The sequence below is a fragment of the Capsicum annuum genome, chromosome 6, assembly GCF_002878395.1.
Source record: "Capsicum annuum cultivar UCD-10X-F1 chromosome 6, UCD10Xv1.1, whole genome shotgun sequence".
Taxonomy (NCBI): Eukaryota; Viridiplantae; Streptophyta; class Magnoliopsida; order Solanales; family Solanaceae; genus Capsicum; species Capsicum annuum.
The window spans coordinates 177701669-177773757 of NC_061116.1; the positions used below are offsets into that span (position 1 = coordinate 177701669).

The window sequence follows — 72089 nt, forward strand, 5'->3', positions numbered from 1 at the left end:
CAACTTTAAACGATCATAACTCCTCGTACACAATGATTTGGTTGAGATACTATATATCAACGGAAAGATATGAGAGTCCTCTTTCTAATAAAATTAGTTTCATCCAATTTGGATATTGGAGTAAAACATTATGGTTGATCTACTTCAGACTATCAAAACAATCCACCAAAGGACAGATTCGAGAATTATTTGATTTTTAGGGGCGTTTTGGTCATTCCCCCTCACCCAAAATCCGTCCAAATCCTATATTAAAGCCTATTAGAAGCATTATATGTTATATTTCATTAAATTCCCCCAAAAAGAAAACCCTAAGCTCCTACATCCAACTTCAAGAACCTCCAAAGTTCACCATTAATTCTGCAAATTTATTCAAGATTCCAAGTTCCTAGTTCAAGAACTTCAAGAACCTCCAAAGTTCACCATTAATTCTGCAAATTTATTCAAGATTCCAAGTTCCTAGTTCAAGAACTCCAATAACCATCATTCAAAGGCACGATTAACATCTCCAAAATGAGTATCAATCTAAATTTCATCATTCAAGGTATGCGGGGTTTTTCAAAAAGAACTCTCTTTCGTTCTTGTGCCCAAAATTAATTTTCTTTACAAAGGCATGATTTTTATTTGATTTTTACAAATTTGAAGCATGAACCCATATCTTATGATGATTATTATGAAATCTTGATGTTTATGATTTTGAAAGATGAATTTACATGTGTAGTGATATAAAGTATGAATCTTGAACGATATTTATCATGATTTTGATATTTGGGTCGCGGACCCCATTTGAAATTGTGTTTTTTGAGAAAGTGTGTGTTATAAGCACATTGATGTTGAATATTTAAGATATTTTGAATGATTTGACATTTTGCTCGTGAATGATTTATTTCGAACTCGACTGTGGAAGAAATCCATGTTTTTATTGATTATGATAAAGGGGTAGCAAATTGGCTCCCGATGAAAATTATTGAAGTGTTTATTGTGGATTTTCTTTAATATGAGACTGAGGCTGATTTAAATTTCTGAGCTAAGTCTGAGAGTAATCTTTAGCACCGAGTGGGAGGTATAAAATGACCTTACTTCCCTAAAACTACGTGCCTCTATAGGATGTAAGCTTGAGGCTGATTTATATAGTGATAACTAGTGTTTTTCAATTGATACTGGAAGTCGTACTCCGATGGCAAGGATAGGACGGGTCTCCCCAAAGTGGGTTGTACATTGGACTCCATGTAGCTCACATGGTTTATGTCGGTTTAAGATCTCCCAAAGTGTGTGTGTGTGTGTTTCCTTGTGTCTATGGTGAATGGTGAAGTGATTTGAAAGTGGAATTGTGAAAGTTATTCTTTCGAAAGATCTAAATGATATTTACATTATGAGAATTGATATTCTTGATGAACTGAAAGTGATTGACAAATTATATGATGACTCACATGTGTTATTATACTTATTTCATCCTCTCATGATTATGATGATTTTCTTCGAGCTAAGTGAGTTATCTATATCAGTATGCATAATTTTATAAACTGTGATGATATTAAGATATTATTTTATATATGCATTGGACCCCCATATTCTCGGTATTTTTCCATAGTACTGACCCACATATTCGTATGTGGGCTACATTTTCTCGAAATATAGGTACAGGGTATAGTTGTACCTTCAGATCCATTCAGTTCGTGGTATCCAGTCAGCAGGTTATGAGTCCTTTTGATTCAAGGTCTTGGGTTAGTTATGCAGAGTTTATAGTGTTGTATTTTCTTTATTCAGTCGTATTGAGTTGGGGTAGTCGGGAGTCATGACCCGGCTACCTACAGTCAGTACTAGTAGAGGCTTCATAGACAGTCAGTAGAAGTTGATGTATTTTGTTTTAATTTTGGTTGTAAAGGCAGAATTGTAATCCTGTAAAATTCCATTTTTGTATCGATCAGATTCTAAAAAGAGTTAATTTTGGCTGATTTGTATGGATTTGTATTTTTATTCAGTTTCTTATGAGTTATGCCAGTAGAAGGGTTAGCTTGGGGTCACTTGTGATCTTAAGCACCGTGTGACGTCTCGGGACCCAATTTTGGGGCATTACAATGCAGCCCACATCCGAAGATGTGGGTCAGTACCATGGAAAGGAACCGAGTATATGGGGGTGTATGCAGTTGTATAAACATCATCATCATAAATATTTATAAGAAATATGCAGGATGTATGAAAGACTCACATAGCCCGAAGAAAATTATCATAATCATGAGAGGATGAAATAAGTACAATAACACATGTGAGTCATCATATAATTTTTCAGTCACTTCCAGTCCATCAAGAATATCAATTCTTATAATGTAAATATCATTCAAATCTTTCGAAAGAATAACTTTCACAATTCCATTTTCAAATCACTTCAGCATTCACCATAGACACAAGGAAACACACAAACACTGGGAGATCCTATAACCGACATAAACCATGTGAACTACATGGAGTCCAACATACAACCCACGTTGGGGAGAGCCATCCTATCCTTGCCATCAGAGTAGGACTATCGATATCAAATCCACACAAACTAGTGATCACTATATAATCAGCCTCAGGCTCACTCCTACGGGGGCACGTAGTTCTAGGAAAGTAAGGTCGCTTTATACCTCCCACTAGGTGCTAAGTATTTCTCCCGAACTTAGCTCAGATCATTTCAAAGATAATCTACAACAAAACAATTTTAGTAATATATAAATATACATCGAGAGCCATCATGCTTCCCATCTATCAAAATCAACCACGTTGTGGATTTCTTTAACACTCGCGTCCAAAACAACTCCATTAAGACCAAAAGGTAAAATCATTCAAAATATCTCAAATATTCAACATCAACGTACTTATAACACACACTTTCAAAAAAAAAAACAATTTCCTATGGGGATTCACGACTCAAATATCAAAATCATGATAAATATCATTCAAGATTCATGCTTTATGTCTCCACATATGTAAATTCATCTTTAAAAGTCATAAACATCAAGATTTCATAATAATCATCATAAGATATGGGTTCATGCTTCAAATTCGTAAAAAAAATCAAATAAAAATCATGCCTTTGTAAAGAAAATTACTTTTTGGCACAAGAACGAAAGAGAGTTCTTGTTGAAAAACCCCACATACCTTGAATGATGAACTTTAGGTCTATACTCATTTTTGAGATGTTAATCGTGACTTTTAATGATGTTTCTTGGAGTTCTTGAACTAGGGACTTGGAATCTTGAATAAATTTGCAGAATTAATGGTGAACTTTGGAGGTTCTTGAAGTTGGATGTAGGAGCTTAGGGTTTTCTTTTTGAGGGAATTTAATGAAATATAACATATAATGCTTCTAATAGGCTTTAATATAGGGTTTGGACAGATTTTGGGTGAGGGTGAATGACCAAAACGCCCCTAAAAATCAAAAAATTCTCGAATCTGTCCTTTGGTGGACTGTTTTGATAGTTTGAAATAGATCAACCATAATGTTTTACTCCGATATCCAAATTGGATGAAACCAATTTCATTAGAAAAAGGACTCTTATATCTTTCCTTTGATATATAGTATCTCACCCAGATCATTGTGTACGAGGAATTATGATCGTTTGAAGTTGACCCAAAAATTTACTTTTGATAGGCTGAAGTAGATCGACCATAACTTTTTGCTCCGATAGACAAATTGGATGAAATCAATTTCATTGGAAAGAGGACTCATAGATATTTCCATTGATATATAGTAGATCACCCAGATTATTATGTACAAGGAGTTATGATCATTTAAAGTTGGAGCAAAAATATTCCTGGCCTCAGTACTTTTCCTGCACGTTTTACTGTTCACTACTATTCATGGTTCGATCGGAATGTTCATAACTCGTCGCTCGGGTGTCCGTTTTGGATGATACACATATATTTGGAAAGCTTATTTGATACTCTACATAATGGTGGGTCATAATCTAAGACATTCCACTCAAAAAATTTATAATTCATTCTAGAAGATAAAACCCAACACGTTTACGCACAAAATTTCAACGAAAAATTTCCCGGGGTATTACAAATTCATATCATCAATACTTTACATATATATTTATGAATAATAAGTAAGTTAACTTATTATTAGTTTTTATATATGTTCATACGTACTTAAAAGAGTATAATATATATTTATGTTTAGCTTAAAGTATCTTACATATAACATCACCAAATTAACAATGGCAACTACAATAACATAAAAAGTGTTTATCAAAATTGAAAATCACATATATTTTTCATAAATGAAAAAAATCATCAATTGTTTATTCACTTAATATGTCAATCAAGTTATCATTTGTTGTATTTCCTACATGAACGCCTATTGTGACCTTTTAATCCACATGAACTACAACAATTTTTGCTCTTCTTTCCGAACATATCTCATTTGGATTTTTCACGATCCTTCTTCGGAGGTCTTCCAGGGGGACACTTGTATTTTGGCGGCAGAACTACCTCATCCATAATTCCCTTCGAAATCACCCAGTCATCTTTGTGTGGTAGAGGATAAATTGGAAGATCATATGTTCTCAAGACGGTTTTTGGCTTGTATAGATCAGAGAAATATGATCCCTTCTTGAAATTCTTGCTATCAAGAATTGCACAAGCATGAACACACGGTATCTCATCCAATTAAAATGCATTGCAAGAATATTTTTTTTCCTTAAGACAAACAATAAAATGTTTCTCCTTGTCATGGACTGTATAGATGTACTCTGATGTAGGTATAAACTGAAATTATTAAAAAAAAATAATTAGTAAAATAAAATTCATCTCAATGTATGTATATTGCAAGTTCGCAAAATATGTATTTCTTTCCTGCATATGTATTTGTTTTACAGAATATATTTTCCTTAATTTATTATTTGAAAAAGATATGTAGTTCATATAAAAATTGAAAATACTATTATATATATAAAATGATTACAAAAAATTCATCATACCTTCATACGTGTACACTCTGCTTCATTCTGTTGAAGAATTTTTTGAAATTTACCAATAAGATCCATAAAAGTATACAACGCCTGCTGCCTATTTTCACAGTTTCATCTTCCAAACATCAATCTAACTTTCTCCAGAAAATCATTTATTGGTAGTTCTCTAGCTGAAACCAGCACAACATTAATGGACTCGGCAATGTTTGAAGTCAAAGTCCATCCTCTATGATCGTATGCATACGATCTAGCCCACTTATCATAACCAGCCAATTCCAAGTAATTCTTCACTCTAGCATCAACTGCCTCCACTTTCTCTATTAACATGTGAAATTCAATCTTCAAATATGATTTTGCCATAGTATAGAAGACATCTGTTAATGCATCATGTGATTTTTGAATTTTTTTCACATTTCCTCATAGATGACACATACATACATAATGTGGTACCTTATTATACACATCACTAATAGCTTTTATGATGCTTGCATTATGATCAGAAATGACACACATATCTTTTCTTTCACCATATGGTTCCTTCAGATTCTCGAAAAACCACCTCCAAGATGCATCATTTTCAGAGTCCAGTACACCATAAGCCAAAGGAAATATATGTCCTGCATGTTGAAAAAAAATAAAGCTTAACTGATTTTTATAAAATATAATAGTGCATATGTATATTATAAATACATACATAAACCTGGAAACATATGTGAAGTGAAATAATTAACTTCCAGTGCACAAATAGAACTATTGCATATGTAAATTATGCACATGTATATTATAAATACTTACAAATTGAAATATTTGTGAAGTAAACTACTTAAGTTCCAGTTCACAAACAAAACTCTACTGTACATGTATATTTTCAAATACAACTGACACTGATCACATAAACATAATTCATATATGTATATTATAAATACATACAGCTGAAAAATATTTTTTAGTCAAATACTTATCATATATATCTTACCAGCTCCATCCATGGTACATGCAGCTACGAAACAGCCAGTATAAAGTCCCCTGAGATGAATTGCATCAACTACTATGACAAGTCTACAATGATCAAACCCTTGGATGAATGCAGTTAGTGCTACAAATATATATAAAAACTCATTGTCTTTATTTTCTTTCATTCTTATATGTGAACCTGGATAACTGGTGTTCAACACATGTATGTATGCAGGTAGTTTTCCGTACGATGCTGATGGTTTTCCTCTTAAATCTTCAAGTTCTTGTTCCTTAGCTCGGCAACACATAATATATGTTAAATCCATACCTATGTTTTCCTGTCACTTTTGATATCAGATGGACTATATTTCCTCTTGTGGCATTTTAACTTTGGTTTGACTATACCACCAATTAACTTACTAGTACCATGCAATTTAGGATAAATCTTATCTTTGATCGGACAGGTATGTTTAGGTAAAAATTCTCTTACATAAAACATTATAGATTCGCCGATAGCAGATGCACGAAATAAAAATTTACAATTTCTGGATCTACGCAACAATGTATAACTGCAAACAAAAACAAAGACATATGCTCAAATACAATTAACACATATTGCAAAAAAAAATTAAAATTCACAATAAACTTACCATGTTTTACTAGATCGTACAGATAGTGATTGAAACTTCTCTCGAATTGTATAATCTTTGATTATCAATTTTAATACACTTTTCAAGATATAAACTTGATCAACCTCAATATGTTTGTGATGTGGCTCTGAGATAATAACTCTAGTTGTATCCATTTCAAATGCATCCAAACATTGATTTGAAGAAGGAACAATTAACGCTCTTTCAGTACTTGTATTTACCAAGTTACTATTAGTGACAAACATCTTCATAGGTTCGCCAGTACACAACGAAGAACATACCAATGTACTGAAATTTTCCTTGTCAGAAATACTTACATACAAAGGCAAAATGCTAATATCCTTCAATTCTTTTTTCTGCATAATATAGACCTTCAAACCCATGTCATTACGTATACGTATTTGCCCTTCCCTATCTGTTAATTGATACTCAATTTGAATACACTTGTACATCAAATCAACATCAATGTGAGTAGCCAGTACTGTGTAAAGTTGGTCATATGTAAAGTTTATACTCAACAATATCACATCACTGGTGTAATCTTCATATTGTTGTTCATATGTCCATCTACCAGAGTGTTTAATAAGAACAACTATACTTCCCATTGTCAATCTCCAGAAATTTCAAAATAATAAAAATATTAATAAATATGAAATAAGTACTATAACACCCAAGTATGACTAAAATTTATATACGATTTAATTTTTTTTTCAAACCTATGACTGCTTCAAAAATACAGGTATTTCTTCAGCAAATTTTGCATTAGATTTTTCTTAAACGACAACTAAAAATTAAGTTGTTGATAAACACCTGTATTTGTACCTTCGTATTTTTACTATTTTTTCAAGACATTATTCGATCAACATAACAAAAAAATTTGAAGAAAAATGTTTTTCAATTTGAATGAGTATTTTGGATATGAATTGAAAAGCTGATTATGGAAACCAGTTTTGAATTTGAATTTGAAAATGTAATTTAATGTTTACGGTAACAATAGAGTTTTAAAAGGTTAAGAAATCTGTCAAATTAAATGTTCCTTGATTTAAGAAACCATTTTTTACCATATTAAACTGAAACAAATTGGAGATATATTAGGAACACAGTCTTTAATTGTATATGTATCTAACTAGCAACAGTTTACTCAAATACAAAATACATACTGCTATTTTTGTAATTTTGAAACAGTTGCTATAAAACTTACAATTAAGGCTTTATAGTTGCTATTTCTGAAATTTTTCCAACTAAAAATTACACAAATACACAACTTATATTTTCAATATTACAAAAAATTCCAACTCCCTAAACATATTATAAAAATCCCAACATACACACAGAATGCTATGTATATGTCGACTATATTATGTATATTAATAGGGAGAGAGGGTAAAGTAATTAAAAAAGTGGGAGAGAATGTAATTACTTTCAAAAAGATTGATATTTATGTTATTTATACTTTATTAAATTTGGGTGGCTGATTGGGCCGATTGGGCCTATAGATTAATTGGGCTTGTATAATAATTTGGTTTAAACCGAATACCGAATTATATACACTCAATAAGCAAAACCCAAACCGAATACTGAATTTATGAAAAAAAATAAACTGCACACTGTACCAAAATATCAAAAAACCGAAACCAAAAAATTGAATTAATTTGGTCCGGTTTAATTTTTTGTTTTTTGGTATTTATGTCCATCCCTAGAGTGAGATGCATTTGGTGTTTTATCTGATTACGCCAGAGGGGTTGGATAGTTTATGAAATGAAATCCTTCTACTTTTATTGGTGTGAATGTGGAGGAGGATCCTTAGGGTTTCTCGGATGAAATAGAGAAGATATTTAGGGTGATGCAGGCCATAAATATGGAAGGTGTAAATTCTGCAGCTTATCAATTTAAGGATGTTGCATACCAATGGTACGAGGAGTGGGATAGGGATATAGGTGATGTGGAGCAGTTATCCTTATGGGATTTTTTTCTAATACTTTTCTGGATTGTTTCTTTCCTCAAGAGCTGAAAGAAGTAAAGATGAAAGAGTTTGTGAATCTCAAGCAAGGTAAAATGTCTGTCATGGAATATGCCTTGAGTTTTATCAGCTGTCAAAGTATGCTCCTAATTTTGGTGGCTGACATGAGGGCAAAGATGAGAAAGTTCATTTTTGGGCTATCTTAAAATTCGATCCTTGAAATTAAAATTGGTTTTCTGATCAAAGATATAGACACTTCAAGGTTGGTTGTCCATATGCAGCAGGTGGAGAAGAAAAAGAGGAAACAAGCAAAGTTTGGGGAATGACAGGGTAAGAGAAGTAGGTTCTCTAAGCAGAGTGCTGCTCAGTAGTAGGGTGGTCTGGATGGAGTAAATGGCTGAAGTAAAAGTAGAGGGGTTCTGGTTTCTTCTTTACTACTAGTGCTTCTTACCCGAAGTAGTCAGATGATAGGCGTCAGCAAGGTGGTGATAAATTTTGGGCACAAGATGCCCAATCACATACGAGTGGGGGTCAATTGGCTTCTTCATGACCTTCTTGCCGATTCTTTGGTCATCTTCATCAGGGATATTGTGATGAAGGTAGGGATAAGTGTTTTATATGTGGCCAGCCAGACCATATAATTAGAAATTATTTGATCAAAAAAGGTGCACCGAGAGTGGTCAAAGCTTCGAATTGCTTCGTCTTCTGCTCTTGCACCTAGTGGTACGAATTTAGCATCTGCTCCTACTTTTGGTATCGACACAGGTCAGAATAGGTTGTATGCTCTTTAATATCGACAGGAATTTGAGGCATCACTGATGTCATGACTGGTACGTTATAACTATTTTCTTGTGACATGTATTGTCTGCTTGACCCAGGGTCCACTCTTTCCTATGTGACCCCAAATATGGCTGTGTGTTTTGATTTTTATCCTAAGGTTGTTTTGAATCCTTTTTTATTTCTACCCTGGTAGGTTGCTCGGTTATCACTAAAAGAGTATGTGGGTATATGATATCTGTTGGTAGCAAGCAAACCTTGGTCTATCTGTTTGAGTTATATATGGTGGATTTTGATGTTATTCTAGGGATAAATTGGTTATACTCTTGCTATGTGTCCTTAGATTATTGGACCCGTAAGGTTGTCTTTAGGTTCCCTAGTGAACCAGTTATAGAGTGGAAGGGTGGTTCCCTAGATTCTAGGGGGAGGTTTATTTCTTATCTTAGAGCTTGAAGGTTAATCTCTAGAGGTTGTTTTTACCACTTGGTCTGGGTTAGGGATTCTAACTCTGAAGGTCCTTCTCAACATTCAATTTTGATGGTAAATGAGTTTCCTGAGGTTTTTCTGGATGATCTTCCTAGTGTTCCTATGAATAGGGAAATAGAGTTTGGTATTGATTTGGCTCCTGACACTCATCCAACATCTATTCGTCCTTATAGAATGGCTTCGGCTGAGTTGAAGAAACTCAAAAAGAAACTTAAGGATCTTCTGGATAAGAGGTTTGTTCGTCATAGTGTATCCCCATGGGGTGCACTGGTGTTGTTTGTGCGCAAGAAAGATGGTTCCCTTCGGATGTGTATTGAATATCCAATTCAATAAGGTGACAGTCAAGAACAAGTATCCTCTTCCAAGGATAAATGACTTGTTTGATCAGTTGCAAGGTGCCAAGTTCTTCTCTAAGATAGATCTTCAGTCTGGGTATCATCATTTTAAGATTAAGGAAGAGCATATCCCTAAAATGGATTTTCATACTCGATATAGGAACTTTGAATTTTTGGTGATGCCATTTGGTTTGACTAAAGCCCCGACTGTATTTAGGGACTTGATGAATAGGATTTTCAGGCAGTTCTTGGATCTTTTTGTCATTATGTTTATTGATAACATTCTGTTTTTTCCAAAAGTAAGGTAGATCATGCAAATCACCTCCATGTGGTATTTGTAGACCTTTAAGGAACAACAGTTGTATGCCTATTTCTCCAAGTATGAGTTTTAGTTGAACGTTGTGACTTTTATTGGTCATATTATTTGTAGCAAAGGGATCATTGTGGATTCATAAAATGTGATTATGGTTAAAAGATGGCCTAGACCCATGACTCTAACTAACATTTGAAGCTTTTTGGATTTGGCTGCGTATTATCGGTGGTTTTTGGAAAGCTTTTCAACAATAGCTGCTCCTTTGACTAAGTTAACTCAGAAAAAGATGAAGTTTTCTTGGTCAGATTCTTATAAGAGGAGTTTCGAGAAGTTAAAAGATAAGATAACTTCGGCTCCAGTTTTAATATTACCTGAGGACAGTAAGGGATTTTTGGTTTATTGTGATGTATCTATGGTGGGACTTAGTTATGTCTTGATCCAGCATGGAAATGTGATTGTCTATGCTGCAGTTGAAGGTGCATGAGAGGAATTATCCTACTCATGATTTGGAGCTGTTGGCAGTGGTTTTTTCTTTAAAAATATGGAGGTATTATTTGTATGGAGTGCACGTAGACATCTTTTCTGATCATAAAAGTCTACATTATGGGTTCACTCAGAAGGAGCTGAATCTCAGGCAGAAGAGATAGTTAGAGCTTCTCAAGGACTATGATAGGAGTCTTCACTATCACCTAGGTAAAGCTAACACGGTTGTTGATGCTCTTAGCAGGTTGTCCAAGGGGAGTTTGGCTCATGTGGAGAAATAAAAATGGGAATTGGTGAAAGATATTCACCGCTTGGCTAATCTTGGAGTTTATTTCTTGGACTTCAAAGATGGTAGTGTGATGGTATAGAAAGTTATTCGATCGTCTTTTGGTGCAGAGATTAAGGAGAAGCAAGTGCTAGATCCTATCTTGATGAAAATCAAGAGTAATGTAGGTATGCAGAAGGTAATGGTGTTTGACATCTAAGGTGATAGTACTTTAAGGTACCAACGGAGGTTGTGCATTCCTGATGTCAATGGTTTGAGGCAAAGGATCTTGGCTGAGGTGCAAAAATCATACTACGTTGTACATCCCATCTCAACGAATATGTATCATGATCTCAAGAAGATGTATTGGTGAAATAGTATGAAAAAGAATGTGGTTAATTTTGTGACCAAATGCATAGTGTGTCAATGAGTAAAAGTTAAGCACATGAGACCTGGTGGGTTGTATCAAGAAATTGATTTGCTTGAATAAAAATGGGAGGTAATCAATATGAATTTCATTATTGGTCTTTCTCGGTCTCGAAGCCTATTGATTTGATTTGGGTCATTGTGGATAGGATAGCGAAGTCTGCTCACTTCTCGCCAGTGAGGACTATCTTTTTGGCTGAGGACTATGCAAAGTTATATCTTTAGGAGATTGTAAAAAAGCACAGAGGTACCTATTTTGATTATATTTAATCATGGTACACAGTTTTCATCTTGTTTTTGGAGGTCTTTTCAAAAGGGATTGGGTACTAAGACGAGTCTGAGTACTGCTTTTTATTCTCAGATGGATGGGTAAGCCAAAAGTACTATTTAGACATTGGAGATATGCTTCGAGCATATGTGATTGATTATGGTGGTATTTGGATTGAGCATCTACCTTTGTTAGAGTTTGCTTACAACCACAACTATCATTCTAGTATTGGTATGGCCCCTTTTGAGGCATTGTATGGTAGAAGGTGTAAATCTCCCATTGGTTGGTTTGAGTTTGGTGAGGAGGATATGTTTTGTCCAAATTTTGTCTATTAGGCCATGGAAAAGGTAAAGGTGATTTGAGATATGCTTAAGGTTGCCCAAAGTTGCCAAAAGTCCTATGTGGATGTAAGGCGTAGAGACTTAGAGTTTGAGGTTGGAAATAGGGTGTTCCTAAGGTTATCTCCCATGAAGGGAGTAGTGTGGTTTGGTAAAAAGGGAAAGTTTGTTGGTCCTTATGTAGTTCTACAAAGGGTTGGAAATATGTCTTATGAATTGGAGTTTCCTTCTGGTTTAAGCTCAGTTCATCTGGCATTTAATGTTTCCATGTTAAGAAAGTGCATTGCTAATCCTTCTTCAATTGTTCCTTTGTAATGGTTGGGTATCTCAGACCCTCTGTCTAATAAAGAGTTACCGGTTGAGATCTTGGATAGGCAGGTTTGTCGGTTGCGGACCAAGGATGTGGCTTTGGTTAAGGTTCTTTGGCGGAACCATAAGGTGGAAAAAACTACATGGGAAGCAGAGAAGGACATGAAGTTCAAGTATCCACATCTATTTTTTGCTCCTGGGATTCATGCGGAAGGTATGTGTTCTTCAACACATCTTTATTTTTTGAGTTTGTTAAAAGAAAGATTAATATCTTTGCATCTTTGTTTTCAAACTTTTTTAAAGATTGGGAATATATTTGATAATGCAAATGACTCGTGCATGTGGTTACCCCTACCTTATCCGTCATTCGGGGATAAATGTTCCTAGTGGGGGAAATTGAAACACCCTAGTTTCTAGACCTTAGAAAATTTCCTTGATTTCTAGTTTCTGGGCAATATACGACATAGGGGAATGATTTGTACACTTGGGTATGGGTGGTATGGTCCAGTTGTATGCTGACCAGTGTTGGTTCGTGGGATGGATTTAGTTATTGGAATGGATATGATTTTGGTGGTATGAGTCGTATAGGTGTATATGGGTTGTTTGGTTACTTCACTTAACCTTAGACTTGGTAACTTAAGTTGGATCTGAGTACGAGTGCATCACCATGAGCCATATGCCAGGGTATAAATCGTACCATGAACTCGTATGGTAGTCAATGTTCAAACCTCCCGAGATTTTATTCTGCCAGGGGTACGGTTTATAGGTACTAGTTGTACACTTGGATGTATGTCATACCTTGGACAATGTTGGGTCCAAGGGGCAAGACCTATGGTACGAGAGGTGGGTACCACTTGTACAGGATGGGTATGACTCGTAAAGGTTAGTTTTACCCTATGACGGGAATTAAATCCAGTTTAAGTGAGGGCAATCTAAAAGTTTCTCCACTTATTCTAATAAGGGCCCACAACTTATATTCCTATTGGGAGGTTATTTTCCTTACTATTATATTCTTAAACACTTAGAAAACACTCTTAAATTTTCTCTAAAATTCTTGGTCAAACGAAGCTAGGGTTTCATCTTAAGGAGTAAATTGGGGCTTGTCTTGGTGATTACTCTCCATCGTCATCTTGGTTTAAGGCATATTCTCTTCCCTCATTGTTAGTTCCAACTAAAGGCATGGATTTTATACAATATTTTCATGATTTGAATGTTGTATGGTTTTGGGTTTTCAAATATGATTTGGGGAATTGGTTATAAATGCTTTGTTATGATTTTTCCATGTTTTAAATATGCTTTTTTATACATTAATGGTGGTTTAGGATAATTGGTTGCATAGGAATGGTTGTTTGGTAATTGGTTTGGTTTTGGAAATACTATGCCCCCAATGTGTTTGATAAAATGCCTATAACAATGTTTTCACCATAAATTGGATTTTCAATGGAACTTATGCATGGCTTGAGCTTGGTAATGGAACCCTAAATAGTTTAAATAGTTTTGAAATGGTTTTGCTTAATAACATACTTGTAGGTGTAACACCCCGAAAACACTTCCCGAGACGTTACACAGTGCTTAGGGTCTCAAGTGATCCTAAGCTAACCCTTCTACTGACATACTTACAAGCAACTGAATAAAATACATACATCTGAACAAAATCAGTAGAAACATAAAAAAAAACTCTTCTGAACTGGATCAATACAAATCTAATTTTATAAGATTACAACTCTGTTATTACAAACAAAACAGAAATTAAATACACTAACACTACTAACTATCTATGAAGCCTCTACTAGTATTGACTAGGGGTGTTCACGGATCGGTTTGGGTCGGTTATTGGTCGAAACAATAACCAAATCAACTTAGTCGGTTTTTAAATTTCTAAAACCAAACCAAACCAACACAAAAAATAACCGTCGGTTTAGTTTGGTTCGGTTCGGTTTTTCGGTTTATAACTTTATTTAATGATAAAAGTTGAATTTTTTCTTAAAAAAATTCAATCCAACATATGAGATGTCAACTGAGTGTTGTTCCTCAACCTTGAAACTAAGATGTCAATTTAGTGTTATACTTAGGCAAAGCCATGAACAACACCATATGAACGCTTCTACAAAAGTATTTAGAAACTACATATAAGAGAATGATATGATAAACTCCCCAAAAGGTAAACACATAATTTTTCTGCTTAATAGGGACCAAAAAGAAAGTTCAAAACTAGTGATTATCTATAGTCTAATAAAACTCAACTATAAAATCCCATAGACGATAAGATAATTTTACAATTAATATCATTTGTCATTCAAAGTGCGAAAATTATATAGAATCTCATAACGTACCATCAACTAGATGGAGACATATGACTAAAAGTGCTATGACTAAAGTTAAATTCATGATTAAACTTTAAAATATAAAAAATATTTATATTTTATTTATGAATAATATATAAATAATTTATATATGCATATGTATGTGTGTATGTATACATATATATACATGTATATATGTGTGCGTATATATATATATATATAATTTTTATTAGTTCGGTTTGGTTATTTTGTCGGTTATTTTAGCGTAAAACCAAAACCAAACCAAATAAGTATCGGTTTTAAGACTTTAAAACTAACCAAACCAAACCAAACCCAATGTCAGTTTTTTTTAATCGGTTTGGTTTGGTTCGAGGTTCGGTTTGGTTTTTAACCAAACCATGAACACCCCTAGTACTGACTATAGGTAGACGGATCATGACTCCCAACTAGCCCAACTCAATACGACTGAATAAAGAAAATACAATACTACTCAGCTGTATACTAACTCGAGCCCTTGAATCAAAAGGACTCATCACTGCTGACTGGAAGCTGCGAACTGACTGAATATGGTGTATACGCTACAACTTGTACCTACATTATGAGACAATGTTTCACACAGACGTATATGTAGATTAGTACTTTAAGGATGTACTGAGTATATGGGGGTGTATGCAATAGTTAAACAATATCATCAATCTTTATAGAAATCATGCATGCCATTATAGATGACTCACATAGCTAGAATAAAAACTGAAATCTGAATCTCATGAATCATGAATAAGGAAGCATTTAATATAAATCTCGAGAGTCTTTACACTTTATTCTAAAATCTGTATTCTCTTCTTATTCTCAAAACTTGTAGGCTAAAGGAAACTTTAAATAATACTTTCAAGACTCATGCTTTTATCTTAAGGAGAGTAGAACTTGTTTAAAACTTAAGGACTTAGAACTTTAGGAACTTTAAGACTTGGGAACTCTGGGACTCTTTTTGACTCGGGACACTTAGGAGTTTCTCTAACCGACATAAACCATGTGAGCTACATAGAGTCCAATATCTCATCCATATTGGGGAAAGCTGTTTTACTCTTTCCATCAGAATAGAGCCTCAACTTTAGTGATCACTATCTCAGCCTCGTGCCCACAAATCTCAATCCTACGATGGCACGTAGTTCTGGGACATGAACCTTGGAATTATATCCAACTCGGTGCTAAATACTACTCCCATACTTAGCTCAGAACTTTTAGAAAATCCACCTCAAAATAACTCAAGGGTCTATAATGTAGACTAAATTATGTTTCTCTTACTTTAAATGATAATTAATGTGGATTCCATTCTTAACTCAGGATCAAAACAATCTTTCTTTAAAGACAAAGCGCTTGCTTATTGAATCATTATAAATGACATAATATTCAAGAAAACACCCAAACTTATACTTGGTTTAAAGTTTATACACATGCTCAAATAATCTCAATTTCATAATGAAGCGTAGATCATGACATACATCTTGGAAACACTTGAAAACATCAATTCATGGTGGTAACATGAAATTTATAGCATAAATTCTCAATTCAAAACATAACATAGGTGAAATATCATACAATTTAAGACTTGAACACTTTATAAATTCATAAATTCAATTTAAAGCAAATGGGTACAACCCACTTGCAAAAACACGAAATCATTTGATAAAAATTAAAACTTTGGGTACATGGGAAATCCTTCAAGTTAATATGGTAATGAATACTAATGGGGTATATGGGAATCCCCCAAGTTAATTGGATAATAGGTCTATAGGTACATGGGAATCACTTGACCACTAAAAGGTTTAGCCAAGGGCAATACTTGCAAGTTATAGTCAGTATGACAATGCCATTATCTAATAGCCTCAGTTAATAATAATGGAATAATGGTTTGGTTGAAAATTGATTTTAATTAGGTAATAATGGTAGGGTGTGAAAGCTAACCGTGAAGGTGGGAGTCCAATGGATGAACACAGGAAACTTATGTTTGCTGAATAAGGGGTAGGTCATAGCGACCTTATATTATACTCAAGACGTATATGGAAATCCTCTACGTACACTGTACATATGTATCATGGAGAGTGAAGGATACATGGGAATCCCCTACTCTTATAGTATCTTCGATTCATGAGGCTACACGTATCTTGGCCTGTTCAAGGGGTTACATTAGACCCATATAGCTCCTGGGTGGTTTTAGGATGGTTAAGTTTCACAAATCCTGGTTAAAGGTTTTAAATGCATGCTAAACCCGATTCTCTTTTCCCGGTATGGTTAATATATATATATATATATGAGTTGTGTTCATAAGGATAGTTTTACTTGGTTCTATTAAATGACATTATTTATCCTTATCCTAAGTTTATGCTAGCATTCATACGCTAACCCATCTTCGGGCGGCTATATCTATAATAACCCATAAGATTCTAGCTCAATTCAGCTCTTGATTTATATGTTGAAGGGGCCCAAGGCTTAAATAATTCACTAAGTGTTGGGGACTTAGTTATTTTCAAAACCCTTAGACTTTGATAATTTGAATTTAGGTCTTCTTAACCTCGAAACATCGATTTTTGAGTTGATTCATGATCAGGTTGTTCAGAGTGTGTCTCAGGAGAGTTTTGGAATTTTTAGACGAGCGTAAGGGTGTGTTTGGAAAACCAAAATAGAAAGAACAATGGGATAGGCAGGTGCTGCCCACTCCAGTCCGCCAGGGTAAGGCGGGCACTGCCCAGGTTAGTCCTCCACTCTAAGGCGCGCATCACTCAGGGTAGTCCACCACTCTAGTGCTTGCGTTGCCCCCTCCCTTTCCCGTACAACTTTTGTTCCTAATTATTTAAGGGTAATTGGGTAAATTCCCCTCACCCAATTCATCCATAACACAAAATTAGGACTCCTAAGGAGCATTATTTTCCCTTTTACTCATAAATACTCCCAAGAAAACCACCTTTCATCCCAAGAACAAACCCTAACTCTTTCACAATAAATCAAGGAATTCAAGCTTCAAGTTTAAGAAATTCACAAGGAATCTTCAAGAATTCATCTAGTGAGGTATGTGGAATGTTCATCCATGGGCCCCTTCCTGGAGTCTAAAAATACTCTTTTGTTTAAATTATGAGTGTTTACATATTCTAGATAAATTAGCTCCATGAATCTCTTGTTAATTCAAGAACAAGATATATTTACAAGTATTTCCAAGTGGAGTAAGCCATTTCATATGTTGGGTGTTGATGTTTCTATGTTAAATCTCTAAATTAAGAAATTGGCCATGAAATTATGTCGTTTCCCATGTTTAAGGCTTTCCCATGTTCAGTGTTCATGTTTTCTCATAATTGAGGAAAGTGTCTGTGCCTTGAGTTTTGTACTATGATTTTCGTATTGCAATTGCAAGCTTTGATATAGTATTATTAATGTTTCATTCAGTGCTAGTGGGTTATGAGCACCCGATACCTATGTGTTGTACATGATTTCAGCTTTTCAAATACTCAGATAGTTAATCCATGAATTTTATTAGTATACTTGCACATTTATGATCATGATGAGCAATACTTGAACCCAGTTCAGTACAGTACCAGTGTCATTTCAGTTGGGAGTAGGATTTAGTACTGAGCAAATTCAGGGATGGGGGCTTACCTGCCAGTAGAGGATGTGACCGTAGGTTTTAGATGTTTTCTTTCTAGTTGAGGGTTAACACATATCTCATAAGAGAACCTGCCAGTAGAGGGTGACTCCTAAGTTCTTTAGGACTCTAGATCAGTGGATCCACAAAGCTTGTGTTGTTACCCATGACACGGTACTGACACTCTTCCAACTGGTGTTACAGATTGGACCTCGATTAGCTCAAATTGAGGCATGTTGATTACATGATACCCCCTACAGTTTCCAGTATATATTTTTTAAGAAGATCCTTCTCAGTGTGCCAAGCCCCCTCCCAATAGTCTCGCTTTTTTAGGGACTAACCTCTCCCCTGAGACAATCCCTGGGATTTAAAAGAGAGAGCAGGAACTTTCTGTGTGAATTGGGGCCTCATAATCACTAGCCAATATGCTTTTCTCTTATGCCTTTCTTTGTTCATGGTTCGATATTATGGTGTCCTAGGCGTAGAGAAGCCTAGAAGTTCCTACTACTACACCATACTACACTTGGCTCTACATATTTATAGAGCTAACCCTGTCCAGTGCCTGGCAGAGCTAAAGAGGCTTTAATCATCAAGAGTGAGAGATCTGTCTAAGAATAATAGAAGAGAGATATACAATCAAATTAGATCGGCATAGCTTTGACGGTCATCGTAAGGGTGTCCAACTAAGAAAATTTATGTTCATGCATTTATGCTTAGCTATCTCATGCATTTAAGCCAGTCCTCATCTCATATACCAATACATTTAAAGTACTGACCGCATACTCTTCTTTATGCTATGATGTATTATATCATAGGTTCGGAAGGTCAGTTTCCTAATCGTAGTTAGACAGAAAGCATTACTTAGTAGCCATAGTGGTGAGTCCTCATCCATAGAGAATATTTTATCTTCTATTCAATTACTTTAGTATTTTATTTTGACCAGTCAATCAAAGTTAGTTAGAGGCATGTCCCATCAACTCCTCAGCTAGTTAGACATTTAGTCAGTATTAATCAGTCTCATCAGTTGTCTCAGCTAGACAGTTGGGTTTTCAGTATTTACTAGATGTTTCCGGCTTGTGATTGATTTGATATTTTAGTATTTATATTTATATTGCCTTCTCAGTTTATCTTCTGCACATGTGTTATGTTAATATTTTATTCAGTGCTCTCAGTAAGTACCAACTCATGGGTTAGCTTGTGGTCACTTGTGATCATAATAAGTGTTGTTGTGACTAGGGGGTAGCTTTAGGTCGTAACAGTATCCCCACACAGTATAGGAACTAGCTGTTATACTCATTATTCAGACATTTGGGGGTCAGATTTAGATTGAAGTGGTGAGCTTCCATTTTCTGGAAAGCTCTATTTCATGGATGTCTTTTCATACTTTAGATTATTGATGGATATTAGTTTTGGCTATGGTTGGGGGCATGTACCAACAAGATTTTGTATTCTTTTGGTTAGAGAATTTTATGGAACTACTATGGTTTGGAATGGGCGAGATCGGTACAGGTGTCAGCCTTAGTATTGGCATTAGTATTGGGGCTGATATCATTGGATAAAATTTCTCACTGTTCCACCGTATTTTATTTTGGGATCATATATTTAATTATTTAGGGAATTTACTTGGTTATGGTTGGATCTATGGTTTTGTTTGATTTGGTACGGTTGGATGGTTTGGATTGGGTTCGAGCAGTTGGACTCGGTTGGGTCAGTCTCAATTATGGACCAATCCCAGAGTTTAGAACTAAATAAATTTTCTATCTTATTTATATGCTCAAAATTCAGCCAACTCAGGGAAGGCAACTAGAGGTTAGGTTAGGTAGTGGGGGTGGTATCCGGTCCCGGTTGAACTTGGGATGTCCATTATGACAAGGCCCTAGGTCGGCTCGGGTCGGGTCGGGTCAAGCATGCCAGTTGACTCTCCTTAGACAAGGTAGCTCCGCTTTATGTTTCAGATCGACTTGGAAGTGTAGTGGTGCACATGCATCTGTTAACTTCAGAAACAATTATACATATACTCAAACACACACACACATATATATACATACATACACACACACACACACACCTCTGAATAAGGACACATATTTCATTAGGCATCTTGGAACACAAAATTTAACTTGGTACACTGGTCCAACGATCATCTTAGGACTTAAGCATAAGCAAGGTGACCTTGGTTCGAATATCTAGTTGCATTATTCTTGTATTTTGAAGTTTAGGACCATCAAACCACACGGTAAAGGACTAACCCAAGCCCTTGAACCTCATAAGAACTCTCTTTCTTGTCTTATCCATCCCCATTTCTACATTCAAAATCAACCTTTTTCAATCACAACTCAATTCATTATCCATTAGATATAACAGAATAAAAAATTTACATGCCACAAGAGGAAACAGAACGAGACCTTTAAGAAGCACAAGTGAGATTGAGGCTTGAAAATCATCCAAAGCACCTAAAAATAAAATCAAGGGTGAATTAATTTCCAATCAAATTTAATATAATCCAAACACTTTCCCCCAAAATTTCTGCTTTTGGATCATTATTTAAAAAAAAAAAAATACTACAACTATATCCACTCAAAACCAGCTGACTCTACATGCAAGAAACAAGTTAATTCAAAGAAATCTATGAATTCTTTAAAATAGAGAAAAGGGTGAATCTACGTGCTACTTACTATCAAGAAGTTGGTCTAAATCATGAGATTGGTCAGTAGCCATGGATTCTTGGTCTATTGCCACTATAAAATTCCAGTCTTTCTATCTATTACTTCTAATTGGCGGGAGGTGGTAAGTATTGATTGAATTAGTTGAGTTACATGCAAATGACCTTCATAAAGGTTGGTCTTGATTTTCACCCCACTTAATAAATCAATATATATATATATATATATATATATATATATATAATGGATCTGCTAATGTGGCACCATTCAATGACCAACATCTTTTTATGATTTTTTAACATTTTTTCTCCTCTAAAATATGAAATAATCACCTTAAAATTTTATAGAATATTAAAAACAGCCACATTTAATTCCTTTCATCATAAAAATAATTGTGATTTTAATGGCAGCTCCTTGAAGAAAAAGAAGGAAAAGAAATCATTTAAAAATGCATCATAATCCATAATAATAATTCAATATATACTGTTGGGCATAAGCATATTTATTACTCCTAAATGATGGGATAAGTTACTATATTCATTACTCCCATAGAGAAATTGGAAATCCACCTACAACTTTTAACTTCTTCGACTGTTCCTTCTCCCACTAAAGTAGAGGCCATTTGTTTCATTATATATTGTTTAGAATTTTTACTCACTTAGAAACCTCTTCTTTTTCTTGATATAACTTTTTAACATCTTTCTTTGGCGTTGAAAATTTAGCATGTGTGATACTCTTCCTGTTGATGAAACAATTGCTAATGAATTATTCAAGTCGTCTTTCTATTTTTTCACCAGACAAAATCCTGCACTATGGACGAACCTTTTGAAATGCCACATGAATGTCTATGCCTTTGACTTTCGAGAAGTACCTCTTTGAAAGTTTTTTTTGCTAGAAACCTCATCAGAAGTTGATAGGAATAAGTCACATATCTCTATTTTGTACATCTTTGAAGTTGATGTTAGCTTTTGCCCATGAATAGTACTTTCTTACTGTAAGACCCTACATTTTTGGGCTGGAGTTCAACCGTCTTTCCTACGTACATAGACCTGAACCCTATGATTTCTACTTAGAAATAAGTCTGAATAGTGATTTCTTAGGTAGGAACATCTTCAGAGATGGATTGAAGTCTTAAATATCTCATAGCTTAACGTTAAACATTTTCCTATCTATGGAATTCTAGTATATTATTTTTCTTGGGTCAACTTCCAATGATCATTGCTCCTAGAATATAAGGTTTTATGTGTCCTATTATATATGAAAATAAATATCTTTGAGTCCTCTTTCCAACGCAACTGATTATTCGTTAATCTGAGTTCCAAATCAAATGTTATGAGTGTTTTAGTGAGACACTGTCTCAGGTTTGCGTTGGATCTGTGCCACAAACCTTGAGGTTTGCTTTGGGTCTGAGCCGCAAAACCTTAGGTTCACGATGAGTCCGAGCTGTAAACCCCTTCTAGGTGTCAAAAAGTGTTCCATTATAATTTATTTTAAGGACATTGAGGTCATAAGGTCTTAAAACACGTTATATCACCTTAATAAAATCCCTAATCATCTTTCCTTAAGAAAGAGAGGAAACTACCTAGGGTTGAGGATTTTAAGCTTCTAGGGTTAATTTTCCCAAAGTTCACTTTGATTTCAAGTTATGTGGGACTATCCTAACTCTCATGGGTGTAAGTTTAATGTTTTTAACAAGCTTTAAAGTGTATAAGTATGCATATATATATATATATATGTATGTATTGGGTTTTGAAATTATTCAAGAGCATGCATCATGAACCTATGTTTGATGAAATCATGTATTTACTGGGGGGTCTTACCATGAACTTGACTTATAGTCATGTGTACATTTGTTATGAGTTTTGAAAACTGATTTAAAAGTATGATTTACAAAATCCCCCTTATCATGATGAAATTTAAGATCTTAATATATTATGAATTGTGAAATGGGTTTGTGAGCATGAACTATAAGTCCCCTTATTCGATCATGAGATTTATGCATGACTAGTGTTGGGGATGCTTTAGGAATGATGATATTTCTTGAGATATAATGCCTCTTTATCTTTTATGCATTGTTATTTTACATGTTTTCAAAGAGTTGATTCTTATTCAAAAAGGCTCTTGTGTCCTAATGAAAAAATTGCATGTAACTGATGAAAAGACTCGACACCAAGTGTTAAAGTCTTGAAAAGAGAGTGTCTTGCGTATGTTTTCAAATGCTTTTGAAATAAGAAATCTCGTGTGATGTTTAAATCTTTTGGTGGTCATTAACATGTTTTTGAATGAGAAGGTCCATGAATTTGATATGATATGATATGGCTTGTAAGTCTAGGTATGATGATACCTATTATGGAGTGCCCTTAACAATTAACATGAAAAGAAATGAATATTTTGAGCATGAATCATGTTTTTAATGAACTAAAATTTGTCTTAAAGAGAGTTAGATGGTTACCCGAAGAAGGCATTTGAGTGAAAAGGCTCATTTCTGAAAATCGTGTTTTGCCGATGCAGGATATATGATATGTTATCCTACATAGAAGGATAGTTAGGACATCTCACGTGTGGGATATATAAATTTACATACTCTAATTCTAGAGTCAAACTTAGATCAGGGGCTTGGTCGTTGAGTTAAGGGTGGATTCCATATAGCCCGTGGGATTTTAGAAATGTAGGGTGTACCATCTAGCTCAGAACTAAAGCAAAGAGTTGAGTCAATGTCTTACAAGCATGAATTGAAGCTCTTCATACTATGCCCATGTGTTTTTATATATATTATGATGAATTGTTTTTACAATACTCTTAGTTATGTTATACAAAATATATATTACTTTTGGGTTAGTCTACATATTATCTAGGTCAGAATTAAAACAAAGAGTTGAGTCAATGTTTTACAAGCATGAATTGAAGTTCTTCATATTATACCCATGTGTTTTTATGTATATTATGATGAATTGTTTCTATAATTCTCTCAGTTATGTTGTACAAAAGATATGTTATTTTTGGGTTAGTTTTACATGCCAATACGTTCAAACTATTGACCCACCATATCACAAGTTCTGAGGTATAGTCCTGTGGCCCATCACATCAATAGAATATTTGGGATATGACAATGTTAGTAAAGCATCTATCTTTTGGAAGGCAATTGTAAAACCCCGTAAAAATCCTAGTCCATTTCAGTTTTATATTGCAGGCAAAAAAGAGGGGTCCAAAACTTAGAAAACTTAGCTAAGTGTTAGAGACTTAGTCTCACTTTTGGACTCTAAACTTTGACGATTTTGTTATCGACCTTTCGGACCTTGAAAAGTTGGTTTCTAAGTTTATTCATGATCAGGGTCTCCTATAGGTCATCTCGGGTAAGATTCAAATTTTTTGGATAACATTTGAGGCATATTGTGATGACGAAAATAGTGACCTAACGTGATTGGGCCACATCTCATCGAGTATTGGATTGGCATCACCAACGTGGCACGTCGCCCATCAAGTTGGGTTGAATGATGCGACGCATTGGCTATAGCATCACTAGGTGCATTTTGTTCAATAATTTACGGGTATGTGATGGTAACTGAGTCAATTTCCCCTACTTTACCCTACCCATAACACGAGATTAAGGATCTAAAAGTGCAAATTTACTCATTTTTTCAAAAAATTCTCTCAAGAATAAAGCCCTAATTTCCTCAAGCCCAAGTTCAAGCTTCAAACAATCACCAACAACTCATACAAATTCAACTACTAAGGTATGTTAGGTGTTCATCCTTGGGTCCCTTCCACCCTTGGAGTCCAAGAACCTTTTTCAAAGCTTAAGTTATGAATTCACATAATTTAGATTGTATTATGTCTATGTATGTGTTGTTGTTTGGGTGTCAAGTTAAGAATATATGAATTTCAAGTGAAATAAATTAATGCGTATGTTGATTGCTGTAAGCATCATGTCGAACCTCTAAATTGTGAATTGAATATTGTAGTCATGATATGTTAGCATGTCATTCATTCCCCTGTAAAAGATTATTCATTCCAAGTGTTTGATAAAATGTCTAGATGAGTGAGAGTTGAATAGTGATTATTTGCTATGCTTTTAAAAATTGTGGTATGGTATAATTGTCAATGATATCGAGTCTTAGGGGTTATGAAACTCAAAATTTAGCTATTTACTTAGTTTTTAGTAGTTATAGAAGGGTCCCTGTCGTATCTTGAGCAGTAATACTCGGTCAGTTAGCATGGTCAGTGCGAGTTCGATCAATCTTAGCCTAGTTTAGTAATTAGTGTCAGTTCATTTGAAAGTAGGATTCAACACCAAGCAAACCCAGGGAAGGGGGTATTCCTGTCAGGTTAGTGTGTGACCCTTACTAGCAGTCCCTGAGCTACTAAACTACGTAGCTAGCGTAGGTGGATATGTATTCCTGCTAGACTAGGGTTGACATACATACATACATACATATATGTATATATATATATATATATATATATATATATATATATCTTGAGTCTTCCTTCCAGATTAGGGTTGACCTAGCCATTGTTAGTAACCCGTGGTACGGTACTAACATTCTTCCAACTGGGGTTACAGGTTGGACCCCAATCAGTCTATATTAGGGCATGTCGGTTAGATTATAGCTCCCACATTTTCAGTTCCAGTACTCAGTTCAAAATTTGGTTCAGTCTTACTTGACCATAACAAATAGTTTATCAGTTAAGTTATCAGATTTCAGTATTTTAGTTTACAGACTATTTTAGGACTTGTTATTCTGGGTCATACATTCTCAGTCTCTACTCTTTCCATACATTCTTACTCAGTACCTCAGGCTATAAATTCAGTCAGTTATTACTCAGGCACATGAACCCATGTATATCAGCCTAACCTCTTTTATCATACTAGTACAATTCAAATTACTAATCGTATAATCATTTCTTTTGCTATGATGTCTTATATCATAGGTTCGAATGGTAGGATTCTCGATCGTACTTAGACTTTCCAGTGCATCAGCAACAACAACCGTGGTGAGTCCTCATCCTTCGAGGACGAGTTATCTTATATTCAGTTATGTTAGTAGTTCAGTTATTTAGTCAGTCAGAGTGATTTGGGGCTTGTCCCATCAACTCCATAGTCAGACAATTTAGAGGCTTTCAGAATAGTATAGACAGTTAGTCAGTTTTTATTTGTGATTATCAATCATTTTTATCAGTATTGCCAGTATGTTTCTAGGCATTTTAAACCATGATTTAGTATTGATTTCAGTTGTTAAAACTTTATGTCTTTTCAGTTAAAATTCCACACATGTTGTTTCTCAGTTTTATTCAGTGCTCATAGCAGGTACCAACATATGGGTTAGCTTATGGTTTATCGGGATCGTAAGCATCGTGTCGCATCCAGGGTGTACTCTTGGGGCATTACAATCTTGGTATCAAAGTCTAAGGTTTTAAAGTATCCTAGGGAGTCTAAAATCTGCATCGAGTAGAGTCTTGTGAATGGGTGTGTAGCGTGCCACACTTATGGGCAAGAGGCTATAAGATGTTTTAGAAAAAGGTTCCCTTCTTTTACTGTTCATATCGTGAGAATGAGCAGGAGCTCAAGTTAAACTCTCTATCTAATTCAACTCTTCCTTCTGTTTACAGAATATGCCTCTCCAAAAGATTAACAGAAGAAAAAATAGAAACCATCCAACACCACAGCCTATTTAGAAAGATCCCCTGACTGAGCATGTTTCTCATACAGAGTTCAAAGTTGTATTCACCACTCTAGCTCACTCTGTAGCCTCCCAAAATATGTGACCAACTATTGTTCATGCCAACCCAATGGCTAATACTGCCGCAGCTAGGATTCAGGACTTCACCTGAATGAATCTTCCTTTATTTTTGGTATCTAAGTCTAAAGAGAATCCACAGAAATTCCTAGAAATAGTGCAAAAGGTAACATACATCATGGGGGTGACTTCTAGTGAGAGTGCTAAACTAGCTACCTACCAGCTGCATGATGTAGCTCATATATAGTTTAAGCAGTGGAAAAGAGATAGGGGTGTAGAGGCAGGACCTATAGAATAGGAGGATTTTTCTACGGCCTTTTTGGATAGATTTTTTTTATTGGTGCTAAGGGAAGCCAAAGTTCTAGAGTTTATCAACCTGAAGCAGGGAAACATGAGTGTGAAGGAGTATTCCCTCAAGTTTACTCAGCTAGCTAGGTATGCTCCACATGTAGTAGATGATAACAGGTCCAGGATGAGCAAGTTCATGTTTGGGGTGTTCGGTGGTGTGGTCAAAGAGTGTAGGATCATATGTTGATCAAGGAGATAGACTTGGCGAGGTTGATAGTCCATGCATAATAGATTAAGAAGTAAAATATTCAAGAGAGAGAGAGAACAAGAGGGCTAGGACAGGTAGCTTTAGTTTTACTCAACCAAAGTTTAAGGGTGTAACCGTCCTTAGTTCTGCCAAAAATCTTCAATCCCAACTCTGTCTTTGGATAGTGTACCAATGTCCAAATTTAAGAATGACAACAAGGATAGGGCGCCAGTCTCTAAGTCTCAGGGTAGTGTGAATAGTGCTCGAATAAATCCTTTTTGCTAGAAATATGGTAGGAACAATCAGGGTGTTTATACAGTTGGCAGTGATATATGCTTTGGGTGTGGCAAGCCAGGTCATAGAATCAGAAAATGTCCATAGGTAGGTTCGCAGAGTCAGCATAATAGTCTCCCAACTCAGCACGGTCAACCGTCTTAGTAGGGTACCACTTCCAGTGCCACTAGTGGACAGCGCCCAAATAGGCTCTATGCACTTCAGTCCCGATAGGATCAGGAAAGTTCTCCTAAAGTGTTTACTGGTATGTTACATGTTTTTAATTTACATGTTTATGCTTTGCTTGATCCTGGAGCTTTTCTTTCTTTTATAACCCCTTATATAGTTGTTAACTTTGGAGTCAGTCCCAAAATCTTAACAGAGATTTTCTTAGTATCTACCCCATTGGGTAAGTCTATCATAGCCAGGTGGGTATACAGAAATTACTCAGTTATAGTGTCCCAGGAAGTTACCTCAGTAGACCAGGTAGAGTTAGAGATAAATTTTAATGTTATTCTTGGCATGGATTAGCTCCTTTCATGCTATGCTTCAGTTCATTCTAGGAACAGAATTGTCTACTCCATCTCCCAAAAGAACCAATCCTTGAATAGAGGGGTAGTACCACAACGCCTAGGGTTCAACTTGTTTCATACCTTAGAGCGAGAAAAATGATATCTAAGGGATTTGCCTATCATCTTGTACGAGTCAAAGACTCTAGTTTTGAGACTCCTAATCTTGAGTCAGTTCCATTAGCAAGGGAATTTTTAGATATGTTCCTTGAATATCTTCCAGAGTTCCTCTTGAAAGGGAAATTGACTTTGGAATAGACCTTCTTTCGGATACTCAGCATATTTTTATTCCTCCATACAGAATGGCTCCAGCCAAACTCAAAGAGTTGAAAGAATAGTTAAATAACTTTCTAGATAAGGGATTCATCAGTCCCAGCATTTCCCTGTGGGATGCACCAGTCCTATTGTGCATAAGAAAGACGATTCTCTTAGGATGTACATCAACTATCGTCAGTTGAACAAAGTGACAATCAATAATAAATACCCACTTCCTAGAATCAATGACTTATTCAACCAACATCAGGGTGCCAGTTACTTTTCTAAGATATACCTTAGATCCAGCTATCATCGGCTCAGAGTAAGAGAATGTGATATTCTAAAAAGAACTTTCAAAACCCGGTATGGTCACTTCGAGTTTCTAGTTATATCCTTTGGTCTCACAAATGCCCCAGTATCCTTTATGGACTTTATAAATTGAATGTTCAAGCATTAATTGGACATGTTCATCATAGTCTTTATCAATGAAATTCTTGTCTATTCCCGTAACAAAAATGATCATGCAGACTACCTCAGAATAGTATTACAGACTCTTAGAGCCCATTAGTTGTTCACCAAATTTAACAAGTGCGAATTTTGTCTAAGATTAGTAGCTTTCCTTGATCACATTATTTCCAGTAATGGTATTAGAGTTGATTCTCAAAAGACTAAAGCAGTAAGAAACTGTCCTAGACCCATCTCTCTATCAGATATCAGGAGTTTTTTGGGTTTGGCATGCTATTACTGATTGTTTGTTAAAGGTTTTTCATCTATTGTATCCCCCATGTCCAGATTGACTCAGAAGAAAGTCAAGTTCTAGTGTTTACATTCTTGTGAGAAGAGTTTTCAGGAGTTGATGACTTGACTCACCACAACCCTAGTTTTAACACTACCAGATAGTTCAGACGGGTTTGTTGTGTATTGTGATGCTTCTAGAGTTGGTTTGGGGTGTGTTTTGATGCAGAAAGGTAAGGTTATAGCCTATTCCTCTATACAGATTAAGCCCCATTAAGAGAATTACCCTACTCATGATCTCAAACTAGCAGTTGTTGTGTTCGCCTTAAGGATTTGGAGGCATTATTTATATGGGGTACATGTTGATGTGTTCACATCAAAAAGAGCTGGGAATATGTATTCTCGCAGGTAAATTTGAATTTATGCCTAAGAAAATGGTTAGAGTTATTGAAAAACTATGACATAAGTGTTTTGTATCATCTGGGCAAGGCCAATATAGTGACAGATGCCTTCAGTAGGTTGTCCATGGGTAGCGTTGCTCAGGTTGAAAATGATAAGAAGAAGAGAGTTTAGGAAGTTCATCAACTTGCCAGACTATTCGTCCATTTGGTTGATTCAGTTGAGGGTAGTGTGTGGGTACAAAATAGTTTGGAATCTTCTTTGGTTGCCAAAGTAAAAGAAAAGAAGGATATTGATTCTAGTTTGGTTAGGTTAAATGAGTCTGTCAGAGACCAGAAAGTAGAGGTTTTCTCCCAAGAGGGAGATGGTGTGTTGCATTTCTAGGGTAGGCTATGTGTGCCATGTTTAGTTGTCATGAGACAACGGATTCTTACTGAAGCACATGGTGCATGTTACTCTATTCATTTAAGGGCTACTAAGATGTACCGTGATTTATAGGAAATCTGTGAGTGGAGTAGGATGAAGAGAGACATTGTAGAGTTTGTAGCTAAGTGCTCTACTTGTCAACAGGTTAAGATTGAGCCCCAAAAGCCTAGTGGTTCAATGCAGGAATTTAGTATCCCCACTTGGAAGTGGGAGGAAGTGAACATGGACATTGTGATGGGTTTGCCTCATACTCATCATCAGCATGATTCAATTTGGGTCATTATGGATAGGATGGCTAAGTCAACCATTTCCTACCAGTGCATACTTCCTATTTAACTGATGATTACCCTAAGCTCTACCTTAGAGAGTTGTTTAGGTTGCATGGTATTTCGTTGACCATCATTTCTGATAGAGGTACTCAGTTTACTTCTCACTTTAGGAATGCCTTCCAGAAGGGTCTTGGTACCCAAGTTCACCTCAGTATCGTCTTTTACCCTTAGATGGATGGTTAGGAAGAGAGGACAATTCAGACCCCAGAGGATATATTGAGAGAATGTGTCCTCAATTTTTAAAGGTACCTGGGATAATCACTTACCTTTGATCTAGTTCACATACAATAACAACTATCATTCCAGTATTCAAATGGTTTTCTTTGAGGATCTATATAGAAGGAGATGTAGGTCTCTAATTGGTTGGTTTGATATAGGTAAGTCTGCGTTGATAGGGCTTGACTTGGTCTTTGATGCTTCAGAGAAAGTCCAGTTAATCAGGGAGAGGCTTAAGACAACCCAAAGCCGACAAAAATCCTATGCTAATGTGAGGAGAAGAGACTTTGAGTTTGAGATTGGTGACTTAGTCTAGTTGAAAATCTCTCCCATGAAGGGGGTAGAGAGGTTTGGTAAGAAGGGGAAGCTTAGTCCCTGGTATGTTGGCCCTTACAAAATTTTAAGCCATTTCGAAAAGGTAGACTATGAACTTGAGTTTCCTACAGACTTAGCATCAGTGCACCCAGTAATTCACATCTCTTTGATAAACAAGTATATTGGTGACCCAACGGTTGTAGTCCCCTTAGAAAGTGTAGATTTATAGATTACTCTCTCTTATGAAAAAGTTCTAGTCGAAATCCTTGATCATCAAATTCACAGACTAAGGAACAAAGAAGTTCCCTTAGTCAAAGTTCTTTGGCAAAACCAGTCCGCTGAGGGAGCCATTTGGAAAGCAGAAGCTTACATGCAAACAAAGTACCCTCATCTCTTCTCCTCAAACTAAGACTCAGACTAAGGCAATAGTCTTTCTTAGATTTATGCTGCTTTATACTCAGTTCCAGCTGCATATCATTCTCATGTTATTTATACATTCACGAATCAGTTCGGTCATGTTTTATGTTTCAAAATTCAGTCATGTTTCAGTTGTGCATATCAGTATATTATAGTTCCTTAGTGGTCTTAGTTTAGTTAGCCTCATTCGAGGATGAATGTTCCCAAGGGGGAGATATTGTAAGACCCCATAAAAATCCTATTCCATTTCAATCTTATATTGAATGCAAACAAAAGGGGGGGAGGTCTAAAACTTAGAAAACTTAGCTAAGTGTTAGAGACTTAGTCTCACTTTTGGCCTCTAAACTTAGACGATTTTGTTATCGACCTTCCTGACCATAAAAGGTTAGATTCTAAGTTGATTCATGATCATGGTTGCCTATAGGTCATCTTAGGTGAGTTTTAAATTTTTTAAACGACGTTTGAGGCATGTTTAGATGATCAAAATAGTGACCCAATGCGATTAGGCCGTGTTTGTTCGAGTACCATATTAGTATCAGCAATGCGGCGTGTCGTCCATCGCGTCTGGTTAAACGATGTTGTGCATCGGCTATAACATCACTGGGCATATTTTGTTCAATAAGTTATGAGTATGTGAGGGTATTGAGTCATTTTCCCCTATTTTAGCCCACCTATAACATGAGATTAATGATCCAAAAGAGAAAATTTACTCATCTTTTCACAAAATTCTTTCAAGAACAAAGCCTTAATTTCTTCAAGCCCAAGTTCAAGCTTCAAGCAATCACCAAAATATTACACGAATTCAACTACTAAGGTATATTAGGTGTTCATCCTTGGGTCCCTTCCACCCTTTGAGTCCAAGAACCTTTTTCAAAGCTTAAGTTATGAATTCGCATAATTTAGATCATATTATGTCCATGTATATGTTGTTGTTTGGGTGTCAAGTTAAGAATATATAAATTTTAAGTGAAATAAACTAATGCGTATGTTGATTGATGTAAGTACCATGTCGAACCCCTAAATTGTGAATTGAATGTTGTAGTCATGATATGTTAGCATGTTGTTCATTCCCATGTACAAGATTATGCCTTCCAAGTGATTGACAAAATGTCTAGATGAGCGAGAGTTGAATAATGATTATTTCCTATGCTTTTAAAATTATGGTATGGTCCTATTGTCAATGATATTGAAACCTAGGGTTATAATACCCAAAATATAGTTGTTTACTTTACTTTCAGTAGTTATAAAAGGGTCCCTGTCGTATGTTGAGCAGTAATACTAGGTTCGATCAATCTTTGCCTAGTCTAGTAATCAGTGTCAGTTCAGTTGAAAGTAGGATTCAACACTGAGCGAACCCAGGGACGGGGGCATTCCTACCAGGTTAGGATGTGAACCTTAGTAGCAGTCCCTAAGTTACAGAACTACATAGCCAGCGTAGCTGGATATGTCTTCCTTCCAGACTAGGGTTAACATACATACATACATATATATATATATATATATGTCATGAGTTTTCCTGCCAGATTAGGGTTGACCCAACCATTGTTAGTAACCCATGGTACGGTACTAACACCCTTTCAACTAGGGTTATAGGTTGGACCCCAATCAGTCTATATTGGGGCATATCGGTTAGATGATAGATCCCATAGTTTTAGTTCCAGTACTCAGATCAGAATTTGGTTCAGTCTTACTTGACTATAGCATATAGTTTATGAGTTATTCAATTATCAAATTTCAGTAATTTAGTTTACACACTATTTCAAAATTTGTTATGCTAGGTCATACATTCTCCATATTTACAGTTTTCATGCATTATTACTTAGTACCTCATGCTACACATTCAGTCAGTTATTACTCAGGCTCATAAACCCATGCATATCAGCCTAACCTCATTTAGTATACTAGTACAATTCGAAGTACTAATTGCATACTCATTTCCTGCGCTATCATAGTTTCGGATGCTCAAATTTTAGATCGTACTTAGAATTTCCAGTGCATTAGCAGTAGCAGCCGTGGTGAGTCCCATCCTTCGAGAATGAGTTATCTTATATTTATTTATATCATTAGTTCAGTTATCTAGTCAGTCAGAGTTAGTTAAGGGCTTGTTCCGCCAACTCCACAGTCGACCCATTTAGAGGCTTTCAGACTAGTATAAATAATTGGCCAGTTTTTAGTTGTGATTATCAGTCATTTTTATCAGTATTGCCAGTATGTTTCCAGACGTTTTAAAACATGATTCAGTATTGATTTTAGTTTTTAAAACCTTATGGCATTTTAGTTGAAATTTTGCACATGTTGCTTATTAGTTTTTTTTCAGTGCTCACAGTGGGTACCAAATCATGGGTTAGCTTGTGGTCTCTTGGGATCGTAAGAACCGTGTCGCATCTAGGGTGTACTCCTGGGGAATTACAACAATTTATTCATATGTTGATTTTTTAAGTTTATGGTCCAGTCGGGGCCTTATCCCGGCCTAGATAGTTAGTATTCAGTAGAGGCTCCGTGGATGAGTTTTGGTTATTGTATTTTCATAACATTATTGATATAATATGATTTTTAGATTTCCTTAATTTCATCATATCTTTCACACTTTGGTCTATGTATGGATTATGCTTATGATGATATGCTAAGGGGTCTCTCGAACCTTTATGGTTAGAGATGCCCATCACGGCTAGGGCCTCGGTTTGAGTCATGACAAGCTTGGTATCAGAGCATGATACATGTTCCTGAGGTATCTACAAAGCTGTGTCTAGTAGTGTCTTTCTTTTGGGTGTATTGTGCATAATACTTAAAATCGAGATGCTACAGGGCATTTTGGAGTATTTTCCATACTTTCATACTCTAGTTTGTCCGATAGTGTTTTCCATTTGAAAGTTGTTCAATTTCCTTCATTGCTCTAATTTTATTAGCTATGTCTCACTATCGAGATGATACGTGCAAAATCTTAGGGTCTACATGATAGGTCCTTTCTAATTGAGTTATCCATAATGTTATGAAATAGCACAAGGACTTGAGAGGAGTTTGGTAATGTTTCAAAGTATGTTAATTTAAGTGTATGCCCCTATCTATATCCATCATGAATTTGAGCTTAAGAAATGAAGTGTATTAGTCCCTTTCAGGAATCCTTGTTGCAGATGTCATGCTTAAGGGTAGAAATATATAGCAAAATATTGGGACCGTATTTCCATGCGAGTAGTAGTATAATTTAAGGTGTCATAACCTATTGGTAGTAAGATCCTGAAGTTAGTGATATGAATTCATAAGTTTAGAAGTTAGGGTAAAGGTAACTTTTTTGTAAAAAAGTTAGTTTTAGTTGTATAACCCTTGACTGAGGGGTGGTTTGCCATTTTATGGCGATTGACTAATACTATAGCAAGATTTGTAGATTTTATGGTAGTATGTGGAAGAAGTGATTGGCTATTGTTATTATTTGTTTAAAATAAGGAAGCAACTTAGAATGGATAGTTATGGTGGTTGTAGAACTCATTTATAGGTTGTGAATAGAAAAGGGTAGGTTAGCCAATAAGTTATGTGTAGAGACTCATTGGTATTTATGAAATTTTGAAGGTAGTTGTGATGCATGCATGGGTAAGTAGATATGATGTGAGAAGGTAGAATATGCTAATAAATTGTATGGATTATGATATAAGATTAAGATCAACTATCCTTATTATATGACTTTACCCCCTTGATTCTCTTTTCTTTAGTGGTGGTAAACTAGTACAACATGTAAGAAGGTGTTTAGTAAATTTTAAGGTGTGGTAGTAATGTTGTGGAGAGGATGATCTTGTAGGTCGTAGTTAACTGAAATAAGGAATTTAGGTAGATTTCTCTATTCGGCGGACTAGTATAGTATATGGTGTGTTTCATTGGTGGTACACGATTGGTGCTAGGCACTAGGCTTGAACTTTGGATGTGGATTGTGGCGATAAGAATGTTAACTCAATATTTGTGATGCAAAATTTTTAGGAATGAAGTAGTAGGTTTGATACAATATGGGAAAGAGCCTAGGTCGAAAACTTATAAAAATTCTAAGTAGAAAAATATGATATATATGGGGGTTAGTGTTGGGGCAATGAGTTGGTAACATCCCAGGTGTTTGTGGAGTCCAAATTGTGCTTAAAATGAGCTTAGGTGGTCCTTACATTAAGTATAGAAAATCCCGAGATAGGTTCTAATTCATTGGGGAAAGCTTGGGCATAGAAGATAGGTTGTGCATCACAAAAGGGGTGAGTTTGCATTAGCTTTATGCCATAGACCTCCCTTCCTTCATCGGTGGAACATCATTTTAAGAGTGCTTTGAGGTTATTTAGGTGTTTTTATGTCCTATAGACCATCAATCATTTTATAACCCATTTTTACCATTAAAACTTTGTATTCTCTCGAAAAGGCCGCTCTTCATTCCCAAACTAAGCTTGAAAGGAAGTGGGGTTAGAGTTCAAGCTTGGAGTCTAGAGAAAGTTAAGAGTATTTTACTTGGGAGGAATGTCTTAGAAAGAAGTTAGTACTTTTCCTAATAGTGTATTAGGGTGAGCCTAGGATTCATAGGAGTAGTGATACCCTCCCTCCTTGCCCCCCCTACCCTCACCCCCGCATGGTGAGATTTATGGATATAGATGTGATGAGAGAATTCTGTTAGTCTAGGATGGTGACTTTGATATAAGGGGGAGGTGGTGAACTAATGTAGGTCTTGAATTTTCTCGTATTGGCAACTTTTAGGGAAGAGTCATGATAAATCTATTCCTATTTAAGCAAACTCCTCCTACTTCAAATTAATGAGGTCATTCTACTAATGTCTTATGTATTCAAGTCATGCCTATGCCTAAGGTTTGAATTATCTATGCAACTTATGTCATGTTCTGACCTCCAAACTAAAAGCAATGATGTCTCAATAATCTAACTTTCCAAGTATTCAAGCTTTATGTTATGATGCTCATGATCCATAAATCCATGTCTCATATTATGCTTAGTTCTAAGAAACTATGCTTTTTTATATGTTACTGATTTATTTTATGTCGGGTCTAGCCCAGAGAAATAAGGTGTACGCAAACTCATGGTCATTCTCAACTCTTAAAATAAGAAGTTATAGCTTCAAGAAACAATCCTTGTCATATTTCTTGAATATATGAATCGTGGCTTTATGTTATATAACTCGTGATATATGTGCTCATGTTCTTACTGTGGTCAATCCTAAGAACTCATGTTGTATTGTTTTTATGCCCTAATGACTCTCTACTTATGATCCAGACACTTGATATATGAAGCACTTCATGTCTATTGTATCATATCTTTATCTCATGTCCCACCTTGAGTAGTGCAATAAGTATAAGTTACAATCAAATAGTGTTACTCCCATTCATGATGCTTATGCTTGGGTCCCTCAATGACCTTCCAATGATAGAATGATAATGGTTATGAAAGTTTTGAAATATTTTAGGTAAGAGATTAGATGTTTATTATGGTTTTTAATTTTGTTTGACTACTTGAGCTAAGGTTATAGTTAAAGAGGGAAGAATGAGATGAACTTTTGTTATGTGGAATAGTTATGAAGGAGGAATATGTAACAAAAATGTTTATGAGAGTGATTAAAGTTGTTGGGTTTTAATGGGGAGATCCATAAAGTGTGTAGTAAACATAGGCTTGAATGTTGTGATTGATGAAAACACAAACCAATGTGCTATGTGGTTAGTGCTCCTTTATTGAAGACCTGAGGTTGTTTGATCTAGTGATAAGATAAAGTGATATCCTTAAAGGGACATAAAGTATAGGGTCCCACAACTTAACATTTCTCCTTTAAACTCCGGGTTAGGCTTTAACATGGAAGTACTAGGCAGTGGGACTCGGAATCTTGTAGTTTGGTATGTTATAAGGAATTGTAAGTTAGAAATGATGAAGTGCGTTGCTCGTGGTAGAATGCATAGTTGAGAAGTGTTCTTAGACATAAAGGCTATTCATTATATCATTTAAGATGGAGAGTACATCTATTTCTATGTCCGGTGAAATCTTATTTCATGTTAGTACCAATGTAAATAAACACCTAGGGTCACCAGATAAACTTATGCTTTATATTGTGATGATTGTGATCCCTAGAACTCATGCGCAAAGTCATCTCTGTATCAATTCTCATCATCTCACTCTTCGTGCTTACATGATTCACTTGGTGATGTCACCAAGATCTTATTGAATTCCCATGTATTTTTCATTGAGGGGAAATTCCTAGGGTGAGTTTATATCCTTTATATACTTCTACAGTTCAACAAGTTCCCACCCATTATTTGAGTACGAATGATCCTAAGGGGGGATAATGTAACACCCCACATTTTTGGGCTAGAGTTAAACCATTTGTCCTACGTATATAGACCTGAACCCAATGGTTTCTACTTAGAAATAAGTTTGAATTGTGATTACTTAGGGTGGGAAAATCTTCGGAGATGGATTTAAGTCGTAAATATCTCCTAGCTTAATGTTAAGTTGAGCACTGTCCTGTCTATCGAATTCTAGTATATGATTTTTCTTGGGTCAACTTCCAATGACCATTACTACTATAATATAAGGTGTTATGTGGTCCATTATATATCAAATTAAATGTCTTTGAGTCATCTTTCTAACGTAACTGACCTTTTGTCAATCCAAGTTCTGAATCAAATGTTATGAGTGTTTTAGTGAGACACTGTCTCAGGTCCGCTTTGGATTTGCGCCACGAACCTTAAGGTTTACTTTGGGTCCGCGCCGCAAACCCTCAGGTTCGTGATGGGGCGGTACCGCAAACCCCTTCTAGGCATCAAAGAGTGTTCCATTTTGATTTAGTTTTAGGGCATTGATGTCTTTTCATACCCCTAAACCTTTCCCAACTCTTTATGGGCAAATATAAGGTCTAAAAACACGTTATATCACCTCACAAATATCACTAATCACCTTTCCTTAAGCAAGAGAGGGTAAACTACCTAAGGTTGAGGATTTTAAGCTTCAAGGGTTAGTTTTCCCAACATTCTCTTCGATTTCAAGGTATGTGGGACTATCCTAACTTACATGGGCGTAAGTTGAATATTTTTAACAAGATTTAAAGTATATATGTATGTATGTATATATATTGGGTTTTGAAATTGTTGAAGAGCATGCATCATGAACCCATTTTTGATGAAATCATGTATTTACTAGAGTTTTTTTTCATGAACTTGAGTTATACTCATGTGTACATATGTTATGATTTTTGAAAAGTGATTTAACAGTATGATTTACAAAATTCCCCCACTCATGATGAAATTTATGATCTTAATATGTCATGAATTGTGAAATGGGTTTGAGAGCATGGACTATAAGTCCCCTTATTCGATCATGAGATTTATGTGTGACCAGTGTTGGGGCTGCTTTATGAATAATGATATTTCTTGAGTTATAATGCCTCTTTATCTATTATGCATTGTTATTTTATTTGTTTTCAATGAGGAGATTCTTATTAAAAAGGCTCTTGTGTCCCAATGAAGAAATTGCATGTGATTGATGAAAGAATTGTCCACCAAGTGTTAAAGTCTTGAAAAGAGAGTGTTTTGCATAAGTTTTCATATTATTTTGAAATAAAGAATCTTATGTGATATTTAAATCTTTTAGTGGTCATTAATATGTTTTTGAATGAGAAGGGCCATGAATTTGATATGATATGATATGGCTTGCAAGTCTAGGTATGAAGATACCTATTATGGACTTCACTAAAAATGAAAAAAATAAATATTTTGAGCATGAAATATGATTTTTAAAGGGCTAAAATTGGGCTTAAAGAGTGTGATATGGTTACCTGAAGAAGGCATTTGAGTGAAAGGGCTCATTGCTGAAAATCGTGTTTTGCCGATGCAGGATTTATGATATGTTATCCTAAATGGAAGGATAATTAGGACATCTCACATGGGGGTATACTAGTTTACGTACTCCAATTCTTCCAGTAAACTTGGATTGGGGTCTCGACCGTCGAGTCAAGGGCGTATTCCATATAGCCCATGGAATTTTAGAAATATAGGGTATGCATGAATTGAAGCTCTTCATATTATGACCATGTGTTTTAATCCTATGTACACATAATATGACCATCATCATATTATGACCATCATCATACTGTTAAATCATTTAACAATTGAAGAGCTTCAATTCATGCTTAAAACACATGCTTAAAACCATGTGTTAAAGCTCTTCATTTAACAGTTCATAATATGAAAAGTATAATCATTACAAATTATTTAACGAGGAAAAAAATTCAAGATCACACACTCTAGAGGACAAAAGTTAAAGAATGAATATTTGAAGGACAAAAATTTTAAAATGGACAATTTAGAGACACTAGCCATAATTTTCTTTCTTGTGGAATGAATATAAAAAGCAAAGGACTCTAAAACTAATACTTATATGTGCTTTTTTTTTTATCAACATCAAATTTATTTGTGTTATTATCTGTACATGAAATTTAAAAAATAAAAACATAATTTAATTTTGTGATATTTGCTGAGATATATTAATTATTGTTATTTAGTTTAGCTAAGACTTAGGAAGTATTCATTATAGAAGACTCATTGATAGCACCAGCCAATGATGCTGATAAATAACCAGATAAGAAATCACCATTTTAGTATGACTTGATTCTGACAGATGGAAAAATAGCAAGATAGATTGATTCTACTATGTAAGCATTGATAAAAACCTATAGACGATAGACAAATAAATCAATAACAATAATTGAGAAACCTGTCATTTTATCTATATGGGTCTCTGTTCCTAGCATCTAGTCGATGTTTTTATATAACGATCAAACTATCAAAAGAAAATTGGGTGAAGACTAGAAGGGAAAGCTTAAAAGATGTTGTCTTTTTCATTATACAAAAGAAAATTCATCTTAGTAGACCAAATTTAAACAATGGCTTGCAACTATTTTAACGAACAGTTCAGGACCGATGGTGTTCTTTAGGATAGGAACTTCTTTCAAGAACTTGCAAATGCTAAATTGAATCTTTCAGATGTTGTATGTAATTTTCTTATCTCTTCTATTATTTTTTAATTTATTTTAAAACAATGTGCTTCAATTGTATTGATAAATTAATTTTATATTTTTGTAGCACATTGATGGATGTCTTTATAACCTTAGAAAGAAATATTACTACCACATTGCATATTTCTCCCCAAATATAAATTTCACGACAACTGATATGACTTTCGATGGTACAATTGAAACAATTTACAAAATACTTAAGAATCCTATTTTTCATTAATAAAATGTGAATTCTTCTAAGGAATAGTTGATAAACTAGGGTAAATGCATTCAAGTTTCTACTTTAACTTCATGGTCATATGTTGACAAAGTATTTATGTCAATATGTCTATTCAAAGCCAGTAAAGAATTAAAATCAACTCATTATCTCTTGGGTATGTTGAATTATACCTAAAAAGGGCATTGATATATACTACTCGTACTATTATTAAAGAAGGATGGCACTAGATCAATGAATCTAGCTAAAAATTTAAATGTTACTTCCATACTTACTGGAAGAATTGTATTTGTCGAATACACATCAAAGTTATGAGGATGATTTGTTGGATTAGGATGTAATACAATGATTTCAACAAGTCTAAAAAAATGCTTCATATGTTTAACCAAGATTCATCAATCTAGTGTCATCCTTCTTATCATTGTACAAGTAATATAGATCAATGATATTTTTGTTAAGATTCAGCACACCTAGAAGATAATATGTTGATTTTAGTTCTTTATTGATTTTGGGTAAACTTATTGTGAGAAACACCTTGTCAATATGTGATAATGAAGTCAAAGTAGAAACTAGAACACATTTATCGTAGTTTGTCAATTGTTCCTCATAAGAATCCATGTTATATCTATACAATTACACTTCATAAACATTTTTAAACTGTTTTAATTGTACTATTGAAGGTCATATCATTTGTTGACTTTATCTTTAGGGAGAAATATGCAATATAGTAGCAATATATCTTTCAAAGATAATAAAGACACACATCAGTGTGATGCAAGAACATAAAATTAATTATCATTAACAAAATAATTAAAGCACATTGCTCTAAAAGAACAAAAAAAATAATAAAGAGACAAGAAAACACATAAGGAATCTGAAAGAGCTAATATAGCATCTACAAGTTCTTGAAAGAAGTTTCTATCATGAAGAACACCATTGATCCTAAACTGTTCGTTTGAATAAACTACAAGATATTTCTTAAATTTGATTTTCAAAGACAGATCTCTTATATAATGAAAAAGGACGTCTTACAAGTTTGCTCATCTAATGTTAGCCCGATTTTCTTTTGATAGATGGATCCTTATATGGAGACATCAACCAGATGGTAAGAGTAAAGCTCTTTTAGATGAAATGAAAGGTTTCTCAATTATAATTGTTAGTTTATTTTTTTGTCATTTATTAGTGTTTACCAAAATTTGCATAGTAGAATCAACCTGTCTTGGTATTTCTACATTCATCTAAACAAAGCCAGACTGAAATATCAATTTATTATTTAATTTTACACCAGTATTATCGCTCAGTGCTATCAACAAGACCTATTAAAGAAGCTCGAAAGAAGATGCTTCATTAATTCTAGTATGGGAGGTTTGCCCCCTCTTTAAAGCCTACTCAAATTTTTATCACAGAAGATTCAACGTGTGAACCTCTTTGTGCATCCGCAAGTTGATTTTCCTCCTGCATGTTTAGAGGTGACAAATGGATTGCTCCACTACAAAAATCTGTAATAATATTATCAAAATCATAACCTATTACTTTCTTAATTGAGGTGACAATACTATCATCACCACCTAGACATAAAATGGATTCAACTAAGTATTTCTATACTTTGCTTTGTATCTACAGCTTCACCAACTTCACTTAAAACTCCATTAACTTCAATCATGCCTTCATTTATTTTTTGGCAGCTACAACTTCAGCAAATCTGTCGCTATAACTTAACCTTCGAGAATCATGGTATAGTACATGATTTGAATAAGCATTGAAATTCTCATCTACTCTAACTAAAAAATTATTAGTTCTAGATGTACCACCTATACCTCTAGATACGAACTACATGTCCAAAGTTAATCAATGGAATTTGACGTTAAACAAACCCTCCATTACCATCTTGATGTGATTTAGAAGTTTTAGCATTGAAAGAACTATTCAATTTCTTATTATTTACTCATACACTACTGTTTAATGAAAAGTTTTTAAAAACCTGGTTGAGCATGCCATGTGTTTTCCTGCCTGTCCAAAAAGGTGCAAAACCTCCTTTAAGTCCAATCACCACATCCATCTGATCAAATAAATTACTTCACTCGCATTCATTCAAATCTTAAACATTTACTTTCCCTTATATTTAAACATTAATTTTTGTTTCTCAATCTCTCTCACAAACTCTTTAACCCTATATGTTCCCTATCGTATTTATAACTCTCTTCTCTCTTCTTAAATTTTTTCCAAGTAATGACTTCACCATGTCACAATCACCCCATTCCTCTCCATATTTGAATAAACCTAAGGTACATTCGACCGACTCTTCCTCATCTCCCTCTAACTCTGAGATCCAGATTGACTAGTGTCTCTTTCTCCAGCGCAATCAAGTAATCATTTATTTAAGTCACCAATTGCTCTTGTATTTGAATGATCTTTGTTCTAGCCTTCTTAATCTTGGTACTTATAAATTTAAACTCAGCGTGATCTAGCTTCTTCATTAGTGGTTATAACCATCTCAATTTGAACCAAATATTCTTCATTGGACACTTATTTAGCTTCTATTGCCACACACTATCAACTAGGCTTAGGAAAGAGGCATGCTCACACAATGCAATAAAAAATTTAAAAGAAACAATCAAACATTTTAGGTCCTTATATGGTGAGAGTCATGGGACAGTGATCCGAAAAGAGAGGCATACCAAATTCAATATTGGCATGACCCCACTGCATCAAACAATCAGAATTACCAAAGGATCTGTCAAGTCTACTATATTTTCTAGAATCACTTACTTTTTTACTTTTTCATGTATAATATTCTCCTTGCCATTGGATTTCTATCAGTCCAATATTCTATATATAATCACGAAAACTCTAAATTTTCACTTTTGTAACTGGTGCCCCTGCAAGCCTATCTTATGCATTCAAAAGAGCATTGAAGTCTCTTATCACTATCCAGGGTTGGCTAATACCTTGATCAAGGATAGATAGATCTTGCCATAAGTGTTTCCTCTGCGCCAATGTATTAAAATTATACACTACTGTGAGAAACACTTTCCATCTTCTAGCTTTATCTATAAATAAACAGTGCAAAATCTGAAGCGCGGTAGTAAGGATCTGTACATCATATCCATTAGTATTCCAAATCTACCAAAGTCTTCTATTTGTAGAATTCTTGTAATTATGATCAATCCCCCAACCCGGGGAAATGATTTTGAGTCTATTCTTCGTAATATGGTGTTTAATCTAGTTGTAAAATGAGTCCAACAAGCTTTATTCTATTACTTTATGTATAGTTCTTAAACTCATTTTGCTTGTATCTCTTATTCACACCACCTAGGTTCCAAAATAGGCACTTCATTCATAGGTTGGTGCACTCCCACCCCTATCAGTAGAGAGATAAACAAGTTTACTCCTCATATGACTCATGACACCTACTTTCAATGGCATAGTGGTTAACATAGGAAAATTAGCTAGAGAGGATTCAGTATTAGGCCATTCTGCATTAGGTTGGAGGCTAAGTTGTTTAACACCACTAGTATTAGAAGTAGATTGACTAGCCTCTACTATATTATGTTTCTCACTTTCCTTCTCCTGAACCTATTTATTCTTACTGGTTTGCATACTTGACTCAGTTGTGCCTAGCTTTTCAGTAGAGCATTGCCCTTGGTTAGTGTCTTGTGTAGGAACTTGTGATTTATCAGGTTGAACTCTTCCTCTGTATTGACATGCATGTATCACTGGCTTCATAGGTCGTCGTTTCTTTGATGGAATCATTAGAGTATATTATAATTCTTCTTTGGAAAGATATTATCACATTCTTTCATTAGTTTAAATGTTTTTTAATCTTCAGTATGCAATTAAGAAGTCTTAATCTAATATATCATATATCTTGGGTATACAAATATATTTCATTAAAAAAATACTAATTTGTCATATCTTGTTCATTATTCGTAGAGTAACTGATTTACCTTTGACAAATTCATAAGTTTTGACAATAGTGAACTTCAATTTGTCAACTTCTCTTTGTTATCATGGATAAATGACAAACTTAATATATGAATATCTTTCATGAACATAAGAATTTGACTACTTTGATGATTAACAAATTAGATAATTGTAAATACATATACAACATAAACACTGGGTCATTTTATGAATGTCTATGACTTTAACATTCTAGTTTGACCTTTAATATGATTATTAACAAGCTATCAACATTAATATAGATATTCTATATATTTACATGACTTAATCATTCTAATTTTTGTCTACTTTGATGATAAACAAACTATATCAGCATAATATTATACATAACAATAGACAATAAGTAATTTTATATATGTACAAATTCTAAACGTTCTAATTTGGCTTGATACTATTATCAATAAGGCATGTAATTGAAAAAAATATTTAACACTTAAAAAACTTGACAATGTTAATTCAATTCTAATAGAGGTAACAACTTATTGATCTCATTTCGATATAATTTTATCTTTTTTATATTCTGTGAATAGAAATTGTGGGTTTTAGGAACAAGAATCATTCTCTTTCTTTAGTTAGATCCCAACATGAAGTATCAAAATTTATCCCAAAAAAGCCTTCATGATTTCTTAAATGTTTGTCCTAATATATTTTTCTCCAGTCAACCATAATGGCAGCGCTAAAAAATAATATGCCATAAGCAATAAAATATCTATATGCATAATAAACAAATGATTATTTCATGAGCAGAGATACTAGTTCAAATTTCAGGCTCTAATACCATATGTACGCATAGATCTTTACGCTATCACATAAATTTAACATATTCAGATCATGAGCATGATAATATTATATAGAATTCATCATAGAGAGCATACCTAATGAGTCATTATAATAGCAGAAGAACAGAATTGTAGATAAATTAATTTCTCCATTTGTCCTACCTTATGTTACAACAACTTTGGTGGTAGAAAAATTTGAGCGCAGAATTAACCCTAATAGGTAGAGAAATACCAATTTATATGGATTAATATTTAATCTGGTACATCCATCAAGCAACCCAATAAATGGATGAGATTTATCCATTATTAGATAGAGAAAATTTTACACGACATAATTAATTTATGATATGTAATTATCATTAGCATCTACTCCCTCCATTCGTTTTTATTTTCTCTTTTTTATTTTTAGAGTGAAATGATATAAATTTTGACCAACATTTTAATTTGTATATTTTAAATCAAATTGGAAAAAGAAAAATTGCAATTTATAGTATTTTTCATATAGTTTATAAATATCTTAATTTTAATTCTAATAAAATAAATTCATCTAATCTAAGTTAGTTTTGAAATTTAGTCAAATTAACTTACGAAAAAGGAAGGGTGCAAATAAAAAGATGAGGAGCTTACAAAAATAACCTATGTTTCAGCAAAATGAGAGTATTCCTAGCCTAACTTTCAAAATCACAATTTATAGCCTTTCTTTCTCTTTTTTTTCCTTTTCTTTTTCATTTCTTTATTTTTTTTCCTCTCTTATATCTCCAGCTCCTATTTCTCTTTCTTTCTTTTTTTAGTTTTTGTTTTTTTTTCCTTTTTTCTTTTTTACTTTTAATCCTAACTTTCAAAATTACAATTTATAGCCTTTCTATTCTTTTTTTTCTTTTTCCTCTCTTGTATCTCTAGCCTCTATATGTATTTGTTCTTTTTTTTTTTTTTTGTTTTTTGTTTTTTTTTTAATTCTTTTTGTACTTCATTTTTTTCTTTATTTTTTTCTTTTGTGGTTATATTTTATATTACATATTTTTTTTTGAACTATCGAAAAATATGATTACATTGGGTGCAAGTCGTGGATGATGATCGGTACATCATAACCGCTCATTGTGTTTGTATTCATCATCATTTTTTTCCTTTTCCTCTTCTCCTTTTTAACTTTTAAAATTTTTTCTATTTTTGTTTTCTTTTTTCTTTATTCGATTCGTTCTTTTCATTTTTTCTCTTTTCTATCTCTTTCTTCCCTTTTCCTTTTCTATTTTTTCTTTTTTGTGTTTTTTTTCTTTTTTTTCTTTTTTTCTATTTTTATTTCTTTTTGCTTTTTTTTTCTTGTTTTTTTCTCTTTTCTATCTATAGCTTATATTTATTTTTATTTTTTGTATTTTTTAATTTCCTTTTGTTAATTTTATTTTATATCTTTTGTATTTTTGAAAAATATGACTATGTCGAGCACAAGTTGTAGGTGACAACAAAAATACCTCAATCACTTATTATATTTGTATTCGGATCATCATTTATACTTTTGCATTCATTGATACAATTATATTTGCATTTTATAGTTCGTGGCTGTATTTGTATTTTATAGTTCACATTTGTATTTTTATTTTGTAATTCTCACTAGTATTTGTATTTTATAGTTCACACCATCATTTTTATTTTTATATTCATTGAAACAATTGTATTTATATTTTATAGTTCGGGCTTGTATTTGTATTTTATAGTTCATATTTGTATTTGTATTTTATAATTCAAATTTGTATTTGTATTTTCTAGTTCTCACCATCATTTATATTTTATTCAATTTGCACTTATATTTTAAAGAACTATTGTATATTATATTTTATAGTTGACTACATATTGTATTTGTATTTTATAGTTTTATTATATTTTTATTTATATTTTATTTTTGTCTATGCACTTGTATATTTTAAAAAACTATTTTGTATTTGTATTTGTAAATTGACTACATATTGTATTTGTATTTGTAATTTCACTTGTTTCATTTGTTTATATTTGAATTTGTAATTGACAATATCATTTATATTTTTAAATAATTAAAAAATAATTGTTATTTTTCTTTCTACGAACACTCGTATTTATATTTATTTGATACAAATTATATTTTATTAATACAAATTGAACAATACAAATATAAATGATAAATTATAAAAATACAAATGTTAAATTATACAAATACAGATGTTACATTTGTATCAAATGATACATGTTTATACAACTTGAATCGTATGCATACAAATTATACTTGTTTATGCATAAATACAAATGATAAACTTGGCATATAAATACTAACAATACATTTGCATTGAATAACACATTGCATATTATATATTTTAGACTCAAATAAATATAATTAAATCATATATTTATTTGTATACAATTACAAAGGATAAATTAAATTCACAGCTAAACTATTCAAGTATAAATATAAATTTATTAAATATATAGTATGATATATCTATCTATCTATCTATCTATCTATATATATATATATATATATATATATATGAAAATATATAAAATATAAACTACGACAACAAAAAAAATGAAACAAAAGAAAAAAATACAAAAAAATAAATAGGATAAAAAATGACAGGAAAAAGAAAAAACGAAACAAGAACGTAAACAGAGAAAAGAAAATAAAAAAGGCTGCAAATAAAAAAGAAATTAAAAAAAAGATGAAAAAATGAAAATGAAAAAAAAGAAAGAAAATATAAAAAACTGAAAAAGAAAAAAGAAACAAAAAAGGAAAAAATGGAATAAAATAAAAAGGAAAAAAATTAAAAAAATAAAAGAAGAAAAAAAGTGAAAAAGAAACAGGAATACAGAAAGATAGAAAATCAAGGGAGAAAATAAAGGAGAGAGCCTATGAATTGTATTTAATTGTCAAGAGAAGCTCTGAATTGTAACTAATTAAAACTTATGCTAAATACGGTAATTAGGGACTTACGTTTTCTAACTCATGTAGTGGAGGGAATAATGTTTAAAATAATTATTATTGTAGCTAATCTTTTTATTTGGAAGAAAATGATAATTACACGCCCCTAATTAAAATTTAGCGGTAACATTAGGCATTTCCAGAATACACAATCAAGGGAGATTCTTTCTCCAATATTGCAATCACAATTGTTGCACGCTATTTGCCCCATTTAATCATGACTCCTTTGATATAAGTAACGTTTTTGATAGTTATTTTTGGTTAGTTTTTCTTGTATAAATGTATATGTATTTCATTGTTTTTTCTTCTATTTCAACCTCAAACAATGTCAAGAATTTCATTATTTTTTCTTCTATTTCAATTCCAAACAAGTGAAGTTGTGCACATGAAAAAGGACGCTAAGATTGCTCTTGTATAGTGATCAATCTGTAACAAAACCAGCTCCAAGTATCCAAGAATTTAATTGGATTTTTAAAAGAGGTTATTCAGATTACAAGAAAAAACAAATCAAGAGTAATGTGCTTAATAAGATCCAAAAAGTTGTTGGTAGGCTTTCTGTAGGTTGTGCTAAAGAATCTTCAGCTGCTAAGTACTATTTATAGTTTTTTTAATTAAATCTTTGGGCTCATCACTCTTCAATTAATTCCTTCTTAAGTTTTAGTACTTTAAGAGTTCTTTAGTTACCCTAAAAAGTTTGAAGGAATTGCATCAATGGCATAGCAATATGCCACGGTACAGGTTTAAGGACGCATGAAAAATAACTTTGATCAAACAGACATGGAACATAATTAACCCTTAGCATCATAAAATAGACAAGTCATAAATATCCACCTAGATTAGTTTGCGCTTCCAAACTCATAGTCTTCTCACTATCTTATGGAAAAGGAAAAACATAACATTATACTATTGCACGATAAACACAATATTATACTACTACACCAAGATTCGCTTCTATTTACACTTTTAACTTCCAAAATATTTTAGGCAAATATCATAATCATATAAAAGACCCGTGAGGATCAAGCAAGATTGTAACATTGTACATTAAGCTACGTTATATACAACATTGCTTCGATGATACCTGCTGAAATTTTGTTATCTCTATGGCTACTTTGAGAGATTCTTTATCTTCCAATGTGATAGAGGTTGATTACCATTCTAACCAGTCATAGAGACTTGGACAATATAATCTTGATAAGATGTATTTCAAGCCTCATTCCAGTGATAAGTTTAAGCTTAACTGACTTGAGGTGATTTAGTATCACATCTGAGAAACTTGCAGGAATTTCATCAGTGTGATTCCTGATCGCTTGATCAGGCGGTCTCAACCTATTATCACGATTCACCTTATATATACAACTTGAGTGTTGGGTTGTGGGTTCTTATTCCAACTAGGTGTTTTCTTTTCCTACCCGAGGTATCACAATCAACTCAACTAAATATGTTTTTAACATATTAAAGGTGATATTTAAGATAGGAAAATGGATCAACTAGTGATAGTGCAGGTAGAAAAAGAATACAACTAATAGTTCATATGTGAAACTCATAAAAAATGATAATTCCTATGTTATTGACCTTTATCTCTATGAGTGATGAAATTTGCATCATGGCCCAAGCTGGAGCCCTGGCCTCGATGGCCATCCCAAACAATGAAGGACCAAGAAACCCGTACAATACTATAATAAGCATCATTCATATGAAATAGAAATAGTAAAGATAAACAGACACATAGGGAGAATCTCATAATCAATTCAAATTACATCATGTCATCAAAACATAAACCCAAATCCAATCTAAATCAATATACAAAGCCACTACTGAAACACTAGTTTGTCTAAGCTGGGACAACGACCTCGACTGGACCATGAAACAAATGAAACCAACATATGGTTAAAAGACCTTCTGAAGTAAGGGAGGTTTTGTCACGATCTAAATTTTGATGAAATATGTGAAATTTGTGATTTTGTGTGATTTAACTATTTTACCCATCTTCGTAGTTGCATTATGATATTTTTGGGGTATGGGGGATGATTGACATAGTTTTCTATGCATTTTGGTACCATGTCTATGATATTGTGATTTTTGATGGCTTCGAGTCTTATTTTGGACTTCTACATTTATCTTTTCATTCACATAACAGATGGATGAATGAACTGTGCCAATAAATCTAGAATGATGATTTTAGGGTGGTAATATAGTTGGTGTGCTTTTATGGCTTTTAAATTTTATTTTGTGCCTCGATTTGAAAAAATATGATTTTAGGTTTTGGCGGTTGTCTATGTGAAAACAATATTCTTTTGAAATTTTGATATCGCTGTTGACTTTGGAGTGTCGAATTTAGTATGGTTACATAGTTCGGTTGTGTATATCAATTTCCCAATGAATCATGGGTACCCCGTCAAAGTCCATTTTGGACTTAGAAAATCTGGCGCACCAGATTTCTGGTGCAATCTGGATCACAAAGGGTGAAACTGATTTGAGGAATACATTTTATGCCTTATGCACTTGGTAACCTCGCATGAGTATACATAGCCCCTTTTTAGCCTGATTTTTGTTCATTTTTCATCTTGCCTCTTGAGAGTTAAACCCTAAAATAGTGAAGTTTGTGGGTGCTTGTGAATCTAGATTAACATCTATTTCTTGATTCTCTTACGGATTTAAGATGAGAATTCACCCTTTTTTTATCAAACTTTTTGATTAATTGTTCAAAAACCCTAAAACTTTAGTACTTGATTTAGCCCCAAATTCTAAACCTTTTTACTTGAATAATGTTCTTAATCCTATAATTACTAGTTTTTCTCCGATTTCATCTTTAATACAACTTTGACTCTTGATTTTAAATCAAATTTCAAAGGTTTTACCCAATAAATCTTAAAAATAGTTCTTCTTTGATTTGAACCTCGTTTTTTACTCAATTTAACTTGGGTTTCCAACTGTATATTTCTAAAGGTATGAGAAACATATTTTTAAACTAAATTTATGATTTTGACCTTTTTTTTTAATTCTATTTTGAGGTTCGTTTTGACCTCGAACCAAAGTATGCAATATGGGTATCGCTGGCCTTGTTTTGATGCATAGATTCTATATTTCTTAGTTTTAGTTGATTTTAAGACTATTCATGAGAAGTAGGGCTTTGTAGTTAAAGTGTTGCGAATCAGTTTCGACCCTCAAGGTAGGTTATGGCTTAACTCTTTCAAACTAGGTTGGGTAAGAAATGTTGGTACAAAATACATGTTAAGGGTGGGAACTATCATCATAAATGGCTATCTATGTTTCATGCCTCTGTGGAGGCCTATATGTGATGTAAACATTGAAATTGAGATATTGTGCAATATGTATGACCATGTAGGATCCTATGTGATGTTGATAGCCTGAAATACATGTGAGTAATTTTATTGCATTGTGGAAAATGCCTTTTTGTATACCATTGGCATATTTTGATATATTCATACTTGTTGGCATATGAAATATGTGGAAATTCATGGGTGGATGGAAATAATGAGTGGATATTGGCTCACGTGGTTGTGGAAATATAACAATGTCATTGGTTGTGGAAATATATCATTGTGGTTAATTGTGAAAATAATCATTGTGACTGATTGTGAGCACTACATCTTATATCATACTCATTCCTGAAACAAATGGTACCACCGTGGCAATATCTGAGATACACTGCAACACTTTTTATAAAACCCTTCTCGAGGGATGTATCGGGAAGAAGATATTGTGACACCTTATAAAACCCTCCCCAAGGGATGTGTTGAGAGAAGATATTGATTATTGGATTGTATATAGATTGACGAACCCCTTATGGGTCCCACGTCAGGAGGCTTACCTCTATAGGTATATATGAGGATTGTGTGATGATCTCAGAGGTTGTGCGATGACCTCGTACATCATTATCATCATGATCATACATATTGCACTTGCTTTATTGTGCTTATGTTGTGCTTGTATTGCAATATTGGTTTGTCACCTATCTATTTTTCCTATATCTTGACTTGTTAATGTCTAATTTTTCTATCCTCTTTTATTTCTACTTGGTGGTCTTGATTATACATGTTCTTTGTTTGTTCTGCTTGTATGTGATATTATGTATATTTGTTTCCCTATCTGGTGTATATTTGTTTCCCTATCTGGTGTGTTATGTATTATATGTGGATATTATATAACTATTAGTTCAAGCGGTGTGGGCTACCATTGTGGGATATTTTCTGATTGTCGGTAACGTGCCGTTAGTATGTATTTTGTATGCTTTATTTTCTAGTTTGTTTAGTCATCCTATGATACCTGCTGAGTACAAGTGGACCGTACTCATGCCTACTGTGCCCTTTTAGTGTAGGTCCTATTTCGATAGAGCCCCATCTTGGTTGACTCATGCGATATCTGGTGCCTTTAAGGTAGTGGTTGACTTTTAGGTATCCAGATGTATTCTACTACCTTTATTAAAGACTATGTCCTTACTTTTATATTAGAGACAGTTTCTCTTGTATTTTGGATATTTTATGTATTTTATTTGGATTCGAGTTGTACTAGATACATTTTTATACTGTTAACATCAGGTTTTTGAAGTCTTTCCTCATTTATTATACTTATATGGTTAAGTTTTATGCTAGAAGTATTACTTTAGGGGTATTTCTATCTTTATCCCTTTGTATATCATTTTGGGTGATAGGCTTACTCATCAGGGATCGTCGCGACGAGTGCCATCATGACCTTTGGATTTTTGGATCGTGAAAAATTGGTATTAAAGCCAGGTTTTCATTAGTCTCAATGGTATAAGAATAGGATATCTAATAGAGTCTCACAGATTAGTACTTTGATGTCCATATCTATCTTCGAGAAGCTATAGGATGTCTTTAGGAAACATTCCTCATTTTATTCTTTATCATGTGAAGTTCTTTCATACCTTGTGTTTTAAGTTCTATTTCACTCTTTCTATGTAGATATTGTTAACTAGGTCTCAAAAGGTTAGAGATATGAAGCCTATTTCTGAGAGAGAGTTCAGTCAAGAGGACAGGCCTCGAGTTATTAACATACTCGAGGGAGTAGACAATTTCGTAGATTAGCCCCATCTTGGAGAAGTGCAAGAAGAGTCTCCCCTGAACCTCGTATTAATCAAGTTGGAGGTGTGGGTTCTACTCTAGTTTCTCAAATTTCATCTTCCCCAATTTATAGGAGCTGTTGGTGCATTTGCGAACCCATTTAGAGGGTTATCCTTTGGTTATGTTGGGTATTCCTCCAGTTTAAAGTATGGATCCTCCTGTTGCACCTGCTTCTATTTTGGGTACTCTTGAGACCCCAAGTTCAATTCTTATTTCAGTGTCAACATCTGAGTATGGTGTCCCAAGGTTAGGAGTTCAACTCTTTAGATGGTATCTCAACCTGTTAGATTCACTATGTCTCCCCTTGCTGCGAGTACTGTTATGTCTTCTGAGGATCAAAAGAGGCTTAAGAGGTTTACTCATTTAGATCCTCCTAGATTCAGTGGTGTTGTGGATGAGAATGCCTATGAGTTCCTGATTGATTTTTAAGAGAAGTTGTAATTTGAGATCGCTTGAGTTGTATGGGGTTTCTTATACTACCTATCAGTTGAGAGATGCTGCTCGAGATTGGTGGAGGCCACTGGTTAGTTACAGACCTTTTGATTCTCCCTATATAAATTGGGATCAGTTTACCGATGTATTTCTTAAGAGATTTGTACCTTACAGTCTAAGGGATCAGATGTGTGATGAGTTTGACCACCTGGAGCAGAGCTCTATGACTGTAGCAGAGTACGAGGCACACTTTTATGCCTTGTCCAGACATTTCTATGCTAGTATTTCCACCGAGTCTAAGAATATTTAGAAGCTTATGAAGGGTTAGGATGTCTTTCTTCAGCTGGCTTCATCATAGAATATTGTATTTTGGGTATCTTTTTAGAGTATAGTAGATCATGCTAAGATGACTGAGGGTATTCTTCGGGCATCTCAGGGAGGCACCAAAAAGGTATGCCATTTTGGTGAGTTCACTAGTCAGGTTTCTCATGGCAGAGATTATAGAGGTTCTCATGGATATCAAGATAGGTCGGTACAGGTAACTTTGTAAAGTTTGGGTGGTGGATCTTCTGGTTCAATAGTTCAAGGTGTTCGTCTGAGCCTAGTTGTACCTTTTCTTATTAAGTTGAGCCATAGAGATTGCTTTGTGTGTGATAAGATTGGCCATGCATCTAAGGACAACCCCCATTGTATGATTAGAGCCACTTCTATTTTAGCTATGAGAGGTAGGGGTGCTACCAGAGGTGTGAGGGGCAGAGGTAGTGGAGCTCGTAGAAGTGGTCATGAGACCACTCAGACAGTTGGTGGTCATAGGTAGTGTTATTCTATACCAGCCATATCTAAGGTAGAGGCTTTATATTCTGTAATCACAAGTATCATCCCCGTTTGTTTCAGACCTGCATCTATTTTATTTGATCCCAGATTAACTTTCTCCTATATGCCTATGTATTTTTCTTTCAATTTTGATTCTATTAGTGAGCCTTTTGCTATGTCTATTCATGTATCTACCCTAAAATGTGATTCTTTAGTGGTGGATCGGGTGTACCAAAATTGTGTTATGACTTTTGCTAGGCGTGAGACCTTAGTAGATATTTGATTATGTTAGATATGGTTAATTTTGATATTATTTTGGGTATGAATTGGTTGGATCTTTATCATGCTGTCCTAGATTGTTTTTATAACACCCGGGGTTTTTGACCCTTAGAAAATTTCCTAGTTTTCTGGTTTTTGGACAAGTTATGACTAGGGGGAATGAGATGTACACTAGTGTATGAGTAGTATGGGTTGGTCGTCTGCTGACCAGTGATGGATGGTGGGTTGAATTTGGTTCTTGAAATGGATACGACTTGAGTGGTAGGAGTCGTATTGGTGGATACGGGTTATTCGGTTTGGTTTTTTCCTTCACTTAATCTTATACTTGGAAACTTAAGTTGGATCTGAGTACGACCAGTCGTACCGTGGACTCGTATGGTGGATAGTTTTCAAACCTCTTGTGATTCTATTTTGCCTGGGGTACGGGTTAAGGTTACTAGTCGTATACTTAGGTATGACTTGGTTTGGGTGAGTCGTACCTTGGATAGTATTGGGTCCAAGGAGAAGGCCTAGGGTACAAGTGGTGGGTACCACTTGTATTGGACGGTACGACTGGTATGGTTAGTCATACCCCCTGATGGGATTTTATGTAGTTTAACTGAGGGCAATCTGGACATTTCTCCACTTAACCTAATAAGGTCCCACGACTTTTAACACACTTGGGAGGTATTTTCTCTATTATTATATTCATTAACACTTAGAAAACACTCTTTAATTCTCTCTTATCCTCTCTAAAGTTCTTGGTCAAAGAAAGTTACGGTTTTATCTTAAGGATTAATTTAGGGCTTGTATTGGTGATTTCTCTCCATTATCTACACAATTAAGGCATATAATCTTCCCTCATTGTTAGTTCCAACTAAAGGCATGGTTTTATACAATGTTTTCATGGCATGATTTATTGTATGGTTTTGGGGTTTTCAAATATGTGTTGGGGTTTTGGTTATAAATGTTTGGTTATGGCTTTCCCATATTTTAACTATGTTCTACATATTTAATAGTGGTTTTGGATAATTGGTTGCATGGGAATAGTCACATGGTAATTAGTTTTGGTTTTGGAATTACTATGCCCCCAACATGTTCGATAAAATGCCTACGATAATGCGGTTACTATATTATTGGATTTTTAATGGAACTATTGCATGGTTTAAACTTGGTAATGGAACCCTAAATAGTTTAAATGGTTTGGAATGGTTAAATAGAATGGTTTGATGGTCATAGTTATGGTTAATTGAATATCCTTGTAGGGTACAATGGAATCATCTAACTAAACATGTTAATGGACAACTTATGCGGTTTATGGGACTCCCCTAGCAAACATAATGGAACATTTGTGGGGTACATGGGATCCCCCCAAGTTAACTTGGTAAATGGGTAGACGGGAATCTCTTTACCTTAAAAAGTCAGCTAAGAACAAGATTTACAAGTGAGCCTACTACAACAAAGCCCTGCTTTGGGTTGTGTCAGTTTTTCTAAGACCATAACTTTAGCTTCGCCGGGTGTGCTAAGGATAACTTGGAAGGGTGCGCTTTATTTAGGTCCTAAGAGTATCATATCTTATGTCCAAGCTCAAATATTGATTGAGAGGGGATGTTTTTCTTATTTGGCTCAGATTCATGATATAAATATTGCTTCACCTCCGTCCTTGGATTTTATTTGTGTTGTCCATGAGTTTATGGATGTGTTCCCTATGAATTTATCTGCTATGCCTCCGGATCATAATATTGATTTCGCTATTGATGTTGAGCCGGGAACCAAGCCAATTTTCGCTCCTCCTTATAGGATAGCCCCAGCTGAGTTGAAGGAATTGAAGGATCAATTACAGGAGTTAACGCATAAAGGATTTATCCGACCTAGTGTACTGCCTTAGGGTGCTCCTATTTTGTTTGTGAAGAAGAAGGATGGGTCTATGCGTATGTGTATTGATTATCGGTAGTTGAACAAGGTGACAGTTACTAATAAGTATTCACTTTATTGTAATAATGATTTATTTGATAGGTTTCAGGGTGTTGCGGTGTTTTTGATGATTAATTTGAGGTTCGGCTATCAGCAGTTGGATAGAGCTTCAGATATTTCGAAGATAATTTTTCAGACTTTTTATGGTCATTATAAGTTCTTGGTCATGTCCTTCTGGTTGATCAATGCCCCTACCGCATTTATAGAGTTGATAAACTCGGTGTTTTGATCGTATCTCAACTCTTTTGTTATTGTATTTATACAAGAGAGAGGTTGATCATGGGGAGAATTGATGGATTGTGCTTCATAGATTGAGGAATGAGAAGTTGTATGCTCAGTTCTCGAAGTATGAGTTTTTCTTGGAGTCTATTTTTTTCTTAGGTCATGTGGTGACTAAGGAGGGTATTATGGTTGATTCATCCAAGATTGTAGTGGTTCGTGATTGGGCTATACCTACTTCGCCCATCGAGATTAGGTGTTTTATTGGCTTGGTCGGGTATTATTGGCATTTTGTTGAGAGTTTCTCATATATAGCAGCACCGTTGACTAAGTTTACTCAGAAGAAGATATCTTTTTAGTGGTCTGATGATTGTGAGGCAAGCTTCCAAAAGCTCAAGAATTTATTGACTTCGGCTCCTATATTGACTTTGCCCAGGGAGGGCGTGGTCTATACCATATTTTGTGATGTTTTGGGTATTGGATTGGGTGTTGTGTTGATCCAGGAGGGCAAGGTGATTGATTATGTATCACGTAAGTTAAAGCCTCATCAGAGGAATTACCCTACCCATGATTTGGAGTTGTGCGCGGTTGTGTTTGCTTTGAAGTTATGGAAACACTACTTGTATAGAGTCCATTTTGAGATATTTTCAGATCATCGTAGCCTTCAATATTTCTTCATCCAGTGAGATCTTGATATGAGGTAGTTCCTTTGGATTGAGTTGCTTAAGGATTATGACTTGACCATTCTCTATCATTTGGGCAAGGTTAATATGATTGCAGATGCCTTGAGCTGAAACTGGACTAGCATGGGTAGCTTGGTTCATCTTTTCACCTAGGAGAGTCCTTTAGTCTTAGAGGTTCAACCTTTATTAACCAGATAGTTAGCCTTAAGATTTTGACACCTGGGTGTGTTTTGGCATTTATGGAGGCTAGATTTTCTTTCATGGAGCCGATTCGAGCTCATTAGTTTGATGATGCGGGATTGGGATCGATTTGAGATAAGGTGTTGAGTGATGAGACTAAGGTAGCCTCACTTGATTGGAATGGCATTTTCAGGATAGGGAGCCAAGTTTGTTTTCTGAGAGCAGGTGACTCGATCAGGTTGATCTTGGAGGAGGTCCATTGTTCCAGTCATTTAATCCATAAAGGTGTGACTAAGATGTATCGTGACTTAAGATAGCATTACTGGTTGGGTGGTATGAGGCGAGATATAGTGGATTTCATGGTTCATTGCCTGTGTTGTTAGTAGGTAAAGTCCAAGAATTGAAGGCCTAGTGGTATTCTTCAGCGGTTACCCATTCATGAGTGGAAGTGGGAATGGATCACTATAGACTTCATGACTGGTTTACCTAGCACATCTCTTGGTTTTGATGGTGTTTAGGTCATCGTGGATAGATTGACCAAGTTGGCTCATTTCATCCCGGTTCATGTCTCCTTCAGTGCTGAAAGGTTAGTTGTATCTACATTTGTAAGATTGTGCAACTACATGGTGTGCCAGTGTAAATAATTTCGGATAGAGGTTTGACGTTCACATCCCACTTTTGGAAGACTTTTTGGGATGAATTAGGCACTCAGGTTGATCTAACACAACGTTCACCCCCTGACTAATGGTCAATCGGATCAAACTACTTACTACCCGAACTAGGGCCTTGTCATAATAGGCATCCCAAGTCCAACAAGGACTAGGGACCACCCCCGATACCCAACACAACCTCCAAACACATACCCTAAGTCGGATGAATTCTAAATATATAACAAGACAGAGTTATATACAACTTAAGACTATGGGATAGGTCTATAACTATGACCAACCCAAACAATTCGAACCAACTACCATAACATAAACCAATCCATAACCATTCCATAACATAATAATATGGAACAATCACAAATAAAATATTGTCAACCGGTATCAGCCATAATACTAATACCAATGCCAAGGCTGACACTAATGTCGACACCGCCCATACTGACCCATAGTAGTCTCACAAAGTCTCTATCCAAAAGTAAAATAGTATCCAATTGGGGCACGCCCCCGACCATAGCCAAAACCAAAGTCTAAGAAATAAATAAAGTATGATGACAAGGCCATAACATGAAATGGAGCCTTTCGAAGAATGGAAACTCATCACTTTAATCCAACTCTAATCTGTTCCCGAATCCGATCATTGAGTAAGAGGAGTAGTATGGTCGGTTCCTACATCTCATAAGGATACAGCGCTTGAAGATGGGTTAGCAGGTGAACGCTAACATGCACTCAGGATCAGGATAAATAATGCCAACATTTAAAATCGAGTAAATAACCATATATATTTACATCCATATATATATATATAAAGGGAATTGAGTTTAGTATGAATTTAAAACCATTAACCTGTGTTTCTGTAGCTTAACTATCCTATAACCACCCACAGGCTATATGGGTCCATTGTTACCTACTGAATGGGCCCCATTGCATATAACCGCACGTACCAGAGATATCATAGGAGCAGGGTATTCCCGTGTATCCTTCACCCTCCATGATACATATATACAAGTTTAACTTAGGGGATTCCAGTATACCGTATGAGTATATGGTCACCATAACCAATCCTCATATCGGCATGAGTTTTCAATGTTCGTCCATTGGACTCACACCTTCACGGTTAGCTATCACAACCCATCATTATTGCCCAGTTAAAATCATTAGAACACAGCCAAACCACTAATTCCATGTATTATTAACCAAGGCTATAAGAAGTGGTATCTTCAACCGATTATAGCTTGCAAGCAATGTCCTTAGCCAATCACCTAGAGGATTACCATGTAACTCGTAGGTTCCATATTAGGTTCACTTAGGGGATTCCTATGTACCCCACAAGGTTTTTAATCAAAACCATGGCCACCAAGGCCTTACAATTTATCCATTAAAATCATTTAACCAATTTAGGTTCCATTACTATGTTATCCATGCAAAGTTTTCAATGGAAGTCCAACTATGTAATAAAAGCATTCTCATAGGCATTTTATCAAACATATTGAGGAAATATAATTTCCACAACCAAAAACAAGTACCAATTTACCATTCCCATGCACCCATATGTTCAAGCCACCATTATAATAAGAAAATCATAAGTAAACACATGGGAAAACATAAATCAAGAATTGATAACCAAAACCCCCAACATATCATTCAAACCACAAAACTATATCACAATTATTCCATAAAAACCATTCATAAAGCATGCCTTTAGTTGAAATAATAATAAGGAAGGAGAAACATGCTTTAGATTACGAAGAAGATGGAGAAAATCACCCCTCTAGAGCCTTAATTGACCACCTTGAAGGAAACCCTAGCCTTTGCTTAACCCAAGAGCATGAGAGAGTTTCTAAGTGTTTAAGATTAGAATAATAGGGTAAATGATTTCTGAATAGTGTTTTAGGTTGTGGGGTCATTAAGGATTAAGATGGGAAATATCCAAATTACCCCTAACTTAAACTGTAAAAATCCTGTAAGATGGTACGACTCCCCCTTGAATCATACCCACATCATACGAGTGGTAGGTACCACTCGTACCCTAGATAGGATGTTGGACATCATATATTATCCAACATACGACTCCTTCAACCCGTACCCTAGGCAGAAATATTTAGGCTGGACACTGGACAACATACAATTTAGATCATACCACTCATACCCTATCCATACGGCTCTTAGTGAGCCACTCATACTCAGAGTCAAGTCAAATTACCAAGTTTCAGATTAATTAAAGGATCAACCAACCAACTTATGACCAACCGTATGACCCGTACCACCAAATCATAACCAAACTAAAAACTCAACCACCAAACACTGATTGGCATATGAATTAGGTCACACAACCTGTATCCTTACTATACGGCTCATATGGTGAGTCGTATGATAAACAAAGACTCAAAACCTAGTAAATTTTCCATTGACCAAAACCTAGAGTGTTTCAGTTATGAGGTTTGGGAAGAGGGACAAGCTTAGACCTAGGTATATTGGTCTATTTAAGATTATTTATACTGTTGGTGATGTGGCTTATGATTTAGATTTTCCTCCATATTTATTAGCTTTTCATGTTTTTATGCTTCTTAGTTACATTCTGGATGAGTCTTATATCATTCATTGAGAGTTGATTCAGTTATATGAGAGGTTGTCTTTTAGTGAGGAGCTAATCTCCATATTAGCTAGGGATGTTAGACAATTTCATTCTAGAGTTATCCCTATTATTAAGGTTTAGTGGTGACATCGACCTATAGATGAGGCTACTTAGGAATCGAGTCTGATATACATTGTTCTTATCCCCATCCCTTTAAGGATTCAGTTATTTCTTTTTTCTTTAGTTCGAGGACGAACTACATTTTTAGTAGTGGATGATGTAAAACCTAAAATTTGATGAATTATGTAAAATTTGTGATTTTGTATGATTTTACTATTTTATCCCTCTCTATGTAGCATTGTGGTATTTTTGGGGAGTGGGGTGATTAGCACAAATCACTATGCATTTTGGTTGCTTCGAGATCCTTTTTTAGACTTCTGTGGTTATCTTTTGATTAGTGTGATGGATGGTTAAATGGAATATGTTAGTAGATTCGAAATATTGATTTTAGGGTAGTAACATAGTTAGTGTGGTTTTATGGCATTTAAATCTCATTTTGACCCTCGATTTGGAAAATTGTGATTTTGGATTTCGGAGGTTGACTTTGTGAAAAAGATTTTTTTTTTAATTTTGATATTGACATTGAATCTGGAGGGTCAAATTTAGTGTGGTTACATAGTCTATTTGCGTATATCGGATTTTCAACAAACCTCGAACACCGCGTCAAAGTACATTTTGTACTTAGAAAATCTGGTGCACCAGGTTGCTAGTGCAACCTGAATCACAAAGGGTAAAACTTATTTGAGGAATGTGTTTTATGCCATATGCACCCGGAAACCTTGTATGAGTATAAATAGCCCTTTTTTTCCCAATTTTTGCTCATTTTTTATCTTGCCTGTTGAGAGATAAACCTGAAAAAAGTGAGAGAGTTTAAATGTGAAGCTTATGGGTGCTTGGGAAGCTAGATTAATATCTATGTCTTGATTCTCTTATGGATTTAAGATGAGAATTCACTCTTTTCTTTATCAAATTTCTTGATTACTTGTTTAAAAACTCCTAAAACCTTAGTACTTGATTTATCCCCAAATTCTAAACCTTTGCACTTGAATATGTTCTTAATCGTATAATTACTAGTTTTCCCCCAATTTTATTTTCAAAACAACTTCAATTCTTTATTTTAAAATGGATTTCAAAGGTTTTACCTGGTAAAGCTCAAAAGTGGGTTTTTTATTTGAATCTCGATTTGACTTGGGTTAGAAGCTGTAAATTCCTAATGATATGGCAAACACATTTTTAAAGTAAAGTTAGGATTTACCCTTCTTTTCCAAAAATCCATTTCGGGGGTCCGTATTGACCTCAAATAAAAAATAGGCAAATATAGGTATTGTTATCCTTGTCTTGATTGATAGATTCTATATTTCTTTGTTTTAGTTGATTTTGGTACTGTTCGTGAAAAGTAAGGCTTTGTGGTTAAAGTGTTGCAAACGGGTTTTGGCCTTCGAAGTAGGTTATGTCTTAACTCTTTAAGACTGGGTTGTGTAGTAGATGCTAGTACAAAATGCATGTTAAGGGTGGGAACTAATCACTATAAATGGATATCTATGTGTTGTGCCCATGTGGGGGCTTATATGTGATGTAAATGTTAAAATTAAGATATTGTATGATATGTATGACCGTGTAGGTCCTATGTGATGTTGATAGCCAGAAATAGTTGTGAGTAATTGTATTATGTCTTTGAAAAATCCTTTTTGTGGTACCATTGGCGTATTTTGATATATTCATACTTGTTGTCACATTGAATATGTGGAAATTCATGGATGGATGGAAATAATAAACGGATATTGGCTCACGTTGTTGTGGAAATGTAACACTGTCATTGGTTATAGAAATATATCATTGTGGTTAGTTTTTGAGATACTCATTATGACTGGTTTTGAGCATTATATCCTCATGTCATACTCATTCATGAAATAAATAGTACCACCATGGCAATTTCTGAGAAACACTAGCAGCACCTTTTATAAAATCCTTCTCGAGGGATGTTTCAGGAAGAAGATATTGTGACAATTTATAAAACCCTCCTAGGGGGATGTTCCAAAGAGGAGATATTGATATATAGATTGTATATGGGTTGACGAATCATCCATGGGTCCCACATTGGTAGGATTACCTTCATGGGTGTAGACGGGGATTATACGATGATTCTAAAGGTTGTACGACGACGTCATGCATCATCATCATCATTATACATATTGGACCTACTTTATTGTGTTTATGTTGTGCTTGTATTTCCATATTGATTTGTCATCTATCTATTTGTCTTATATCTTGACTTGTTAATGTCTAATTATTCTATACTTCTATATTTGTACTTGATGGTCTTGATCATACATGTTCCTCTTTTATTCTACTTGTATGTGATATTGTGTATATTTGTGTCCCTATCTAGTGTGTTATGGTATAATATGTGGATATTATAGAATTTTTAGTGCAAGCGGTGTATGCTACCGCTGTGGGATATTTTCCTATTGCAGGTGAGTGCCCTTAGTATGTATTTATGCTTTATTTTCTACCTTGCTCAGGCGGCCTATTGAAACACCCTGGGTTTTGGTCCTTAAAAATATCCTGGTTTTTAGACTTGTTAGACATCATACGACTCACCATACTCATCGTATGTTGAGGGTACGGGTTAGGTGACCCATTCGTATATTGTCCAGTGTTGGGTGGTGCTGAGTGGTTGAATTTCTAGAATGGGTACGACTTGGGTGGGTACAAGTTCTATGGTTGGTGATGGGTCGTAGGGTTGGGTTTTCCTTTACATAATTTGAAGCTTAGTAACTTAACTTGGATTTGAGTATGAGTGGCTCACCATGAGTCTTGAGATAGGGTATAAGTGGTATAATCCAAATAGTATGATGGATAGTGTCAACCCCTCTTAATTCTTCCTAAGGTACAGGTTAATGGTACTTGTCGTATTCTTAGGTATAATTGGGGTTTGGTGGTCGTATATTTGTCAGTGTTAGGGTTCAAGAGATGCCAAGGGTACGAGTGGTGGGTACCACTTGTATGATAGGGTACAGGTGGTATGGTGGAGCCCTCCTGCAAAAATTTTATGCAGTTAAGTTGGGGGTAATCTAGTCATTTCCCTTCTTAACCTATTATTACCCCACGACATAAAGCACCTTTTTGGGGCTTCATTAACCTATTTGCAATCACTCAAACTCTCTTAAACACTTTCAAATTTGCTCAAGGCTCTTGGGTTAAGGAAAGCAGGGGTTTCTTCAATAGGATCAAATTATGGCTTCAAAGATGATTTCTCTCTGTCATCATCATAATCTAAGGCATGTTACTCCTCCATCATTGTTAGTTCCAACTAAAGATATATTTTATGAATTATTTTTATGGCATGGATGTTGTATGGTTATGGGTTTTCAAATATATGTTGGGGATTTTGGTTACAATGGTTGGTTATGGATTTCACATGTCTTTTACATGTAAGTTTCATATTATTATGGTGGTTTGAACATTTGGTTGCTTTGGAATGGTTAATTGGTACTATGTTTTGGCTTAGGAAATACTATGGCCTCAATATATTTGATAAAATGCCTATGAGAATTTTTTGGTAAAATTGTTGAACTTTCATTAAACTATTGCATGGTATAACTTGGTAATGGAACCTTAAATGATTTAAATAGTTTAGAATGGTTAAATGTTATGATATTAGTGGTTATGGATTGTCTAATTGAAATCCTTATGGGGTACAAGGGAATCCCCCAAGAAAATATAATAGTGATCACTTGTGGGGTACATAGGATTCCCCCAAGTCAACTTGATAATGTAATCTATGGGTACATGGGAATCCCTTTACTTAAAAATGATGGCTAAGGACATTGCCTGCAAGCTATAGTCAGTATGATGATACCATTACTTATAGCCTTGGTTAATAATAAATGGGATGGTGGCTTGGTTCTGAGGTAATGGTTTTAATTGGGAAATAATGGCGGCGTGTGATAGCTGAATGTGAAGGTATGAGTCCAATGGACGGACACTAGAAAATCACTTTTACAGAAATAAGGATTGGTCATGTTGACCATATATGATACTCATAGTGAACACGGGAGTCTCCTAATTACACTTGTATATATGTATCATGAAGAGCGAAGGGTACTCGGGAATCCCCTACTCCTTGGTATCTACGATTTATGCAGCTACAAGTATCAGGGCTCGTTCAGGGGGTTACAATGGACCCATATTGCAAGACCCCGCAAAATTCTTAGCTCAACTCAGTCCTTTAAAGCTTGTTAAGGGGTCCCAGACTTAGAAAATTTTAGCCAAGTGTAATACCCTAAACTTTCTTTAAGTCGAGTTTCATCCCTAAGAAGAGTAAAGGCTGACTTTCCAAGTAAGAAATATTTTAATCATGTAGAAATTCTCTAATGTCAACTTTTTGTCATTTGGAGAATTGAATAAGCTTTTCATCGATACCTATTTCGTCAAAATCCGACATCGGACAAGAAAGTTATCGCCGAATTATAGAAAGCAGTCTGAACTACCCAAGTGCGACGGAGAGGTCCAACAGACCATCGAGCTAGCGAAGGACCATCACTTAGACCATCGCAGTTGAGGTAGTGAGTCCACTCTCTGGATAAGTGCGATGGAGATGACCAATGAACCATCGAGCTAGCGACGGTCCGTCGCCCCAGGCCATCGTGATGAGGTTGTAAGTCCCAGTTCTAATCTAGGTGCGATGGTAAGTCCGATGGACCGTCGACCCAGCGATGGACCATCGCACCCCACCATCACATATCTCGATCAGTAATTTTTAAGTCATTTTTAAAAGGACTTTTTGGTCTTTTTCCACCCTTTTCATCACCTATTTATATTATGTCAAGGTTAACAACTTCATTCTTCATCTTCAACATCAAATTAGGGTTTCTTTCAAAATCAAAAATCCAAGAACAAGATTCAAACCCTTCCTTAAGAAATCAAGAATCTCTCCAAGGACCTTCAAGAAATAGTTTCCTAAGGTATGCAGATGTTGATTCTTGGGTCCTTTCCACCAAAGAAGTTCAAGAATTATTTTCTAAATTCAAAGATCTTATATTTATGAGTGTTCATGATCCATGTAAATTGTAATTGAAGTTCGTGTTATTATTGATTTTTAATTCATGTTTTGTTTACAAGGTTTCAAGCTTTGGCCCTATAATGTGATATTCATGTGATGTTCATGATAAATCCTCTTCAAGTTACATGTTAAGTGATGTATTTATGTCAATTAAGTGTAGAAATTGTTGAATAACCAAAGTATGTTCCCCATATGTTTGATAAAATGCTTATGTGAAGTAATTGGAGCCATTATAGCATGTTGACTAGAAATCCCCAATTGTGTGCAATCTCATGCATGCCAAGTGTTTGTTGAAAAGCCTTAATGAATAAATTATGACATGTTAACATGAAATCCAACAATTATATGCTCTTCAATGCATGTTAAATGTTTGTTGCAAGACCTTGTTGAATGGAGTATGAGCCAATTGCATGTCTCCCTATACTATCACATGTTTATGTTTTACTTTTATGTTATTGAGTCATGGGGGTATTTATACCGGACAATTTAGCTGCAAGTCTAGAGCCCATGTCAATTTTTATGATAATCTCAGTCAAGCCACGATTCTTAAAACTCAGTGAGTTACAAAATTCAGAACTCTCAGATAGTTACAGAACTTAAGAAATCTCAGTAATCTAAGTATTGTTAGCATTCTAGCTTCAATTTAGTACTCAACTCAAATCTAGTAGTATTCAAGTGTTTAATTCAGACCTCAGTAGCATTCAAGTAATCAATTCAGAACTCAGTATCATTCAGTCAGATAATGAGACCCAGTAGTATTCCGTCCGTCTTCGGAACCAAGTGAGACCAGCCTAACTCAGTTAATCAGTATGATCAATAAAGAATTCAGCTCAGTCTAAGTTTAGTTAAGAATCATTTTAGAGTCCTTCAGTTAGGAGTAGAAACTAGCACTGAGCGAGTGCAGGGATGACGACTTCCCCGTTAGAGAGGTAGGGTTGTTAGTAACAGTCCCTAAACTCCAGAACTGCATAGCCAACACAGGACCAGGAGTCACTTATTAGATTATGGCTTGACTATCGTACTGCCTTAGGCTTGACTTCCTGTTCAGGGTCACCCATTAGAGAGGCTTTACAATAGCAGAGGTCTTTACCCGTGGCACGGTATTGATACCCTTCCAGCTGGGGTTATAGGTTGGACCCCACTAGTTTAGATTTGGGGCATGTTGGTTAAGTGAGAACTCCCACAGTTGCAGTTTCAGTATCTGTCTTCAGAGTAGAACTCAGAAATCAGGACTGTCAGATACAGCTACTCATCTTAGTAAGGAACTTAGGCTATTCCATAGATTCATAGACCACCAGCTAGATAGGCCGGTCCCACATAAATTTAATCAGTATTAATTCTAATAGATCCATAGATCACCCTTTAGATAGGCCTAATCTCAAATTCAGTTCATTATTTCTATTATTAAAAGATTCAGAGATCTTCCGCTAGATAGGTCAGATCTCAGATACAATCATTCCTTATCATTATTAGTAGATTCAGAGATCATCCATTAGAGAGGTTTCATCTCAGATTTAGTCAGTCAATAGTAGCAAGCTCAGAATTCAGTTATTGATATGAGTAGATTCAGTTAATCAGCTTCAGTATCATCTATTTTAGAGATCACTCGCTAGATAGGACTGATCTTAACTTTCGTACTCAGTTATCAATATTAGAAGATTTAGTTATTCAGTATCTCAGTATTAGTAGTGAGTTCATACATCAGTAAAGCAGTATCCGAGTCTCAATATTCAGAGTCACGATGATTTCAGTTATGGTTTGTGCATTCATACATATGTCCTCATTCAGTACTCTCATGATTTTTCAGTTAAGTAATTATTCATGCATAAGCCCTTACATTTAGCCTTACCTCTTCTTGCATACTCAGTATATTCCCACGTACTAACGCATTTTTGCTATGGTGTTTTACTTTACATCATAGGTTCAAAAGCACTAGATCCAGAGCACCCTTAGAAGTTCAGTTCCAGTCAGCAGTAGTAGACGTAGTAGTGAGTCCTCTTCATTCGAGGATGATCTTTATTTTATTATTGCATTAGACTAAGTATATTTTCAGCAGATAGAGTTAGTTAGGGGCATGTCCCATTAACTCCACAGTTCAGATAGTTAGAGGCTTTTCAGATAGATGTATCAGTATTCAGTTCTTAGTTTTGAGTGTTTTAGATGTTTTGAACCTTATGGAAAGTTTCCGCCAGTTTTTTGCATTGATTATATTATATTATACAATGCTCAGGTATAGATATCAGTAGAGGGTTAGATTGTGGTTCGTTAGGATCTTAAGCACCGTGTGGCGTTCTGGTTCTAGAAAATCGGGGCGTTAAACTAAGTATCCAGACTTAGTGTCATCTTAGCCTTCAAAAGTTGGCAACTCTATTTCATGATCTCTATGACCTTAAAATGTCAATCTTTTAGTTGAATCATAATCAAGAGTGTTAGTAAGTGTTCTCAAACAAGTTTTAGATTTTTGAACTTTGTTTGAGGCACATTTGGAAGTCCAAAATAGTGGATCGACTCAATCTCAATGCACCGCACCGCATCGCCTATCGCGTTGATAAATATTTTCCACCAGCACCCCAGTGCAAATTCTAGTGAACTAAAGTGGACTCGATTTGGTGTGTTGGCGATCGCATCGATGCCAATGACTACAAGAGGCAAAACATGATCTTTTACCCACGATTATCAGCCCTAAAATAAAAAATTAAGCCCCTTTAGAAGCAAAATTCATTCTCTATTCAGAAATTACTCAAGAACAAAATCCATAGGAGATAAAATTTCATATTCACGGCTTTAGATTTCACCATCATTCTTCAAGAATTTAGCAACCAAGGTATGTCAAGTATTCATCCAAGGGTTTCCTTCACCCTTGGTGTTTAAGCACCCTTTTTAACTAAAAGTTAATGAGTTTGATGAATTTCATGGTTGAATTTTAATGTGTTCATGATTACCATGCTAATGGGGTTTCTAGTTCATGATTCAATTTCAAGATGCATATGAAATTAGTTGTTATATGTGTTGTACTATGTCAATTCATGCTAAAACCCTATAAATTGTGAATTTGGTATTTGAAATTATAATGCTCGCATGTTTTTTAGTATTATGTGCACATACTATGTCCTCCAAGAGTTTGTTGATGTGCTCATGTGAGTTGAATAGTGAAATTATATCATGTTAGCATGTATTCAAGTTCGTGTCATACAAGTGTTTGCTGGAATGTCCCAATAAAGTAATGATGATCGAGTAATTAGCTATCATGTTTCAAGATAGTGCTATATCTTATAATTTATGCTATCGAGTCCTGGGGATATTTAATACCCAACAATTTAGCTGTTTATCTAGAGCCATGGTCAGTCATAAAATAGTATCAGTCATGTTATGATTAGTAGAATTCAGTTATTTTTAGAACTCAAGAAACTGAGTAGTGCTCAGAAAATCAGTCACAGTATTCATTTCAGACCTCAGTAGTACTCGGTCAGTTAACAGAATTCAGTAGTATTCCATCAGTCCATAGAACCCACTAAACTCAGTTCTGTTTAGTTATACAGTATGATCAGTAATAGTTCAGTCCATCCTAGAATGGTTTAAAATTCAGTCCAGTGTCTATTCAGTTGGGAGTAGGATTCAGCACCGAGTGAACCTAAGGATTGGGACTCACCTGCCAGTAGAGGGTGTGATCCTTAGAAGCAGTCCTCACGACCCAAAACTACATAGCCTGTGTAGGTTGAGACATCAACCTTCCAGTTGAGGGTTGATGAGGTGCTTTAACCTACTAATTGAGGGTTTCACCATTCTCATTTAGAGCACCTACTAAATGAGGGTGACTCAATTTATATTTACCCATGGCACGGTACTGGCACCCTTCCAGCTGGGTTACAGGTTGGACCCTAATCAGTTTAGAGAGGGGTATATCAGTTAGATGATTACTTCCCACAGTCTCAGTTTCAGTTCCAGTGTTACTATAGAACTCAATTCAGTTTTACAGGATCAGAACTGTCAGATACAGTCACTTAGTTCAGTATGAAACTTAGCACAGTTCCATAGAATCAGAACTGTTAGATATAGTCATTCAGTTATCAGTAATACAATATCAGTAAAACTTAAATATTACTTAATCGGTATTCAAAACTCTATATCCAGTACTATCACTATCTCAGTCATAGTTTACATATTTATGTATGTACTCTCATTCTGTTATACTCATGTCATTCAGTTAGTATTGTTCATGCATATGAACCTATGCATTTCAACCTACCTCACTTTCCATAGCAGTACATTTAAAGTGTTGACACATACTTTTCTCTTGCGCTATGATTTCTTATTCATAGGTTCAGGTGCATGAGCTCCCGATTATATTTAGCAGTTTAGATATTCGATAATCAGAGTTAGTGGTGATTCCTCATAGTTTGAGGACGTGATTATTATTTTAGCATTACAGTTTATTTTAGTAGTTTAGAGTTAGTTAGGGACCAGTCCCATCAACTCCATTTTTGGATCGTAGAGGTTTTTATACAAGAGTATTTTCAGTCAGATGTTCAGTTTTAGTATTGATATACTGCATTCAGTATTTATTTATAGTATTGAATTTTATGGCTATTTTCTGCCTAATTTCTACATATTTACAGTATTATAATTCAAGTATTGTAGTAGTAGGTTAGCTTGTGGTCCTTCGAGATTATGAGCACCGTGTAGCATCTGTGGTACAGACTCGGGGCATTACACATATACCCATGGGTGATTCTAGGATGGTTAAGCTATACATCCCCAGGTTTATGATTTTAATGGAATGCTAAACCCGATTCTCTTTCACAAAATAGTTATATATATGTATGGTTGTGAATGCATATGGTTAGTTTACTTGGTTTTAAAGGCTAGCATTATTTTATCCTTATCCTGAGCATGGTAACGTTCACCCGCTAACCCATCTTTAGGAGGCTGTATCCCCATGCGATGCAGGAACTGGCTATTTACTACTCCTTCTTAGTGATCAAATTAAGGATTATCTTCGTTGGATTGAAGTGGTGAGCTTTCATTTTTTTTAAGGCTCCATTTCAAGTCAGGGATATTTTTACATACTTTGGTTATTCATAGACATTGGTTTTGGCTATGGTTGGGGGCATGTCCTAATTGGATATTGTTTTACTTTTATTTAGAGGCTTTATGGAACTACTATGGGTTAGTATGGGCGGTGTCGGTAGTGGTGTCAGCCTTAGTATTGTCATTAGTATTAGAGTAGATATCGTTTCACTATATTTATAATTGTTCCATCCTTTTATGTTATGGACTCATACTTGGTTATTATTTTGGTTTTGGTATGGTTATTAGTTGGATATTGGATGGTTGGACTATTTTGGATTGGTCACGTTTATAAACCTATCCTAGAGTCTAGAATTGTACAAATAATATCTTGATATATATTAAAAATTGATCCAACTCAGGGCATGTGTTTGTAGGTTGGGTTGGGTAATGGGGGCAATCTCTAGTCCTGGTTAGACTTGGGATGCCCATTATGATAAGGCCCTAGTTCGGGTCATGTTTGTTGTTAGGGTGGTCAATAGCAAAGTGGTCGAGATGGTGGTAAGAGGCCAAAGAAGAAGTGGGGGTGTTCTGGTTCTTTCTCCACAGCTAGTATTCCTTACCTAAAGCAATTGGGTGATAAGACTTAGCAGGGTAGAGACAACTTTAGGGCATAAGGTGCCCAATCTCAGGCTAGTGGGGCGCAGTCGACTGCGTCATGTCCTCTTTATAGGTTTTGTGGTTAGTTATGTCAGGGTTTCTGCAATGAGGGGAGAGACAGGTGTTTCAAATATGG

At 34.9% G+C, this 72089-nt stretch overlaps 1 long non-coding RNA gene across 1 annotated transcript; it reads right to left on the bottom strand.

Moving 5' to 3' along the window:
- Positions 1 to 15357: 15357 nt before the first annotated feature.
- LOC107874898 lies at positions 15358 to 45505 on the bottom strand. Its single transcript, XR_001675638.2, has 3 exons — positions 45410 to 45505; positions 20862 to 20909; positions 15358 to 15413 (listed from the first exon to the last, which is right to left on the bottom strand). It is a non-coding gene; the product is annotated as an uncharacterized LOC107874898 (long non-coding RNA).
- Positions 45506 to 72089: the final 26584 nt, after the last annotated feature.